Source organism: Phyllostomus hastatus, unplaced genomic scaffold, assembly GCF_019186645.2.
Source record: "Phyllostomus hastatus isolate PE091 unplaced genomic scaffold, TTU_PhHast_1.1 phas_contig_210, whole genome shotgun sequence".
Lineage (NCBI taxonomy): Eukaryota > Metazoa > Chordata > Mammalia > Chiroptera > Phyllostomidae > Phyllostomus > Phyllostomus hastatus.
Genome location: NW_025333737.1, coordinates 27,826,419 through 27,887,366, shown reverse-complemented (window position 1 = coordinate 27,887,366; position 60,948 = coordinate 27,826,419). Strand labels below are relative to the sequence as shown.

General features: G+C 51.1%; 2 protein-coding genes and 1 pseudogene across 3 annotated transcripts; 2 read left to right on the top strand and 1 right to left on the bottom strand.

The window, feature by feature from the left end:
• The first annotated feature begins 313 nt into the window (after positions 1-313).
• KPNB1 (karyopherin subunit beta 1) lies at positions 314-28,024 on the top strand. The gene is made up of 22 exons (XM_045835972.1): positions 314-705; positions 808-866; positions 2,924-3,106; positions 6,623-6,823; positions 7,618-7,770; positions 9,320-9,379; positions 9,908-9,997; positions 10,542-10,652; positions 11,336-11,437; positions 13,435-13,659; positions 14,343-14,534; positions 15,288-15,418; positions 16,287-16,434; positions 16,771-16,842; positions 18,385-18,529; positions 19,623-19,705; positions 20,576-20,683; positions 21,099-21,242; positions 21,349-21,454; positions 22,108-22,222; positions 23,912-24,073; positions 24,971-28,024. Coding segments are annotated over exons 1-22 (2,631 nt in total). The 5' UTR covers positions 314-665; the 3' UTR covers positions 24,972-28,024.
• Positions 22,593-23,886, bottom strand: LOC123816795 (annotated as a pseudogene).
• Positions 28,025-34,752: 6,728 nt separating the features above from the next.
• TBKBP1 (TBK1 binding protein 1) lies at positions 34,753-52,136 on the top strand. 2 transcript variants are annotated; one of them, XM_045837566.1, is made up of 10 exons: positions 34,753-34,888; positions 36,796-37,055; positions 37,480-37,602; positions 37,859-37,963; positions 38,975-39,158; positions 39,720-39,895; positions 40,092-40,153; positions 48,586-48,704; positions 48,858-49,594; positions 50,591-52,136. In XM_045837566.1, exons 2-10 carry the CDS (start codon positions 36,831-36,833, stop codon positions 50,717-50,719), a joined length of 1,860 nt encoding a protein of 619 aa, XP_045693522.1. In that variant the 5' UTR covers positions 34,753-34,888; positions 36,796-36,830; the 3' UTR covers positions 50,720-52,136. The 2 variants fall into 2 exon arrangements, with proteins under 2 accessions (XP_045693522.1, XP_045693521.1); XM_045837565.1 differs by lacking the exon at positions 34,753-34,888 and adding an exon at positions 36,145-36,417.
• The last annotated feature ends 8,812 nt before the right edge of the window (positions 52,137-60,948 follow it).

Genomic DNA, 60,948 nt, shown 5'->3' with positions numbered 1-60,948 from the left:
TTGCCTTCGGTCCACTCTCTTCCCAGTGTTCAGCCCGTCTGAGCCCAAGGCCTTTACCAGGCCAATCCAATCAGCAGCCCACCTAATCTCACTCCCCCTCGGCCAATCTACGCGCCCCATTCCGCTGCCCGCCCAACCAACCCGGGTCTTGAAACCAGTGGGCGAATGGACGAAGGGCGACCCTTCAACGCTAAATGCCTGGCCAATTGGGGATTCCGCGTGGCCAAGGCAGCAGCCAATCCACGTGGAGCGCGGTGCCGCCGCTGAGAGGTCCGGCCCGAATATCCCTCCGCCTTCTTCCCTCCCTCCCTCTCTCTCCCTCCCTGCTATCCGTCGTTCACTTACAGCCTCCCTTCCTTCTTTCTCCCTCCGCCACCCGAGCACCAGGCGCGCTGTGAGCTGCCCCCGGGGTCCCTCCCCCGCCGCCAGAGGAGCAGCTGCCGCCGCCGCCAGCAGCAAATTGGGAGGAAGGAAGGAAGGAAAGGAGGAAGGAAGGGGAGCCAGAGCGACTAACAAGAGGGAGCCGGTGAATGGGCTGGTGGTGACCCCCGCCCCCCACCCCACCCTCCCTTCCCACCCGACCCCCAACCCCCATCCCCAGTTAGAGCCGCCGCCCCAGAGGCCGGACCGTCGTCTTAGGAGCAGTCGTCGCCGCCACCTCCGCCATGGAGTTGATCACCATCCTCGAGAAGACCGTGTCTCCGGGTAGGACGCGGGGGCCGGGGGTCGGGCTGAGGTGATTGGGAGGGGGAAGGGAAGCCCTGGTCCCTCTGACCCTGTCCCCTTTCCCACTTTCCTTCCCCCCAGATCGACTGGAACTGGAAGCGGCGCAGAAGTTCCTGGAGCGTGCGGCCGTGGAGAACCTGGTGCGTGCCATCCCGCCGGCCCCCATTCCTCCGTCTTCCCATCCTCTGCTTGCGGGCCTTCCCGCCCTCCCGGAGGCCCAGGCCTCGGGAACCCACCCCGCCCCATCCCGTCCCCCTCCCCCCCAACCCGGTCCAACCTAACCCCGCCATCGGGAAGCCGGTGGGTGTGTCCCGCCCCGGGCCCCGGCAGCTGGCCAATGGCGCTGCGCGCCGGGGTGACTGCTGCCCAATCGCCTCGCGGCCTGAGGGCGGCGGTGCAGCGGGAGGGAGAAAGGGAGGGAAGGAGAGGCAAGTTAGGTTGCGCCGCGCTGCGTGTTCAGCAAGGGTGGGGGTTGGGGAGCCGGGCCTAGGGGCCATGTGGAAGCTCCGGGCCCGGCTCCCCGGCCTTTTCGGACTCGGGCCTGCTTCTCCTTCCTGTCCCGTGGCTCCTGTGATTCTCTTCACCTACTTCTCAGAGCTCTACCCTCTACCATTTCCCTTGGTCTGTGCTCACAGACAGGCCTGGTCCCCGAGTGCCTGTTGACCCATTCTGGGCAGTATTCTCCCTTCCCAGGCTGATGATTCCTCTCCCGGGTTTTTTTTAATTCTATGAGTAGAGAATCTACCCAGACAGCAGACTGAGGCTCATTCTTGACCTCGGGCCTGTTTCCAGATGAGATCACAGAGGAAAGTTATTCGTTTATCATAATTTAAAATTTAAGGGGTACAGGAAAAATGAAGATAAGTCCACTGCAGTCTGGACTTCTGCATAAAAATGTGGGGTGGATTGATTGAAACAGCCTTTGCCAGCAGTGTTTCTCTGTGGTGTCCCTTTCCTGTTGGGGGAATAGGAAGCAGAGGGAAAGGTGGATCATACTTGACATCTTTTAAAGGTAATAAGTCTAAATAACTGAACCACGTGTTCTTTGGGTTAATTAGGCAAATAACATAACCAAAAAATAGTGACAAGCCTATTTTATAAAATGCCTTTTTTTACTTTGCTTTTAAATGTGCTAGATTTTAGTACCTTTTTTATCATTAACTTTCTGTGGAAAAGATTTTTCCCGCTGATACAGGCTGATGATATTTCCATTTGGTGTATATTCCTGTTTCTGCTTTTGTTAAATTGGAAGAAGTCTTTTGTGTTGTTTCTGATGTCATTTAGTAGTACATAATAAGACTTTTTTTTAAGAGTTATCTTCTGCTGTGATTGCAGACCTTGTTAGTGATAAGACATAATCTGCTTTTGTTTTTTTCTGTTAAGTTTTCAGGAACATAAAAGATTATTGACAGCTTTTTCAGGGTTGAGAAGTATATTAAAATTTTAAAGGGAGTAGCTTTGGGGTTCTGCATTACAAAAGACTGAGTGTTCTCTTTCTAGAATCCACTACGTTTAGTGGACAACTCAAGTCCAGAATGTAAAGGCGCATTTAGTGTGTTAACTGTTGGTTATTAAATGTAAAATGATTTTGCCTTGACATTTTTATCTTTTCACTTTTCCCCTAAATCTAAGTACCTTTTTTTTTTTTGCTTATAAATCTGCTTTTTTCATTGTCCCACTTGCTGAACACTCACAACCAAAATAGAGAGGACTAGCTTCCTAAGTCTGTGTTTTAGGTTTATAAGTATTTGCCTCTCATACAAAATCACCTGCTTCCATGAGCTCAAAAGCCGCTGTGAGTATCATTCCTTTTGGACTAAGGTTTTTTTAATTTAGAAAAGTATTTTACTTTCTACCCTGTCATTACATATTCATTTATTCTACAAATACTGAGTACCAAGCACTGTTTTAGGTACATTAAAAAATTGAACTTGCTTTTAGTTCTGTGGGATCTAATGTGAAGATTTGGGCACTAAGTTCTTGTTAAATGCTGAAGCTGCATGAGAGACAAGATGACTTCTTTAATGTACTGATGTTTTTATAGAAGTCTTAAAGTAGATATTGTGGTGTTTTCTGGGACATAATATGTCCTAAAAAATTTAGGTTTCCCCCAGTGTTTTTGGTGCTCTGTCAGCTATCCCAGTGGACAAAATTCCCAAGAGATATTTTCATTCACCAATGCATCTTCTTTTAACAGCCTACTTTCCTTGTGGAACTGTCCAGAGTGCTAGCAAATCCAGGAAACAGTCAGGTTGCCAGAGTTGCAGCAGGTCTACAAATCAAGAACTCTTTGACATCTAAAGATCCAGATATCAAGGCACAATATCAGCAGCGGTGGCTTGCTATTGATGCTAATGCTCGACGGGAAGTCAAGAATTATGTAAGTAACTTTTGTCTCTTTTTGGTCATACAGACTAGGAAACAAGAAAAAATTTTGTCAGTTCTTTTATCATTTGCATGGGTTAGAGCTGATGGATAATAAGTTTCTAGTACCTGTACTTCACTTGATATTTGGTTTAATCCATTAATGGATTGGAATTTTTTTCACATAACTGAGGTAGACTGCAGCAGTTTGGGAAACTTAAATTAGATGCCAGAATTTGTATAGTCTCTGGAAAATTGGAGTGGTATATAAATTGATGGTTCCCAAACTTGAGTTTTCAGAATTACTTAAGGAATTTTTTAATGATATGTTTCCAAGCTCCCTCCAGAAATTTTGATTCACAGTGTGAGGCTTGGGGATATTTTTAAAATTCTATTCCCAAGTGATCCTTCCAGGCAGCCAGCACCCAGCTCTTGTGGAAATTCTGCTGTAAATAATTCTCATTGTTTGGTGGTTTAAGCATGCTACTATGTGGAGTCAGAAGGGGAATTAAATCATCTCTTGAGCCTTTCAAACCCAAAGAATTTGTGATATAAGATTGACATTAATGGTGTTTTTATCAAATACTTAGCAAATTATGCAAAACTTGCTTTAGAAACATCTGGCTTTTAAGCAAGCATTTAGAGTGGGCTGATGAGTTTTGCAGAAAATGAGTGTACTTTGTTGCATTATGGCATTCTTGTGACTTTTTGTTGAATTAGTAATTCATATTTCTAGGTGTGGCACAAGATTCAGAATATATGGACACGTGCTTTGCCTTTTTTTTTTTTTTTTTTTTAAAGGAAGCTGTTTAACTTCCTGTCCTGTATGTATAAGGCACAGAGAGCAAGTCAGGCATCATTGGTCCTTGGTATCTGAGGGGGAACCGATGGGGGATTCTTGTGTGCACTCGTGCAGGTGTGGTTGTGATACTGTCAGGTGTGGTTAGGATGTACACATAATATTTGCTGTTTGCTACTTCTAGGTGTCAGCGTTAGGTAAATTAGTGCCCCTTTAGGCAATACATTCTCTTTCTAGTTTCGTGCTTCTTTATGACGGAACTAGGTTATGAAAGGCAGCTTATTTTGAATCTTCTTTGGAACAGAGTTACTTCTGTCCACATTGGGTCTGCTTATGTAGTAACATTTTAATTCTCCTTTCAGCAATTTGATATAAATGAAGTTTATCGTTTATGTCATCACTGCAAAGCTTGATGCATATACTGTGCCCAAAATGAGATAAGACATGAATGGTACTGTAACTGACTTACACATTTTGGCACATTACTTAAAATTTTTCTAAAAATTGAATGAGAATTTGTTGCACCCTCGTGAATAAAGAAAAAATAGCAATCGTCTTGCCCTTTTTCCCTTTTATAGGTAATTAATATCTTAGTACTGGTGGTTATTTCTTTTTTGAAATCTGGGTCTTGAAGGCAGTCGAGGGTTGGTTTCTTATTTTTCTTCAGATCATTAAGCATTATCGTTAGAATCACCCCTAGTTTGTTTGTGTTTTTAAAGATTTAATTTATTTGTTTTTAGAGAGAGGGAGAGAAACATAGATTGGTTGCCTCTTACGCGTCCGTCCCCCAACTGGAGACCTTGCCTGCAACCCAGGCATGTGCCCTGACTGGGAATCAAACCAGCAACCTTCCAGTTCACAGGCCGGCACTTAATCCACTGAACCACACCAGCCAGGCTTTCAGTCCTCCAAAGTTGGATATTTGTAGTCTCTAAATTACCTTAGGTGGCCCTGGCTGAGTATAGCTCAGTGGATTGAGCGCAGGCTGTGAACCAAAGGGTCACCAGTTCAATTCCTAGTCAGGGCATATGCCTGGGTTGCGGGCCAGGTCCCCAATGGGGGCCACGTGAGAGGCAACTGCACATTGATATTTTTCTCCCTCTCCCTTCCCCTCTCTAAAAAATATAAGTAATAAATACAATCTTAAAAATAATAAGTCGTCTCAACTTACAGCAAATTTAAAAGGAGCAAAGGTAAAGGTGGATTGGATTTAGTACTCTACATATGTATGTTCTAGGAGACGGTGCAGTGTAGTACATATAAAGTCACTCTGGACCAGGAGTGCCTCTTTAGCCTCTGCCATTTTGGACAATTCATCTCGACCCCTCCTCCTCCTGTAGGCTTTTGACACACAGTTTTGTTCAAGTCCATTGTAGCTTTGGTAGCCCTAGAGAGCAAAAACTAGAATCAGTCAGAACTTACGTTACTGGGTAGAACTGTTGGGAGTAAGGGCAACCAGGGGTGGTGATATACTGTATAAGGGGGAAGGATGGGGAGTTCATTATTATTAGCTACAAAGCAGCATACTGAGTGACCTGACCTAGTCAGCAGAGCTGGCCTGAATATTTGGCAGCTATCCTTTGTCCTGTGTTCATGCCAGGGACAGTTAACTGTTTGCCTTTTGAGTGGACTGGTGATTCTTAGTTCATTGACTGAATTAGCTGATCGTGGTAATGATTAACCATGGGTCCATTGTGGCTCCATCCTTTATCTGTACCTGTGCCTTTACCCTTCTCATAAATGCTTGTATGATTGCCATCTCAAACAAGAGTGTTTAATGATAAGCAGATCTCATTTTAATTGGTGTATCTGACCTGTACTTGGAAAGAACAGTTCTTTGATTTGAGGGGACAACAGACCCTTTAGGATTGGAAGTTAAATAGTCAGAAACTTTGTACCTGCGTCTAGTGATGTTACTTGACCCCAAGATCTTTCCGTGAAAGTCACCCAGGCTGCTAAATTGTCAATGACCAGAGGCAGAAGGTGTGTTCCACATTTCATCAGTGGGAAGATCTCCTCCTTGATTCAGATTAGACTGTGGTCTACTGGGAATCAGACCCTGCTGAGTGCCCCAGAGTTCATTAGCCTCATCCTAAAATCCCACACTTGCTATCCACAAAACAAGGCTGTGAGCATCCTTCCGATACACCACCAAGCAACCTAGAAGGTGAATTTTGTCATCTCCTTTGCCTTTTTAAAGATTTTATTTATTTATTTTTAGAGAAGAAGGGAGGGAGAAACATAACATCAGTGTGTGAGAGATACATTGATAGGTTGCCTCTCACGTGCCACCAGTTGGGGACCTGGCCCACTACCCAGGCACATACCCTAACTGGGGATGGAAAAGGCGACCTTTCGGCTGGTGCTGAATCCACTGAGCCACACCAGCCAGGGCTCCTTTGCCTTTTAACGCTGTCTCCTAACTGCTACTTTTCTTTCTTGCATTGAACATTGAAGTGAGGTGTCTGGCTTTGGAGAATTCCATTTGGAAGTAGGGGATGGGTGGGGTTGGGGTTTTTTCCCCCTGGGGTCTGGGACAGGGTTGGTTGTGCAGATATCAGTACTGGGACTGTCATGTCAGTACTGAGGCTGGTGGTGGCGGCTGCTGCTGCTTATTATTATTATTTGACAATCGACCTATACTGTATATGCCTTTTCCTACTTTTCTGTGTTACAGAAAACTCAGACAAATATAAGAGATGTTCAAATATTTGTATATGTGTGTGCATGCAGGTTTTGCAGACTTTGGGCACAGAAACTTACCGGCCTAGCTCTGCCTCTCAGTGTGTGGCTGGTATTGCTTGTGCAGAGATCCCAGTGAACCAGTGGCCAGAACTCATTCCTCAGTTGGTGGCCAATGTCACAAACCCCAACAGCACAGAGCACATGAAAGAGTCGACATTGGAAGCTATTGGTTACATTTGCCAAGATATAGTAAGTGTTCCCTCATGTTGTCTAACATACATAACTGTGATTTCAGCTGGTTCTGATGTGCATGGTATTCGAAATATCTTTATCATATCATAAGGTAAACCAAGCTACTGCAAAGTATCTTGAAAGTAGAACTGCTTTGTTAATTTAGGCTTCTAAATTAGCTTATCCTCACATTGTTAATCATGCCCTAAAATTAAGAGACTTAGGTGTCAAAAACTCAAAATGGAAATCCATATGTTTGGAGAGGCATAGATCCTAGACTTTTAAGGGTCTTCTCTGTATTGGAGAATCCCTAATCTGATCCCTTCTTCATGATCCTCTGTGTACCATGGATGCTGTGTTACATTTCCATTGACTGTTTACAGAAACAGTGTACCAGCTCTTGCTGTAATTGGTTTAGCCGCTGGAACCACACGCAGTATGGTACGTGCAGCCCTCTTAAGGCTGTTGTTGCTGCTCAGGTTACCAGTGTTGGTGTCTGTTTTGATACACAGGCTGAAACAAAGAATGCTGTGGCACTTGACATGGGCTTAGACTCCTCTAATAAATTATACTACCATTTCCATTTGCACAGGAGGGCAGGGGATGGGAAACAGATGAAGTTGATGGGTTTAACTTGTTTCAGGTCAACTTGGACTACCAGACCCTGGGGTATTTTGTCCCCAAGTAGGAGTGTGTAGAGAAAGGTCAGAGAAAATCCTGACCGTTGCTCAAGTGGATTTCACACTTAACAAGGACTGCTTGTGAGGCGTGACTTCATTGTGATAGTCACTGCACTTCTCCGATCATTTCAGGACCCAGAGCAGCTACAAGATAAATCCAATGAGATTCTGACTGCCATAATCCAGGGGATGAGGAAAGAAGAGCCTAGTAATAATGTGAAGCTGGCGGCTACTAACGCACTCCTGAACTCACTGGAGTTCACCAAAGCCAACTTCGACAAAGAGGTAAGGCCTTTTGACAGAAACGTAGGTTCAGGGGGTGAGAAGTGAGACTTAAATGAAAGCTGTCTTATTTTCTTTTCTTTCTGTCTTAAGATTGTGATTTAGAAAGAACTGTCTTGTTTAGAACCATTTATTTCTAATCTAGTTAAGATTCGTGTGAGATGTGGCGGTGGCATAGAGTTAGCCATTTTTCCTCAGGCTTTTGGGAATAATGCCATCTAGAGTCTCTAAGCTTAGGGTTTCCTTTTGCGGTCCAAAGTCTGCTTTGGGATTCAAAGAAAATCATAGAAATCGGGCTGTGTTTCATAGCCCCTGAGGAAGGCGCTTTTGAAAATTAATACATAAAATTTATTTTGCCTAAAAGTGTTTCCTCATGTATTTATTTTTAATTGTGTTAAAAATAAAGTAGACAATAACAAAATTTACTATCTTATTTTTAAGTGAACATTTTGGTAGTTTGAAGTATATTCACATTGTTTTGCAACCAGCCTCCAGAACTTTTCATCTTGCAAAACTGAAACTGTGTCCATTAAATAACTCCCTGCTTTCCCCTTCCTCATTCCTGACCACCTTTCTAGTTTCTGTTTGCACGGTTACTCGACTTTCTGTTTCTGATTACTGTAGATAGGTTATATAAGTGGATCATACAGCATTTGATTTGTCCTTTTGCAGTTGGCTTATTTCACTTACTATAATGTCTTGGGTTCATGCATGTTGTAGCATGTATGAATTTCCTTTTTAAGGCTTGTATCTGTATACTGCATTTTATCTGTTTATCTGTCGGTAGCATATGGGTTGCTTTCTTCCACTGTCTGTCAATTGAGAATAATGCTGCTGTGAACATGGGTGTTGTTGGCATGAGGACCCTGCTTTCAAATCTTTTGGATATACGCCCAAAAGTGGAGTTCTGGATCATATGATCTGAAAGTATTTTTGTATATATGCTGACCCTTTACCTGGGCTTTTTGTCATGTCTTGGCCTTAGGGTGGGCAAAGTGGGAGGTCTAAGGAAGGCCAAGGTAAACTGAAGTCTTAATTGCTTAGAATATACGGGTTTTCCTTTTAGATTTCAGAAGACTTGGGATGGTAGCAAATAAAGTTCATTATTCTGTTTTCTCATATCTTGCCACATTTGATGTGGATTTGCCACCTCCCAGGACACCAGTTTTGTCACTGAAATAAAGCAGGTGTTTCTAATTCTCTTAATTTTTAAATACAAAGAAACCGGTTTTCCTCATGTAGGTGATTTTTTTTGTTTGTTTTGTTTTTTTTGTTTGTTTGTTGTGTGTGACCTACATTTTCCTATCTATTTTCTTCCTGGAGTCTTGTTAGCAAAGGTCATTTTGGGGATAAGAGATTAGGGACCTCCTTTGAGAAGACACTGTGAGGGACACTCTTTATAGCCTTCATAGTGCCATTACTGTGTCAAGGTAAAGTTGCTTGATTGGTCCAAGATTGTGGGTCCATGAGAGAGTAAGTTTTTTCTTGAGGGATAGTTTAGCAGTCTTCATATATATATGGTCTGTCTTCTAATTCTTTTTTATTTCTGCAGTCCGAAAGGCACTTTATCATGCAGGTGGTCTGTGAAGCCACACAGTGTCCAGATACCAGGGTAAGTATGAGGTCATTGAAAAATTTGTCACCATCTTTCCTGGAAAATCCCAACTCGAGCATGGTAGGTTGAAATGTTGGGAATCAGGTGACTTCAGAAATAAGGTTTGACCGATAAAAAATTTTCTCTACCAAATTGAAGAGGGAAGAACAGGACTTGGAAAATTAATATAATAGAAATTGATTTCTTGAAAAGAGCTTAAGGGAAAAATGTTTTCTGATCCACCTTGCTACCTAATTGCCATAGTTCATTCAAGTGCCTGTTTTCCAGTGCAGCCATTGAAATAGCTTGGCTATTGTTGTAACTTAAATCTTGACCTCGGAGCAGGTAGGAGTAACATCTAGTTTGAGTGGCATTAGTGAGTCTTGTCCTGCTGTGGCTTCCATGGGGGAATGAGGAATAACCCAGATGTACCATGCTTGACCCTTCGGGTTATTGACGTACCTGAGTGAAGTGTAGTTACTTTTGTCAAATTGCCTTGTTATGTTAAACTGAATGGTAAAACATTTTACCTGTTCTTTGTGAAAGGTACGAGTGGCCGCCTTACAGAATCTGGTGAAAATAATGTCCTTGTATTATCAGTACATGGAGACGTATATGGGTCCTGCTCTTTTTGCAGTAAGTACTTCCTAGTTTATGTATTTGAGCACAAACTAATTGCAAAGCCCATCATTCTTAATTGCTTTTTGTCAACTCCATAATTTTTTACTTAATATTATGAAATTAAGGAAATGTTTAAGTTCTTCAGTAGTGTGCCAAAAAAACTTGGGCTATCTCTGTGCTGGTAAAAAGAGTGTATTTTAAAATATGTCATCTGCCCTGGCCGGTAGCTCAGTTGGTTAGAGCATGGCCCAGTATGCCAAGGTTGTGGGTTCGATCCATGGTCAGGGCACATACAGGAGTCAACCAGCAAATGGGTAAATAAGTGGAACAACAAATCGATGGTTTTCTCCCTCTTTCCCCTTTCCTCTCTCTAAAATCAATGAATAAATTTTTAAAAAATTATGTTTTAAAAATAAAGTAAAAATCCGTTTCCTCTTTCTAGCTTTCATTTCAGACCTAGCTTTTATAAATCTACATTTTTGAAACCTGAACATCTGGTTATAAGAGGGATCTAACATGAACCAGCACTTAATTTGGGGCCTGGGGTTTTTTCTTTAAGATCACAATCGAAGCAATGAAAAGTGACATTGATGAAGTGGCCCTGCAAGGGATAGAATTCTGGTCCAATGTGTGTGACGAGGAGATGGATTTGGCCATTGAGGCTTCTGAGGTGAGCCGGGGAGAGGCAGTTTGGGGCGAGTGCTGTTACTCTGGCTGGGCTCTGGGACACACCTTCTCTGTGGGAGAGCTGTATTCTGACTGGGCTTAGAAAGTGTCTCCGTTTATAGAAATTTTTACCTTTCTGCTAGTCAAAGCCCCTCATGAGGGAGATGGATCAGTAATGTGGCATCTCGTGTTGCTCCCAGTCGGCCACGTGTGGTTCGTTGTGAATATTCATATTAGTACTGTGAACACAAGGGGGCAGCAGGCAGTCGCGGTTCAATGAAGTGACATCTGGTGCTGAATTGCCTTTGGAAAGTCTGTGCGAGTATGGTGTGTGTAATGCAGAGTTTACGTGAAGGAATTAGATGTGGAAAAAGGAGTTAGTCTTGCACTTTCGATCTTTGAATTATAATCTTATTTTTGTCATTCTTAGGGTCTCATAGATGACAGCTTGTTAATGTGAATTGAGCTTATAGGAAAAAAACGTCATTCTTAGGGTTGCCTTGGTCCTTTAAGGTCTAAAAGAATCTCACTGAAATAGATAAAAAAATAAATGCCTTCAAAGATGACAGTGAATGTTACCATGTGCTCCATGTATTTCTGTACAGACCGCTGAGCAGCTCTCATTGTATGCCTTAATATCATAGCTTGTTTGCTGCCGTCCAGAATTTGCATTATGTTTATCCTCAGGCAGCAGAACAAGGACGGCCCCCTGAGCACACCAGCAAGTTTTATGCCAAGGGAGCACTACAGTACCTGGTTCCAATCCTCACACAGACACTAACTAAACAGGTGAGTTACCTTCCAAACCTGGCCCGGTAAGCTATGGAAATTTGTTAAGGGTTGGTTTGCTGCGGGACAGTTTCCATGAAGGAATTCAGAAACTCTTCCACTAGTTGATGCTCTGTACGACAACGCAGGAACAGCTGAGCTGGATCTGTAGGGTCCTCTAGGGCAGGGGTGGGGTGTCTAGCACGGGGGCTGCATGTGGCCAAGGATGGTTATGAGTGTGGCCCAACACAAAATTGTAAATTTATTTAAAAACTTTTTTTTTTTGCTCATCCATTTTTATTAATCTTGTGTATTTGATGTGGGGCTCAAGACAACTCTTGCAGCGTGGCCCACAGACTCCAAAAGGTTGGACAGGCCTGCCTAGGCTCTGAGTTGTTAAAAGGAGAACTTCAGTCTTGATCAAGAATGAGCCACATACTACTCTGACTTCCTGAATGCTGTGTTGTTCAAACTGGGAGGAGAGACTTGAGCTATAAAAGTTGGAGTAAAGCCCTGGCTCGTGTGGCTCAGTTGGCTGAAGTGCTGTCCTGTGCACCCAGGGTCGCCGGTTTGATCCTGGGTCAGGGTGCATCTAGGAGGCGACCAGTGTTGTTTCTTATTTCTTCCGTTGATGTTTCTCTTTAAAAAGTAATGAACATGTCCGCAAATGAGAGTTTTTTAAAAAGTTGCAGTAAAGAAAGGTTGGAGGAAGAGGTGCAAGTAAAAAGGCCACTCACATACTTGTTAAATCTCTGGGATATTTTCATGAGTTCATTGTGTAGATGTGCACTTTCAAAATACTGATGAGGCTGGATAAGAGTTATTCTTTAAAAGTTATCCTAATGATGGGACTCAGCCCATAAAAGAAACCTCTGGTCCTTCATGATTATTAACATTAGTAAGATTCAGGGCAAAATAAAAGTAGTAGGACTTAATGAAGATGTGGATGTAATGAGTGAATACAGAAATTCTTTTATATGAAATGTACCTTGGTTATAATTGTTCCCTTTGGACTCCATGTGTTACAGTTTTTCTTGGTGAGGTGTTTGGAAATAGTCTTGCTGTTACCACGTCTCTTCTGGTGCATGGGAAATGTTACCGGAGAGCTGGCAGTGCTCTGAGGCAGCAGTGCTGTGACTCGGAGCGCTGCAAAACGTCCTTGTACACAAGAATGTAATTTGTTTTTAGGGAAGTACATGACTCTTTCAGTCTCAGAAGATAAGTAGAGATGTATTTGGTTTGAAATGGACTGGGTGTTCCCTTAAAATTTCATCTCATCTTTCCATTTTACAGTTGCTATTTTTTATCTTTTGACCATAGTATCCCTGCTTTGTATATTTTTGGTTCTGCTTTTCTGGTTTGGGAACAAAATCATTCTTCAGGTATGTAATTATCTGAAACTGCATAGGCATTGTGCCTTAAACTATTATGTGTGTGAATGGCCACAATAAGGAAGATAAAACTTGAAACTGTAATTTCATGGGCGCTCCGGATGGAATCTGTTGTTGTTGTTGTTTAATTTCTCATTGAAATACACTTACTAGCACACCAGAATCTCTCCTTATGTCTTCTCCCTAGTCAGTAGTTCCATAGATTAATTTTAATTGATTTTTAATGTACGTAGCTAGAGTCATATGGTGTATAGATTAATTCTCATTGGTTTTTGAATGTATATAACTAGAATCATACAGCATATACAATTTTGTTCAGCCTTTTACTTTGTAAGTCCAAGATCATCCTTTTCATTACATGTGGTTGAAGTTTGTTCATCTCTGTGTGGTACTGAGTGGAGTGGACTCTTCCTTCCCATCTAGATCCTATTTAACAAAGTCTATCGTGATAAACCTTAGTGAAAGAGAATAAAATATAAAGGTTTTGTGTTTTATTTGTATCCCCAAAGCTTATGTTGTAATGATATTTGGGAATAGTCAGAGTACCTTGTGAGTTAAAGTGTTGTGGTATTTTGTTTTGTTTTGTTTTTTAACAAAAATTTAACTTGTGCTATATTCTTTCTCTAGGATGAAAATGATGACGATGACGACTGGAACCCCTGCAAAGCAGCTGGGGTGTGCCTCATGCTTCTGGCCACCTGCTGTGAGGATGACATTGTCCCGCACGTCCTTCCCTTCATTAAAGAACACATCAAGAACCCGGACTGGCGGTACCGCGATGCAGCGGTGATGGCTTTCGGCTGTATCTTGGAAGGACCCGAGCCCAATCAGCTGAAACCACTAGTTATACAGGTGAAGCTGAGGGGGTTTTGGAGTGGAAAGTGAGATATTTATTGTTTGTTTAGAGTGTTTGCTTGAAAGTGTGCTCTTTATTTTAAAAAGAGCTGTAAGTAGTCATCCACAAATGTTATTACTAGGTAGCCATTTACTGTCAGTGAGGGGTAAAATATTTCTTCTACTTATTTTTTTACGAAATACATGACTTTAAAAAAATGCAGAGAAAGCCAAAAAGAAAAAGTCCCCTTGTTGTAACCCCATTGCCCAGAGATAAAGGTCTGTTAGTATTCATCCCTGCAGCCCTTTCCTGTGTGTGGAGGTCGGTCGTACTGGGGAAAACGGTCCTGCATTTGAGTTTGTACAGGTAGGACTCGGCCTTTCCGAGTACAGCCAGATGCTGTCACATCTGCATCCTGGGGTCTCTGCCCAAGTAATTTAGTAAGGACTGCTTTCTGAAAGTTCGTATGAAACCTCTAAAGAAGACTCTGTACTGGACTTTGGTGAAGAGAGAAGGATTTTTTTCACTCTTCACTTTGTTTTTATTATATTGCTGGATATTTGATGAGCATGCCTTTTAAAATGACAAAACCATCTTGATGCTTTGAGTTAAAACCTAACCGTCTGAATTTCCTCGTAGATGTTAGCCACCATGAGTTTTATTCTTTGTTTTACCGCGCTAATGGCTATCGTATTTTCAGGCTATGCCCACCCTCATAGAATTAATGAAAGACCCCAGCGTGGTTGTTCGAGACACAACGGCGTGGACCGTGGGCAGGATTTGCGAGCTGCTCCCTGAGGCTGCCATCAACGATGTCTACCTGAGTCCCCTGCTGCAGTGTCTGATCGAGGGCCTCAGCGCTGAGCCCAGAGTGGCTTCAAATGTCTGCTGGGTAAGGGGTGTTCTTCCTGATGAGATGAGGGTCTTGACCCGGCCACTGGCGAGGAAGTATGAGGTGTGGGAGAGAAATGGGTCTGCCTCACTGGAAGCCTTTTTCTGAATAACATCTCCTTTCTAATCTCATCAGTTAAAATGTGGGGGAGATGTCACCTCCATGAGCCGGTAGGAGCTGTTGACTCATGGTGACTGGTTCCTGAACCATTTAGAACAGTCATGCTAACCCAGTGGGAAAACTATCTGGACTCCGTTTTCTTTCTTCAGTTGCTTAGGGACAAGAAATTTTGATTAAAGTAGAGAGTTTCTGGCTATAAAAAAAAGTACAATTGCCGAGATGGGGGCAAGAGGAAAGGAAGGTAGGCGGTGTTAAGTGCTGAGTCAGTACAGGCTGAATGCGGTTCATTAGGGACGTTTGGGGGTGGGGGAGGAAGTTCAAATAAGGAAGAAGGTGGGGCTAAAAGCCTTTCTGTGATTAGAAATAGAAGTGGCAGGCATTTGTGGTAGGTGAAAGTACTCTGCTGTTTAAAGAGTTTTGGGCAGGATAAACAAAATATAAATTTAAGGATACCTATAAAACATTGTTGTGAGATGACCTTGACAGAAAAAGTTGAGGATTCACCGGCAGCGATTTATTATTAGATCAGTTGGAGAGGAACACTGTCCAAGGTATCTTAAGGAAAAATGAGGTCATCCTGAGGGTGGGGTTCTTTTCAGGACTAGTGTTATTAACCCTCTCTGGCTTTTTAAGGCTTTCTCTAGTCTGGCTGAAGCTGCTTATGAAGCTGCAGACGTAGCTGATGATCAGGAAGAACCAGCTACCTATTGCTTGTCGTCTTCTTTTGAACTCATTGTTCAGAAGCTGCTGGAGACCACAGATAGGTAGGTAACTTCATTCTAGCTCTTTGCATTCAACTCCTGCCTTCTGTGTTGCGGGGAGGGGGAGGCTAATCATAGAAGCATTGCAGTAGAAGATTATTTGTTTAAATAAGAGGAAAAAATGTAGACAAGAATTGTCCAGGTTACAATTAAACTCAGAAAATAGTCTCCTTTCTGTACTTAGAGAGCAGTAGTTGATCTACAGTGGTGCCTTTGCTTCGCAGTGCCTACAGTCACCAAGTGTTTGATCATGGAATAGGAGAGAGAATAGCTCTTACGAGTTTAGTTGCCACACGAGATCATTAATTGCCATTTTTTATATTAGATGAAGAACTTGGCATTAAATGCAGTTGTTTTGTAAATGAGCTTTGAGATATAGTTTTATAGGCTTATGAGTTGGGAACAGCCTTGAATTATTTTGGTTTTGTGTGAGCTGTACTTAATGAACTCAAAAGAAAACATCAAGGAAGAGGACTGTGTGTAAATTCTTCCAGGCTTACCTAGTTCACTTCTACTTCTCTGTTCAAGATAAAGGCATCTCTCACAGGTGAATGAAGAAAATTAACTACTCAGGCACCTCTTCAGTTCTCTACATAGGTCTTTCATCATTTTAACCTCTAACTTTCCCCTATAATTTTAGCCCATTTCCAAAATGGTCATTCTAAAGTTTAACCAGGTCTGGAGACCATAATGAACATAGCCATTGGCTCAAAGGTTGAAATTTTAATTCTGGTTGTATGGAGTTGCCAAACTCAAATCAGGTCTGCCATCATATGTTTCAGGGGTTCTTTTTTCTGTTGTGACAGTGTCTGCATTATAATAACTTTTCTTTCTGAGTTGGGAATTTGAGGTTTTTGCTATTTCCTTACAGACCTGATGGACACCAGAACAACCTGAGGAGTTCTGCATATGAATCTCTGATGGAAATTGTGAAAAACAGTGCCAAGGACTGTTACCCTGCAGTTCAGAAAACGACTCTAGTCATCATGGAGCGGCTTCAGCAAGTGCTGCAGATGGAGGTGAGACTTAGGGCATTCCTGGTGGTTGGCGGGGAGGGTGCGGAACTCGGAGCAGATGGCTGTATTTTCAAGGCCGTTCTCCCTATTTGATGTTTAAGTAATTGTTTTCTCAGAAAGATAGAAGGCTTATGCAAAAAAAACGGTCATAACTTAAAGTTTGCATTGCTCGTCACAGTTTCCTCATACGTGTGTTAAGTTTTGTTTACTTTCCTAAGTTAGCATCAGTAAAACTTACTTAATGGTCCTGGCAAACCCAGCAAAAATGGAAGCTTTGAGGGAATTTAGAGCCCCTTTAAAAGGTATTTATTCAGAATATGATGATTTTTTTTCTCGTAGTCACATATCCAGAGCACGTCGGATAGGATCCAGTTCAATGACCTTCAGTCATTACTCTGCGCTACTCTGCAGGTACGGTGGTGCCGTGTTGCCTTATGGCTCCGGGGCGGGGGTGGCGAGTGGACGTGCATGCAGAGCTCTGGGGTGGTGCTCATTAAAAGCTCTGATCAAAAGGCCTCGGTCTGTAATTGATTAGGAGGATAATTTTTCATTTTCCCTTGTCCATAAAGATGAAATTTGCTTTTTGCACAGTATAGGGAAGGAAACTAATCAGTTGGTGATGGTCCTCTCTTCTGTACATTGTGTTTGTGTGTGTTTGAATTTTTGTGAATTTATTTGAGTTACACAGGATACACCTGCAAGCAAGATCTTAGCAGGCTGATAAGACTGCTTCTTTACAACTGTTCTGTGTTGGGGCAGCTTTCAGTCTTGGATTTCATTGGGCTGTCCAGGTGTGATTTGATTTCTAGCCATAGTTCACCCAACTGAAAATAAAGCCTTGAGTTTCTACCATCATCTTTTGAAACAGTAGTTATTGGGAACTTTGTTATAATTTATGTCATTTGTAGTTCCTAGTGTTCCTAGACTTTCTGAGAGGCTGAGGTAATTTAAAATTATAATTTGTAATTTATTTGAAATTACATGTCACTTCTCAGGCGTGACTGGAGTCATGCAGTGGCTAGGGAAGGTATTCCTTTCTCTTCTTTCGTTCCAAAGAACAGGAAAATCCTGTGACTTGTCTGATGCTTAAGTAGGTACTAGGTTTAGTATTGAGTGATGTTTACTAGGTAACCTTACCTGTGAAATCCCCTTTTTCTTACTCCAAACTTAATGTTTTTTTAAGATTTTATTTATTTATTTTTAGGCAGGGAGAGAAACATCAGTGTGTTGTTGCCTCTCATGTAATATTCCCCCCCCCGCAACTGGAGACCTGGCCCATGACCCAGGCATGTGCCCTGGCTGGGGATTGAACCAGTGACTCTTGGGTTTGTAGGCTGGTGGCACTCAATCCAATGAGCCACACGAGCCAGGGCCAAACTTTAATTTTTTAAAGTATGGCTGTTAAGGGGTGTTTCCTTATTCATCAGACAAATATGGGAATGATCCAGTAATGTTAGCTGAAACAAATTAAAGGGTAAGGAGGGAAGTTTGAGGAAGATTCAATTAGAAAAAGCCAGGTTGACTTCATTTTATCACTTCTATTTCTTGATCATTATCTGTAAATGAGTTAGGATATAGGAAGGGTTGGTTTTTGTTTGCTTGTTTTGTGAGTACGAACTCTAATATGGCACGTCCTTTAAAGCTGAAATGGAAAGACTGGAATATGGAGGCTGCTGATGGGTTTTTGTCAGGTGATTGAAGTGTAGAAGAGATGCTTTTATGCCTGTGGGAAATCATCTCATGTTTGTTCTGAGTTGGGGAATAGAAGGGATATTAGAATGTATGTTGCAAATGATTTTGCACTGTCAAAACATTTGAGCATAAAAGGTATACTTGGCCTTTTCAAGAAAAAAAAAAACAAATTTCAAGGGACTTAACTGATTTTAAAAAGATACAGTGTTTTGATTGGAGTGTTTGTAATCAACAGATCCTGAATTCTTATTCATTTCACAGAATGTTCTACGGAAAGTGCAACACCAAGATGCTTTGCAGATCTCTGATGTCGTCATGGCCTCCCTGTTAAGGATGTTCCAAAGCACGGCTGGGTCTGGGGGAGTTCAGGAGGATGCCCTGATGGCAGTTAGCACACTGGTGGAAGGTGAGTGAGCTGAAATTGGGCAGGGAATTCAAATGCAGGAGTTAAAATGGCCATGAAGAACTTCTGACTACAAAAAGCATAGTTCTGTTTTCTCATTTATGGAGCATTGAGTTGGTTCAAAGTTGAACCAACAGTAGTGACAGTAGTTTGTGCATGACTGCCTTGCCACTCACTCTCCTTGAAGTAAATAGGGAGCCAGTTCGCAGCTCAGATTGGCAATCTTTGGAGGTGCTGTATCGTCTTCCTCATGTTTATCAGGTTTCTTTTTTCAAGGATGGAGGAAGCAAAGGTTTTATTTCTTTCCTGGTACTTGGTACCTCCTGGTTTGGCTTGTAATGTTTTGGCCTTGGGTTGACACATCATAGTGCCCGGTGTGGAAGGGAATGAAACATTGAGCGAGTTCTAGGAATTTGTGGTGGTTACATGTCTGACGATGCAGAATTGCTTTGGGAAAGCCATGTCTGACTTAGAGAGTGGGAGGAGCCCTTCAGAAACCTGGAATGCTGCTTCAGGGGTGGCCCGTAAGGCGTATCACTAAAGCCATTACTGAGAACCTCCTTGCAAACCGGACATTTCTAGCTTCAAGAGTATGTGTCCAACTGGTCTCACATCATGTGACCACCCTGACAGAGCACAGCAGTTCATTTTGGCTTCTGGCATGGCTGATTTGGATATGAAGCCCAGTCTGCTTTTTCTGGCTGGCTTAAATAAGTCTTTGATGGACTTGCCTAGGGGCCCAGTTTTAAGCTGGCTTCCAAAGAGGACATATTACAGTAAGATGAAGAGGTAGACAAGAGGCAGTGTTGCTAGCTCAGCCAGTTAACCTTGACATTCTTTGAGAGCCACACCACTTGGTGGTTGAGCCAGAGTGAAATCCTACTCCTGGTGTTGTCTCCAGGGCCTAATAGGCGCTTCCAGGAGTTACGGATTCGGTTTGATTAAAGCAAACCTTAATGTCTTCCTGAAAGGATCTGTAGTTACCTCAGGTTCCACCAAACTGTTGAGTGATGTGAACATATTTTGGGAGAGCTCAGATGGTCATTTTTGCTCACTTCTGTGATACCTGTGGTGGTAATAGTTTGTTTCCTTACAGTGTTGGGTGGTGAATTCCTAAAGTACATGGAGGCCTTTAAACCCTTCCTGGGCATTGGATTGAAAAACTATGCTGAGTACCAGGTACGCTCTACAAAAATACAGTTGACCACTGAACTTTCTGGGCCACTTGTATGTGGGTTTTTTTTTCCCCTAACAAATAAATACATTGGAAAATTTTTTGTAGATTAACAACAGTTTGAAAAAAATTCACATACATGGACCTTATAGCCAAGAAATATTGAAAAATTAAGAGAAAATTTGTTGTGTCGTGAATGTATAAAATATATGTAGACACTAGTTTACCATTTATTGTAAAGTTACTTAACTATATTATACAAAGTTAAGATTTATTAAAACTTAGCAGACACAGATCGTGCATGGGGCCAGTCCCGGTCCAGAGAAAGGTGCACAGATGTGAAGATGCAGTCAAGTTGTAGCTGCGGAGCTGACCACAGCACACGCCGTGGCACTGCGATAATTCCATAGCCACCGGTTGCCCTCGTGCTGTGCTCATTTATTTTTTTCCACCTCACGGTCATTGTGGTACAGACTGTCCTGTAGTGTAGGTAGTTCTTCCCTGGGTGTTAGCCCAAGTGTTGGCTATTTCGTTTGTTCTCAGTGTCTGAAGTAAAAGTAGCCGGTGAGAAACAGGGTGTTAGATGCATCCAAACAGAGTAGCCTCCTAATAGCAAAGCTTTTTTCTTTTAAACCATGTGCCTCAGCTATTACTGTCCCTGGTGAATATTGTCTTTTCATAATGATGTCTCTCATAGTCTTAGTTCTCTCCCTACCATATTGTTTGTCGAAATGAACAAATCTTAGGACTGATGTTTTTTTCTTGGACTCCAGGTTCAAATGATAAAGGATCAGCAGCTAGATAAAAATAATGCCTTACTCCTCCCTGCAGGCAGCCTTTTCTGTTTGATAGGTCATTTCCTTGCCTCTTTGCAGGTGTGTTTGGCAGCTGTGGGCTTAGTGGGAGACTTATGTCGTGCCCTGCAGTCCAACATCTTACCTTTCTGTGATGAGGTGATGCAGCTCCTGCTGGAGAACTTGGGGGTGAGTGCCTGCATGCACACACACGTCTGACTTACCAGTGTTTGAAGAACTCGTTAGTTGGAAACGTGACAGGGAGCTTTAATTTCCCATATTGGCTGTGGGCTTATGAAGAAGGGAATTGTTCATTTTCACAAGATGATTTTAAAGTAAGATTATAAAGTTAAAGGAGTGCATGCCCAGTGCATGGCACTTAGGAAAGAAAACCAGTAAAATGCCAAGGAAAATAAATAATAATCCTTTTATCTAAAGATAACCACTGTTAATGTGTGTGTATGTCTTTAAGGTCTAGACCCAGCATATTACTAGTTGCTAATTATTTAAAATAAAAAGAAGAAGAAAGAAAAAAGTTTGAGTCTTTGGACAGAACAAATTGTGTCTTTCAATAATTTCCTTTTCCTGTTTTTATCCTTGTCAGAATGAGAATGTCCACAGGTCTGTGAAGCCACAGATTCTGTCAGTGTTTGGTGATATTGCCCTTGCTATTGGTGGAGAGTTTAAAAAATACCTAGAGGTTGTATTGAATACTCTTCAGCAAGCTTCCCAAGCCCAAGTGGACAAGGTAAGCTTACATCTATCTTTTAGGCCTGATTAGAAGAGAGAAACTTTGACTAACATAGAATAGTAATGATCAGTATGACGGAGGTTGTTTTCTTTGTCTCTTACAGTCAGACTATGACATGGTGGATTATCTGAATGAGCTAAGGGAAGGCTGCTTGGAAGCCTATACCGGAATTGTCCAGGGATTAAAGGGAGACCAGGAGAACGTACACCGTTGAGTATACAACCAAACTTAATTTAGTTCAGTGTGTGCTTAGCCAAAGGGGCTGTGTTTTCATTCTGTAGCTTGTAAACTAGCATCTACCTATTGCTTAAAGAAGAGGAGAAAGGAACAGTGCCCTAATGAAGAAAGTGTAACTTTGGGGAAGGGTATACATTTTATTTATTTCTGCGTCCCCTTCCTTTGCTACTTTGTCTCACGTTTCTGGAGCATTGCAAGGGGTGGGATACAGCAAGGCTATTGGTGCTGGCTGCATCTGCAGCAGTGGGGGGTGGCAGTTTTCACTCAGTGAACTCAGTGAACTCTGACCCCGCCTGAATTGGGGGTCAGATTTCTTCTATCGCCTGATGTTTTTGTATTGATTGGGGAGATGTTTGTCCTTTGCCTGCTTGGTATCATGGGCCTTGCGGAATGGTTCTATTTGTTCCTTCTGCCTTATATCAATTTAAAACAAGAAAATCTGCCTCTTCTGTTGACTTGAGGAATGACATCTTACTCTGAGAAAGAATAATTTGGTGTAATTATATGCAACTATTTTGCAGCCTGATACCTGCCTGATAGGGTTAGAGTATTTGGAAATCTTGAAATGGAATGTAGTCCTGCCAGATGTGGGACAAGTTCATCAGACCTTCTCTTTCTTTTATAGCGGATGTGATGCTGGTACAACCCAGAGTAGAGTTTATTCTGTCTTTCATCGACCACATTGCTGGAGATGAGGATCATACAGACGGAGTAGTAGCTTGTGCTGCTGGACTGATAGGGTAGGTGACACCTGAGCAGAACTTCTGGTGCAGAGTTAGAGGGCGTGTAGAAAAAACATTTGAGAGTCCATTGGATGGTGATTATCTACTTTGGTACAGAGGAGATTTGTTTAATAGAACCCATGGTGTCCTGTTTTGAGTTCTCACAAATGATAATTCATTTAAGACGATAACTGTAGCTTCATTCCAGACCCTCTGAATTTCTAATTTCTCCCCAGTAAGCTTATTTTAAAAACGTATTTTATTTTTTACCAATACAAAAGTTAATTTCACGAAAGTTCAGTGTGAACATTGTAGTAAAATAGGTGCCATAGAGAGGGGACATGGGGAAGCAGTTGATTTCCCTGGTGAACACAGCCGTTCTTTGTACTCACTCCAAGGCTTTTAACATGATGGTACTATTTCCTTGTATTATCTGCTATTTCACTATTGTTCTGTTGTCCACTAGTTGCCATCTCCACACATTCATCTGTCACAAGATTCTTAAAGGGATCAAATCCCTGCAAATTCCTGGGACATGTCTGCCACCATTAATTTCAACAATAACTTCTTGTCCATAAATTTTCTAAGTCGGGAAGGTGAGCTTTGCTCAAATACTCAGTGACCTCAGATACCTTCAAATGGAATTCGTGGCCTCTCTCCCACTCCCACAGTAGGCCCTGCGTTTTGCCCCCCACTAAATTAGGCAGTGAACTCTTAGGTGTAGAAGCCACATAATACCTATGTCTGTGCCATATTCTGATGTCGGACAGCCGATTGCCTTTGTAGCTTCTGTTGAGGGTTTCTCAGATGTCATATGAAGAAACGTTGGTCCTCAGGGGCTCAAAGACTTGGGTTCTAGTCTGATTTTATCGTGAATTAGCTGTGGAATGACTGGGGTAAGTCATTCTACCTCTTCAGGCCTCACTTTTTCATCTGTTGAGGGCAGATGTTAGACTTTCTTTTCTTTCTTGCTTTTTTTTTTTTTTTTAAGATTTATTTATTTATTTTTAGAAAGAAGGTAAGGCAGGGAGAAATGGAGAGAAACATTGACCAGTTGCCTCTCACATGCCCCCAACTGGGGACCCGGCCCTCAACCCAGGCATGTGTCCTGACTGGGAATCAAACTGGAGACCTTTGGGTTTGTAGGCCAGTACTCAGTCCACTGAGCCACATCAGCCAGGGCAGACTTCATTATTTATAAGATTTTTTTCACTACACAATGCAGTGTCTTTAAAACATATCATTCATGTATTTAATTTCCACTCTGCCCCCCCAGCTGGAAAAGGTGCTGTACCATATTGAGTGACTAAACCAATAAAGCTCTCCAGGTATAAGGATCTAACGAGAGAGATCACAAGGCACCAGCTGTGCAGCAGACAGGATAGGCAGAGGCCCCAGAAAAGACTTACTCAAGATGATACAATTGAAAGGATTTGTAATGGGTTTCAGTGCATTAAGAAATTTCTACAACTGAAGAGTAGTCGGAGATTATAGCACAAAGAAATTTTAGTGCAGACACACTTGTATATAGACCAACAGTTTTTAACTTCAGGCGAGATAAATCTTAAAAGTTAAAATTTTTCTTTCAGTATTAAAAAAATAGGTGATTGAGGAAGAAGCGCACAGCTAGCTTAGCACTGGTTTGAGAGGCTCATACCACTGGTATCAGGCCAGGAGCTCATTTTCAGGTGTGTTTATTCTGCACAGGGACTTATGTACAGCATTTGGGAAGGATGTACTGAAATTAGTAGAAGCTAGGCCAATGATCCATGAACTGTTAACTGAAGGACGGAGATCGAAGACTAACAAAGCAAAAACGCTTGCTACGTGGGCAACAAAAGAACTGAGGAAACTGAAGAATCAAGCTTGGTAAGAGCTTGTCTTTACTATCTTCTTTGTGCTGCGTTCTTGGGGGGGGAGTGTTTTACTTAGACTGTTCTGCCAAGGCGGCCTTTCATTTGGTCTTTTGTTTTGTACTCTTGCGCATTTAAGTGCTTGTGAGCCAGGCCTTTGTTCCTAAGCTTTGTTAGTGGGAGGGTCAAGCAACCTCAGTCCTTCCTTGAGCCAACTACTTGATTCCTTGTCGTGATGAAGAACAGAACTTACATAATTAGAACTCACTGAAGTCCCCACATTTTGGGGGCCCTAATAAAATTGATAATGGCATTTTCTCATCATTCTCTTTTCTACTCTATTCCCCTCCCCATGCCCTTTTCTTTATTCTTCCCTCTCTTTCTGCCTTTCTTTCGTTTTATTTATTCTTAGAGGGGAGGGGCAGAGAAAGAAAGGGAGAGAAACGCCATTTGGTTGCCTCACACGCGCCCTGAATGGGGCCGGCCCACAACCCACAGGTGTACCCTGACCAGGAATCAAAACTTTTGCTTTGCAGGGCAATGCTCAACCGATTTTTCTTTACTTGACTGCAGTGCCTTTAGACATTGCTGTAGAAGACAGCCCAAGTCAGAGTTGTCTGACCCCTGCCTGCAATGTAGTTTCAATTTATTTTCCTCTCACGTATTCATTTATTTCACAAATCTCAGTAAAAATGGCTATTTTGAGTTTCTGCTTTCCCTCCTACCCTCTGATGTAGGTGCTAATGAGAACAGGTAGAAGGCATATAGGAAGAGAAGAAAAATAATCAGTTTTTGAAAAGTTGATACATTCCATTCAGGCCTCTGAGTACTTAATTGTAGGAATCAGAGAGATGTTTGGCTGTACTGGGTGTTTGTGATCTCAGAGATTGACCTTTTTTCCATCTGTTTCTAGATCTGTTACCATTGGGATGATAACCTGAGACCCCCACTGGAAATCTCCAATCTTTTGAAAAACCCGGAAGTGAGGAGTGTGCACGGATGCTGAATGTTTGGGAATGAGAGGATGAGTGAGTGAGGCTTGAAAACACACCACATTGAAAATCCTGCCACAGCAGCAGCCGCAGCCGCAGCCGCCAACAGCAACGCTGTTAGTGAGCTAAGTAAGCACTGACTTCGTAGAGAACCATAACGTCGGCCATCTTGGAAGAGAAAAAAAAACGATGGATTTACTTGCTTAAAAGAAAGAAAGTTATCTCTTCCCGGCAGAGGCTAGAACTAGCTTTTCTGTCTTGGCCAGTGTTGAGTGGAATGACCAGTTCGGGAGAGGAAGAGGGACTGGGTTCAGCTGTGGTGCTTTGTTGTAAAAGGCAGCTTGGCCTTTGCTACTGATAAGAAAGATGGAGCCTGGGTCTTGAGCCCACCTTTGGTGTACCTTGCCACACGGTACTGTATACGTGCCGGCTAAAAGGAGGGTGAGGGATTCTTTACAGTCTGAGAATGAGTGTGTGTGAGTGAGGCGGTATCCACATTCTCAACTTCGTCATTGCAGTTTCTTTTTCCCAGAAAAAAGGGGTTAGACATTGCATTTCATAAAACTAACCGAAGTTCTGTCTACTGATGCAGCACAAGAGATGTAAAAAAAAAAAAAGAAAAAAGAAAAAAAAGGGAAAGACGCTCTTTAGGTTTGTGCTTTTTTTTTTTCTTTTTTTTTTAAATTCTAGGGAAAACACTGACGAATGTTCAGAGCTCCCATCCTGATCTTTTCATCAAGGCGCCTTTCCTAATAATATGGTTCAACTGTGAATGTAGAATTGGGGGGGAGGGGGGAAGAAAAAGGAAACTCTGGAGTTAGAAGATATAGAAAAAAATAAAAAACACAATTGTTTCAAATAAAGAATGCAGACTTGAAAAGTAAAAGAAAGCCACAACCCAAACAAACCAAACGTTAAACGCTCAGATTGGCAGCACAAAGGGAAAGCTCTCTCTGACATGTATCAAGGCAGCCTGAACGCCCCCAGAAAACTGTGCCAAAGAGGTTAGGAAATAAATCCACAATAAAGTAAATACACACTTACAGTAAACTTCAGGTAACTATTTTGGATTGCGAACAAGGATAAATTTAATGTTCAAACAATCTGATAAAATAACCATTTGGAAACTGCTTGGCCTTCTGTTCTCTTATTTGATTGACTGCAATGCGGTATTGGTCTCTTGCTGCACTTCAAAACCAACTAACCAACAACAACGAAAAAAGAATATATATAGAGAGAGACTAGAACTCTTGTGATGAAAGTGGCACTTGAAAAAGGTTATATTTTTCCACTGAAGTTGAAGATTAATAAAATGGTGTCAAACATTCCCCTGGTCACACGCTTTAATATTTTTTTAAAAGTGTGATGTGCTGTGATAACCATAAATCAGACTTAATTATTTTCCCTTTTACACGGGGAACAGGGCACCCTGAATTTGGGTTTTAGACTCTCAGCAATAAGGGATGTTGGTGAGCTTTGATCCTCTTTGGTTTTGCAGTTATTAGGAATTTTTGCTGGCATTTTGAATATGCTGCTTTCAAAAACAACCAAGGACGATTTTTTTTAAATGCTTCCTAGTATTTGGAGGATTAAAAAAACAAGACCTTAAATTCCCACTTTTGTTTTCATTCTAGCAAAAAAATAGGGGCTTGTGTATTTTCTCTGCCGTTTTTTCCCTTCCCTATCCAAGCCTTGCATTCATACGTGGGCTTGGCTCAGTTTTGCCCATCCATATGGCAGCATCTCTAATAGCTCTTGTACAGGGTATCAGATATTGTGCCTTTTGGTGCCAGGTTCAAAGTCAAGTGCCGATCTATGAACCAGTGTACAAAAAAAAAAAAAAAAAAAACCAGGTGTTTGAAGGAGAGGCACTCTTGTGAATAGAGTGCACCAGCTCTTAAGCCCTACTTAGAAGAGACCTGGCCCGCTAATGCCTTGTTTAAATTTTAGTTGTTCCTCAAGGGAAAGGATGATGATACACTAACCATTCCTGATAGATAGGGTTTGGTCAGGGCTTAGGGATGGGGCAGGAATATGGGGGAGAAAAAAATGATCATTCCTCAGTGCTACCCATTTGTCCTGTGTGGGCTGCTTAGCTAGACAGCAGGAGAATAAAGTACACCAAGAACCATAATGGAAACAAAACCTTCCGTGTGTTTTGTCATGTTTTGTTCCAGGGAAGCAGTTGATAAGTGCTGTTGTTAATGCTTTCTCCCAGATCCACTCAGTGATGGAGAGGAGGAAAATTGGCTGGTTGGATTGTGGTCTTGGTGCCTCGCAGTTATTCTGCACTGGTTATGCATTTAATCTTTACTAGTAGAGTTACCTTTGGCTAGTGGGTTTTCCATAGCCTGGGTATTTATCCTTAATCGATTGTACCACCTAAGGCAACTGGATGCGAAATGCATTCTGTCCATTCTGTCTGGGCCTTCCCCACCCTAGTCTTGGCACATTCCTTCAAGAATGTAGTTACCGTCTGCTTGGGAAGATGTCAATGCAAACGTGAAGAAAATGGGCATCGGACTAGGCTTTGGTTTGCCACAAGTGGCAGCTGCCTGTATCAATTACAATTACATTTATTAATTTTGCTTTTCATTTTTCCAAGTTCCCCTCAGCTCCCCTGTTGACCTGTTGGCTGTCTAAAGGCAACTGTTACATTGCCTTAGGGACTTGTGGAGAAAGGGAGGGGAATTGCTCAGTGTAGTGTTTTCACTTTCAAAACCAAGTAATCTAGTCACTCATATTAAGGAAGTGTGTTAGTCTGACTTTAAGAGAAATCCAAACTCCATCAGCTTTTGATAGCATCTTGGTTTTCGAAACAACTCAATCTGTAATTGGCATTTAGAATGCCCTTGGCATGCCAGTCTGTGATGGCATTAAAGACCTGTTAAAACACTTGAGCCCAACTTTATTAACCAAAACTGATACCACCACCTTTATCTTCTAAATAAAGTCCGCTTTATTTTTATTTTGAACATTTTGCTGCTTCATTTTTGGTTCCAGATGGTGTCACCTCCTTGGAGGTGAAATGAATGGTTTGAAAGAAGCCAGAGCGTGTGGTGGTGACGTGTGTGTGAATTGGGGACAGGAAGGACAGACACACCTGTCTTAGAAATGGACCGGACATAATGTAGTGAGGAATGGACATCCCCTTCCAGTGAGGTTGTGCACGAGCACGCCCTGAAGGAGGTTTCCTGTTCGGAGTGATTGTGAAGCTGCTAACGGTTGTCCTCTGTCTTGTGCGTATTTTTCAGGTTAACGATCTGGGCTACTTAAAGGCTTGTCCAAAGGTTGGCTTTTCACTTAGTTTGCAGCATGTATTCAATTTCTACTTCCACTTTTGCCCCCAGAAACTTGCAGAGAAAAGAACACTAACTTGTGATTTAAGGAACCGGTCAGTCCTTTTGCCCTCCTGCTTATTAGCATAGCGGCGCCTACAGGCTACTTCATGGAAAGACGTTCTTTCTTAGTTTATGTTGGGCAGATAAAATGAGGGCTAACCTTTCTCCTACCTTCGCCTCCATGTGGCCTTTTACCTTTTCTGAATGGACACCCCTGTCATTAGGAAGTTCCGATCATACCTACCCCCAAGTGTTTATGAATTATGTACCTGTACTGCTGTGCCCGTATATTGTGTAATCATGAGACATAAAAATAGAATTAAAAAGCAATTATCTGAAAAGTAAATATAAACAAGTTCTAATATTTTATGTCTATGCCCAATTTTGGATGACTAGGTTATAGAGGGCAACGTGATTCTTAGCAGACAGCATTCAACCCTGAGTGGTGGTCACCGACCGAGGACATTTCTCCAGCAAGGGTGTGCTTAGAGAAACAGGTGGCATCGGTCCATTCCTGACTGGCAGGGAAGGATTGCTCCCCGCCCCCCCGCCCCCCCCCCCGTTTTTTTTTTCCTTTTCAACAGTTCTCCAGGTAACTCCCCGTTCCCATATACCCCTCTCCAGTAAACACCCAAAAGGAACGCAGAACGAAGTGACAGTCCCACCTGGCCGAAGCAAGGCTTCCAGCCTGACGTGGAAAAGAGCAAATGTTGGGAAGGGTTTGTATGTTCTGTTACATCTTACCCTGGACAACAAGTCTTACTCTGTTGAGGAAGGAGGGGCAGAAAGATTGATTCACCAGACCAGGGTCACATGGAGCCCAAATTCAACTTCAGACCCAACAGAGAGCAGAATCCAAGCTTTCCTCACATTTGCCCCAGACAGACGCTGTCAGCTTCTTAGCAGTATAAATTCAAGGTCCATGTTCTACAGATTCATAGTATGCATCTATCTCCTTCACAGGACTATCTAAACATATATTTTAAATTTGCTTATTTTTTGCCAGTTTTCTCAACTGTAATGTAAGCTCTTCAGCGCAGTGACCTTGGGCTGTCTTACTGACCACTGTATCCCCAGACTGGATCAGCACCTGAAGTGTAGGAGACCTTCAATAAATATCTGTTGAACTAATGACATGTCAGTACAGTTCAGGGAGTTTCTGGAATGGCATGGCTTAGCCTTTGAAGGGCAGAGCATCCAGAAACCTGGGAATAGCAGGGCCTCAGAAGACTTCAGCTCTTCGGCTTCTCATTTGCTGGATGTCGCCAGGCCGGCCTCGATGGTTTTTGTTTTTTGTTTTGAGACAGGAAGGGAGAGAGAGAAACATCGGTGTGTTGTTCCATGTGTTCGTGTATTTGTTGGTTGATTCTTGCATGTGCCCTGATGGGGGGTGTGTTCGGACAATGCTATAACCAACCGAGGTACCCGGCCAGGGCCAGGCCAGTCTCCTAACTTTGGGTTAACTGGAGGGATGGGAACAGGATTAGTCAATAGTCATTATGTTGTGTCCATTTTATGCAGATGCCAGGCTTGTAATAAGCATTATAGGTAGAGTAATAAAAATGATCCTCATCGACACTGGAAGAAAAGCATCATTTTAGTCTTATTTTACAGAGAGAGAGGCAAGCACAGAGAGGTTCAGCACCATGCCCAAAGTCACGTGGGCTAGGCAAGCAGCACTGACTCCACAGGCCGTGCGTGTTCTACTGGACCGTCACATCGCTGCGTGGTAGGAGGAGCAGATGGGTCTCTGCTCCCAACAAGTTTCGTTTGTGGGGAAACAGAGCCCTGGATGAAGTGTTTTTGAAGTTAAATAGTTAAGCGATTTTGTCTTAATTCATCATGAAGTCCATTGTTAACCTTTTGGCAACTGTCAAACTCTTCATTCGGGGATGAAGTTGGTTTTCCTCCCAATTAGGGTTTGAACCATCTCCCTGAACTTTTTGTTTAAAGGTTTTATTCATTTTTAGAGAAGGGAAGGGAGGGGGAAAGAGGAGAGAAACATCAATCGGTTGCCTGTCCCACACCCCCAACCAGGGGACCTGACCCACAACCCAAGCGTGTGCCCTGACCTAGAATCAAACTGGTGACCTTTCAGCACGACACGCAACCCCCTGAGCTACACCAGTCATGGTCATCTCCCTGCACGTCTGCTCCCTTTTCCCTCCGAGCTAGAAGCTTTTGGGGACCAGGACTGGGGGCAGGGTGGATGTTGGCACCTGGTGGCCACCGGGCTGCTGAGTAAGCGCCCCATCTGACCACCCCAGTGCTGTCAGCTTGTCCGGGGCATGAGACCTTTGAAGCCTGAGCTGTTCCCTCTCCCAGGGGCTCCTAGGCCCTAAGTTCTTGAGCTGGGCTCTCTCCTCAACGTGAAATGTACCTTATTTTCTGAGAGGGAAGTACATCTTCGTGTCAGCACCTGCCTGAGCTCTCGATGCAGAGGGCACCCTGTCACCGTCCTGAGGGAAAGAGAACCAAGAAGTGGCTCTGGCCCTGCCTCAGTGGCTCAGCTGGAGCATCCTCCTGTACCCCAAAAGGTGGTGGGTTCGATTCCCAGTCAGGGTGCATACCTAGGTTGTGGGTTCGATCCCTGGTATGGGAGGCAACCCATCAATGTTTCTTTTTCACTCTCTTAATAAAATCAATAAATATATCCTCAGGTAAGGATTTAAAAAAAAATGGCTCCGTATAAGCTTTCTATAGCAATAAGCAATGTTTGCTGTTTTCTGAGCTCTGCCCTTCAAAATATTGTATAGTCTTTTGAGTATGACCTTGGGCAAATTCTTCAACTTTTCTGATCTTCAGTTTTTTTCATCTGTAAAGTAGGAATCTCAATGGAAGAAAATGCACATGAAGTCTTTAGCACAGGGTCTTGCACATGCATTAATTAAATGAATTGATCAAGAAATTCTGAGTACGTGCCCGACACTGTTTAAGGCATTAGAGAATGAAGCAAATAAAATCTGCATCCTATGGAGGTCACATTGTAATGGACAATGCCTTGTAACTGTTCAAAATTGTAGTACTATAATGATTGTAACTTTTTCAAAGTTCTGTTTGGTGGTAGCAGGAATGAACACGGTTGTGAAGAACATGAAGCATAGTTATTAAAACAGTTTCCACCCAAACCTGGCTAATTTGATTAGAGGATGTGCTACTTCCAAAGGGATCTGGTAAAGAAGGAAAGGTTTTTCTACCACTGCCCAAACCTCTGCTTTGAGGGAAGACCAGCAGGCTGCAGGTGGAGCCCCAGAATGGTTCTGCAGTGAGCCCCGATCTTCTAAGGTCTGGAGCTGGGGGAATAAGGTGGCCCCTGGATCCTGCATTATCACACATTCTAATCAATTTTCCTGCCGGCCTGGTTCTGTTTGAGTCATCTGAGTTTTATGTTGATTCCATTTCTTTGCCTGCTGCTAACAAACATCATCTCCTCCTACTCTTTTCAGGCGAGAACAGGACTGGAAAGACAAAGTCCTTCTCCAGAGCAAAAGACCTGGAGTGGGAGACAGTCTCTCCTGATGGTTCCCAAGGGGGAATCACGCAGGAGCCACTCAGCCCTGCTTTTGCGTTGCCTCTCCTCCCAGTAACTAGTGGGAGCGGGCCCGCTCTCACCGTGGTGCCAATGCCATCTAGAAGTGTTTGCAACCCCTGCCTGACCAGCTGTCTGCCACCTTCCCTCTTCTCCTCCCATCTTAGCTCCTACGTCACCTCCCCTCGACCATGCCCCTGGTTTTTCCCATGTTCTGCCTCTACCATGATGAGCCCTGATAGCATCATGGGTTCTTCGAACTTCCAACCAGTCTCCAGCTCTCTCAGATGAGGACACAGGTCAAGAGGGGGGGAAATAATGAATCCAAAGTCATGTTACTTCATTTATTCACTCAACCAAGAACACTCCCTACCCTTTAAGATTCAGCTTAGCCCTGGCTGGGGTGGCTCAGCTGGTTGGAACATCGTCCTGTACACCAAAAGGTTGGGGGTTCCGTTCCTGGTCAGGGCCCATGCCTAGCTTGGGGGTTAGATCCCTGGTCAGGGCGCACGTGGGAGGCAACCAGTTAATGTTTCTCTCTCACATTGATGTTTCTCTCTACCCCCTCTCTAAAATCAATAACCATACGTTTTTTTAAAAAAAGGTTTAGCTTAAATGTCACCTCATTAGAGAAATCTGCTCTGATTACTTGAAAGCATAGCCCACCCCCATTCTCTATTTTGTTCCCTTGTTTCTTTTTACTCTTTATCACAATTAGTAATTGTTTCATTTTTTAATCTTTTTGTTGTTGTTGTTGTTTTTGGCCTGACTCTATAGAGTATTAGCTCCGTCAGGGCAAGAGAGACATGTTTGTTCTTCAGAGATAGGCTCATAGCGGTGTTCTCAGATCCAGCACATTAACAGATGTTCAAGAAATCTTTGCTGAATTAATTAATGCATGTGAGCAAGTGGCATCAAGGCACCTGGGGACAGGAAAGTGGCCAGGATACAGTCCCTGCTTTCAGAACTGCTGTATGTGAGCAGCAGAACCAGAAAACGGAATGTGATGAAACCAGGTTCAGCCCGGGGGTGGCGAAGGGGTGTTTCGGGGGCACCTAAAACAGGCCTAATCTCTGTCGAGCTTTTGTTACCAACCACCTCTAGAACCCAGGATAAAGCATTTGGCCGTGACTCAGGCCTGTGCCCCGAGCGGCCCAGATGCAGCAGGGGCTGACAACTCATCTACTAGAGTGTGCGTTCAGATGGCACCTGGACCCATTACCCTTTCCAGTGAGGGAGGTTTGCCAGTCCGTTTCACAGGTCTAGTTGGTAGCCAAGTCCACGGTCATTGCGGCCCCAGAGGGAGCATCACACCTTCTAGCGTAGTTCCAATCTTTGGCCTGGTCTTCTGCTTCAGGAAAGAACCCGTGCAGCATTAAGGAAGGCGACACCTGCCTAGTCTTCAGGATTAGTGGGGTGACGGATGTCTCAGCCAGGTAGCCTTCATATCCAGCGGGCAGATGGGTTGTCCCACATGGCTCAGAGAAAGCCAGTGCCTCAGCAAGTGGATGACCTGCCTTCCTGTTCTGGACTATAAAAGGAACCCAGAGGAGGAGGAGGAAGGAAAACAGTGGGAATCCCTTTCTTTGAAGAGAAAGAGTCCAAGGGCCCTGCTGGCTCTCGTGGGAGAGAATCTCACCCCTCAGTCCAATCTTCTCCCTACAGTGGGGCAAGATGGCAGCAGCTCCTGCTGCTTCTCAAAGCTCACAGCAAGAAAACCTTGTCTTTCCTCTTCTCCCCCTTCCAGATTCATCCTCCCACCTGCCAGGAGCCAGAAAGGTAGACTCAGGTCCCCAGCAGCCTGAATTCTCCCAGATAAGAAGCTTCACAGCTAAATGCTGAGCCTCCTCAGCCTATACCCTGCTTCCAGGGTTGGCTCGTCAGGACTTAGCCAGAGCCCTCCGGCTTCCCCCACCATTCCCTACGGTGGCCAGGCTGGTGAAGATGACCCATTAACACCTCGAGTGTCAGCAGTCTTGGCCCTGATCCCTATTCTTCCCCTGTTGTTGCATGGGTTGGGAATTATCCCCTCTTTATTCAGAGAAGTTAAGTAACTTGCCCAAGGTCACACAGTGAGAAAGTGGCAAACAACGCCCCCCCTCCCCACAAACTTGCATCTGCTGCTCGGCAGTTTGGCAGGTGCACAAATACTCCATGTGGAAAGGGTGAAATCTGTCGTTTCTTCATTTTGCTGGCCCGTGGGTGTTTTTGTGTGTTGGGGAAGGGGACTGTGTGTGGGGGATGAAAGCTGTCCCCTTCCTAACTGAACCTTTGACCTCCTTAGTTCACTTTCTCTTCCGAAGTAGCTACTGGGTTAATTCTCATCTCTCCGACTGGACTCGATGGTGTGTATTTATTATCAGAGCAATGCCCAAGAGCAACGAAGAGTAGATCTAATATTTGCCTTCTCAAAAGAGCAAAGACGAAAAAAAAAACCCCAAATAAATAACCTCACTTCCCCCCAAAATGTACAGCCCCAAAGCAAATATCAAACCAGCACCTGACCCCTGGCACGGTCCGCAGAGGCCCCCAACACACTCCACCCCAAGCCACGCCACACTGCGTTAGGGAGGCGTCGGGGAGGGGGCGCCCAGCATGGGTCCGGCGCGGCGGGGAGCCAGTGGGCGCCGGGCGCGCTGCCAGGCCGGGCCGCACCGCGGGGGCTGGCCGCCCCTCGCCACGTGGTGGTGGCAGCGACGGGGTCCCGGGCGCCTTCCCGGCGGGAGAAACCCGGAGCAGCCGGAGAGGAGGAGGAGGCGGCGGCGGCGGAGGAGGAGGAGCGGGGCGGGCGGGAGGGAGGGAGGGGGGGCTGGGGGGGAGGGGTGGGGGGGGGGTGGGGAGAGACCCGGCGGCGGCGACAGGGCGAGTGCAGAGCTCGGTGCCAGGGGGGTGGGGGCACCGGTGCCCGTCTGGGGAGGGAGCAGGCGGAGGGGATAAGCTGCGATTACGAGCAGGAACCGGCGGCAGCTGTGAGTCCCCGGCGGGGCTGGGCGGGGGAGGGGAGCGGCGCCCAGGGCCAGCCCCACCAGGGGTCGCGGTTAGGGGGGCCGGGAGAAGGTGGCGGGAGGTCGGCGGGCAGTTGGCCCAGGTTGGCGGGGAACGGAAGGGTCCGGCGTCCGCCACCCGCATCCTCCCCTTTCGCCCTGATCCGCTGCTCCTCAGGCCGCACAGCCTCCGGAGCCCCTTCCCCCTCTCGGGGATGCGGGACCCGGGCCCGACCAGCAGCGGGGGAGGGGGCTGTGTGGTCTCAGCCTCCGAGAGGGGAGGGGCGACAATTTCTGTCGGCGGAGCTGAAGGGGTTTAAAGGGCGGCTCTTAAAGGGGCCGCAGAAGGGGTCCGGGCCCGAGAAGGCACCCCTTCCCCATCCGCCCTCCGAGGCTCTCACTCGGGGCCGCTGAGCGGAGGGGAGAATGCAGAGAAAGGGAACAGCTGTCGAGGCGGCCCAGGGGGCCGAGCCCCCGCTAGTGGGGGTGGGCCCGAGGTGGCGGGCAGGGGGCCTGGGGGTGAGGGGAGTGTGGTGACCGCTGGCCCGCGGAGCCGGGGCAAGGGGATGGGCCTGGGGGGGAGGGGTTAAAGATGGGGCCAGCCCTACAAACAAGCGCACACATTCCTTACTCAGACCCACCCGGTCACACGCGTTTCCCTGTCACTTAATGGGTGGAGGGGCCAGGAGCCGGGCTGGGCCTGCGCCCGTTCCAGCCCAGGCTCTGCTGCCGGGCTTTGGGAGGTCGCGGACCCCACTGTCTCAACTCACACCTCAGGAGCCCCCTGTCCTACGCACACACGGGCTCCGGCGCGCGCACACACCTCGGACATTCCCATAGTGCCTCACGTGACCCGCGGCCCGAACGTGCCCACCCTTCACACACGCTCACGCACGCGTGCACCCACGCACACACAAAACACACACGGCCACGTCCCAACTCCATTCCGACCCCCACCCGCAGCCCCGCTAAGGCACTCATTGACTGTGACACACCTACACTCATTCACACACACACACATTCCCCCACACATGCCAACCACAGACACATTCATAAACAGGGCCGGGAGAAGTACACACGCACCCCCTCGCCTAGCCTACTCTTTCAGGAGCCCTGAGTCATTCCTGCCCCCTCCCGGAGCTCCCATATCTCCATGTGCAGGTCCCCAGGGGGACCTTGGGAATTCTTGGGCAGCCCTCTTCACCTGGGCCCCGGCCCTCTCCCAGAGGCCCCTTCCCCTCTGTGCACCCTCTGACACTCTGCGTGGACTTCTCCTGTGTGTCTGAGGTCAGGGGTGAGGAGGGCCTGGAGGGTTGCCACAGCCCCAGTGTGAGTGGGGGAGGCATTTCCTTTTCCTGAACTCTGGGATCCGGCAGGAGGAAGCTGGGGAGCTGGGCGGGGTCCAGCAGAGGATGTGCTGACAGTGGTAGGGCTGACCCTCCCAGAAGCACTGAGCCTTCCTTAGTGGGGAGCCTGGGGTGCCAGAGACCTAGGATGAGGAGCTTGGATGAGAGGTATTTGGGGAAGTAAGGCTGGAGGTGGAGAAGGGGCCCAGGAGTGAGTCAAGGCGGGCCCCCAGCTGGGCTGTGTGCTGGGAAGGCAGCCCTCTCCTGTCCACTGGATTCCCAAAGGAGCCCTTGCCTGCTGCTAGCCTGGCTTACTTGTCCCAACTTGTCATTCCTCCACCCACAAGCTTTCACCTGGTCCCAGCCCCTTCCCCTAAAGGGTGCAGAGAAGATGGAGCTTGGTAGTCTGGGCAGGGGCCGTGGGGGACCGTGGAGCAGGACCAGGCTGCATTTCTACTGTTCACAGGCCGCCCCCCCCGCCACCCCCGGGCCAGGACTAGGGGTATCAGGGGACAAGCTTCAGGCCATCGTCTCCTGTTCTCCCAGGAGGCCCAGGGGGTGCCGCAGCCCAGGCCCTTGCCATGGAGTCCATGTTTGAGGATGATATCAGCATCCTGACCCAGGAAGCTTTGGGCCCCAGTGAGGTGTGGCTGGACGCTCCCGGAGACCCCTCATTGGGGGGAGACATGTGTTCCGCCTCGCACTTTGCCCTCATCACAGCCTACGGAGACATCAAGGAGCGGCTGGGGGGTCTGGAGAGGGAGAACGCCACCCTCCGCCATCGCCTCAAAGTCTATGAGATCAAGGTCAGAACCTGGAAACGATGGGGTCTGGCTGTGGGGGGGGGGGGCGGGGGGGCTGGGAGGCTGCTGAGTGGCAGGAACTGGGGATTCAGCAGAGTTTCCAGGGACCCCAAGAGGGGTCGGGGTACAGACTCTTGAAACTTGAAGGCCCCCTGTGAGGGGTGTGGCTGTTCTGGATGGAAACTCTGGAGACCTCAGCTCCAATTAGGAAGAGATCTGGAGGGATCCACTTTGGAGTGCTGAGACGTGGGATCTAAAAAAGATCTGGTTAGTGGGAGATGCCTACAGGCCCATGGGAATTTGAATATATGGATCCCACTAGAAGGGGGACCCCGAGGCAGGTTGTAGAGTGGGGGCACAACGAGACTGAAGCCTGGGCAGAGAGCCAGGCACCAGCTCTCCTGAGGGCCTGCCCCATCATCCACAGTATCCGCTGATCAATGACTTTGGAGAGGAGCATGGCTTCTCTTTGTATGAAATCAAGGATGGCTCCCTGTTGGAGGTGGAGAAGGTCAACCTGCAGCAACGGCTCAACCAGTTCCAGCATGAGGTGAGCACCTTGCAGGCCTCTCAGCCTTCCCTAAGCTTGCTCCAATCAATTTCTGACACCTCCCCTACCCACCAGCCTCCGGCCTTCTGTCCCCTGGATCAGAGGTGGCCACGGTCCTCCCTAGAATGAGCTGCAGCTCCTCCTGCCCCTTTACCAGGCATTGGGAGTGGGGGTGCAAGGCATAGGGAACTGCTCGGCCCCCAAGTCTTTGATGGGTTTGACTGGCGTGCATCCCACGCCTCCGGGCCCCATCCAGTTGCAGAAGAATAAAGAACAGGAAGAACAGCTCGGGGAGATGATCCAGGCTTACGAGAAACTCTGCGTGGAGAAGAGCGACCTGGAGACGGAGCTGGGGGAGATGGTGAGGCCCAGGGAGCTGGGTGCTGGAGAGTGTGACCCGGGTTGTGTGTCGCCCTGTGTGTGTGCTGTGGAGTACACCCTGCTGTGTTCCTGTGTGTCTGAGTCCCCATATGGGGACTCTTGGCGAGTGGGGCTATGTGTCCAATAGGTTGCGAGTGACTGTACGTCCTGAATATGCAGTGACAGGAGGTGACTTTGTGAGCGGCCCTGTAGAACATGTGTCTCTGTGTACGTTTGGGTCTCCTGCTGGGTCCACCCTATGCCTGCAGCGCTGCTCCCAGCAGGCTTCGTAGGTGAGGGCAAAGGTGACCAGCAGTGTCAGTGGCTGCTGGTATGAGTCTGGGAACATGTGTGTGATTCTGGGTCAAGACGTGGCCATGCATGGGAGCAAGTGGGCGGGCCTCAGAATCAGGAGACATGGTCTCTGCTGACTCCTCGCTGTCACCTGGGTCAAGTCACTTAGTCTCCATTCCTCTTCTGAAAACTGGGGCAAATAACTTCGCTGAGCTGTTGTGGGCATTCATGTGAAAATGCTCTGCTTTAATAATCAAAAACACTTAAGTGGTGCTTGCTGTGTGCCAGGCACCATTCTTATCTCTTTAGATACAGTTAGGCATTTCCATCTTGTAACAGCCCTAAGCGGTAGGTGCGGTTATCCCTGTGTAGAGATGAGGTAGATGAAGGCAGAGTGGTTGTCGTGTATGGAGATGCTCCTGAGGCAGTGTGTAGAACGGGTTCTTGTAAGTGACCGTGTGTGTTAGTGACATGGAAGAGGCATTAACTCTGCCCTTGCAAGGAGCAGTAGCCAGAAACATCTGCATTGCAGTTGCTGGGAGAGGAGACCTCGAACTCGTGGCTACGTGGAGGGTGCAGTTAGGATGCATGACCTGGGGCTATTGTTTGCTCAGTTTGGGGGTGATGGCTATTCAGAAGAGGCAAAGTGCTAGATTTGGGGGGTTACAGGGGCACCCTGGGCCTGTGCAGACCCTCACTTCTTTGTCTCCCCACACAGCGGGCCCTGGTGGAGACCCACCTGCGGCAGATCTGTGGTTTGGAGCAGCAGCTGCGGCAGCAGCAGCAAGGCCTCAGGGACACCGCCTTCTCCAGCCTGAGCCCCCCGCCTGCCTCGGCCCCACCCTGTGCCGATCTGGACCTGCACTACTTGGCTCTGAGAGGGGGATCTGGCTCAGGTCACGGTGAGACCTCGGTGACCCCCGCTTTCCGCACCCCAAGCTTCCCAAGGCAAACTCCCACTTCCACACCTTTAGACATAGGTAGTCAACACCCCATAATAATGCTCTGAATTTCTCTACCACCTGTTCGCTCACCTCATCCACTATTACCCTAATTTCTGCTGCTGACATCTGCTCAACTCCTGCAACCCTGGCTACCCTCATGCAATCCTCATAGGTGCCAGCAGAGGGCACCCCAACCCAGAGTCCCCTGACTATCTTAGGTTGTGATTAGGAGAGGCTCCTGAGGATGCTCAGAGACTTGAGTCTGGCCAGGGAAGCCCTTCAAGAGGCCATCTTACAATTCCCTGGCCTCCAGGAAGATTAGAACAAGCAACTTAACTCTTCCTTCCTCACTGCCCTCAGTAGAGGTCTCTCTCATCCCAGGGTGTCTGTCCTCCAGCTGTCTCGCTGGGGTCCCCCACGCTGCAGTCCTCACCTCTTTCACTTTGTGCTGATCCTGGAGTCAGTGGAGGTGCCCAGCAGCTGCACTCAGCCTGACATTGTCCTCTCCCCGGCCGGCAGGCTGGCCGGGCCCCACGCCACTGAGTGTGAGTGAGCTGGAGCGGAGGCGCCTAGAGGAGGCTTTGGAGGCTGCCCAGGGAGAAGCCCGGGGGGCTCAGCTTCGGGAGGAGCAGCTCCAAGCCGAGTGTGAGCGGCTACAGGGGGAGCTGAAGCAGTTGCAGGAGACCCGGGCCCAGGTAAGTGACAGCAGGGTATGGACCCCGGCCCTTGCTCTGGCACCCCCACAGCTCTGTGGGGGTCTGGGAGCAGCTGGAAATAGCATCTAGAGGTCTGAGACTGCTTCACTGGGTGCAGCCAGGCCTTGGGAATGGTCGAGAATGGGAGTTCAGGCCAAGCGAGGTTGGCATCTGACCTCTCCATCTCCTCCCGCAGGACCTGGCCTCCAACCAGTCGGAGCGGGAGATGGCATGGGTCAAAAGAGTTGGAGATGACCAGTAAGTCACATCTGTAATCCTTTCCCTCTTTTTTTTTAAGAGTTTATTTATTTTTAGAGAGAGAAGAAGGGTAGAAGAGAAAGAAACATCAATGTGTGGTTGCCTCTCACACTCCCCCTGCTGGGGACCTGGCCTGCAACCCAGGCATGTGCCCTGACTGGGAATTGAACTGCAACCATTTGGTTTGCAGGCCGCACTCAATCCACTGAGCTACACCAGCCAGGGCTAATCCTCTCCCTCTTAACCTTTATACCCCAGGCATGGTGGTTCCCAGGCCCCCCCTTGATGGACTCCTACCCCTGGTGTTGTTTGGGGGACCTCTCTTCCAAGCCGTCAGAACTGTGGGGTTTGGGTGGCTTGTGTGCCTCTGCATCCTCCACAGGAAGGAGGCGAGGTCCTGGGGCTGTGCAGGTTCTGGGGGGTTCCCTTTGCTTTCCTCTGGTACCTAAGCCTGCGTCTTCTCAAGGAGTCAGGGGTTGAGAGAGACTTCCTCAGGGACTTTGCTGCTATGTTCTGTGCCCCTGGTGAGTTTTTGGGCCTCTCTGGGGCCGCGTGTTCTGTCCCAATAACAAGGCCCAGGCAGTTGGATTCACCCTCCCCTCCCTGACAAGGAGGAAGGAGGTGGCCTCTTTCAGGATTTGTGGTGCCTCATCTGTCTCAGGGGAGAGAAAGCTGAGGCTTTGGGTTGGAGAGACTTCCTTGAGGGGAATTAGAACGTACTCTGCTGGGGGTCCTTGGAAGTCCTGCCAGGAAGGAGGGGGAGCAGGAGGTAGGGAGGGAGCTGTCAGTGAGGAGCCTAATGATGGGAGCTTCCGGGGCAGCGCAGCCCCACGCAGGGAGGGAGAGGGCTAGGAGAGGGCTAGCGGCAGGGAGCCTGACGCCTGTCACATCCGCGACGACGACGAGCTCATCCTCTCCCACTTTCTGAGAAATAGGGCGCAAGCCTCCTTCCGCCTCAGCCCTCTCCCCTGAGATGGGGTGTGTGGCACAGACTCCCTACTTTCGCTGGAGGGGAAGACTGAGGCCCAGGGAGGAGCAGCAGCTCCCCATCCTCCTCCCCTTCCTCCCAGCTTCCGGCCAGTTGAGGACACTCCTCACCTCCCTGTGCACCCGGGGCTGAGGGCCTGGGTGGGGCTCTGATAGCTGGGGGGTGAGAACACAGCTTGTGGGGCTGGTGGGCGGGACCCCTTAGCTAGGCTGCTGCTGGGCACTGCGGGCCTGGGTGGGGAGGGTCCACCCCAGCTTGCGGCCGGGGCTCGGGGCCCATCCTCCTCTGTGTGCCCAGACCCAGAACACGTGCGCGCACACACTCTAGAATCTTGCCCCAAATGTCACACTTTACATGTCACCAAGTCCAGCCCCTCCTCGAAGACCGGTGGCGAAGACTCCCCCCGAGTGGCTGACCCCCGAGTGAGGCAGGGGTTGTGGTTGGGCTGGAGTGGGAACAGGCAGACTTTGAATGCAGGGATGCTGGGGTCCCGAGTGACGGTGCTTTACAGTCGGCCCCAGGTTTTCCTCATGGGCTCAGGGGTCAGTCATTGCCAAGAGACGTGAGAGGAAGGTGACCAGGGGGTGCGGGCAGAGGACAGGTGGTGGATCCTAAGGGGCGGAGCCTGTGAGTGGGTGGAAGAGAACCCCTCCCAGAAGGTGCTTTTGGAAGTCAGACCCTCCATTCTGCGGCTCTGGCCAGAAGAGCTGCTTTTCCCTCCCCTCCCTTCCCATCCCAAGGCACCTGCCTCCCCCAACCCCCTGGGCCATAAGGATGAGCTGGTCTTCCTCCCTTACCCCGCCCCCCCTCCCCGCTCCTCCCCGCAGCCCCAGTGGTTCAGACGCGGCCTGGGGCCTCCTGGACCTCTGCCCCTGGAGCCAGCCTGGCCCTGCCCACCTGGTCTCACCCTCTCAGGTTGAGTATCTCCGGACAGCCCCAGCTTGGCAAGAGTTAATTCTCAGAGGAAATCCTCACTCCCCCGGTAGTTTTATTTTCTTATAAACTCAGCTCCTTTTGGTAATAGTCCGCCTCCCCGTGCTCGCTCCCCTGGCCTCCCACCTGAGGAGGGAGGCCTCAGTCACCTGCAGTCAGTTCGCTTTCCCCCACCCCACCCCCTTCTCTCTACTCCTGACTGACCCCCGGCCTAGTGGGAGTTTTACCTGTGGGTTTACCCAGAAGAGAAATGCAAGGGCTGGACTATCCAGGTGGGTGTGCCAAAGCTAAAGAGAAGGCCACAGAAATTTCTGCGATTAGCCTACTCCTGTGTGGGAATCTCCTGTGTCCCCCCAAAGGTTCCCCCTTGTTCTCAGTTGGGACGTGGCCAGGGCAGTCAGCTGCACTGCGGGAGTCCTGGGGGTTAAAATAGCCCCTCCCCCCATGGCTTCCAACTCCGTTAGTTCTCCAGGCATGAGCCCCGCCCGTGCTGAGACTTGGGAGGCAGCCCCAGCCCCAAGGTGTCCCGGTTCCTCCCACCCCAGCCCGAGGTCTGTGAGCTCTGGTCATCAGTGTTCCTCCGAAAATGGGCGCCCAGACCAGACCAGACTGCCACTCTCCAGGTCTGGCCTCCGGGCAAGATTTCCCTGCCCTTTGGTTCGCCCCGTGTTGGCCCACGACCAGGGGAACAAACTGCCCCAGAGGAGGAGCTGCAGGGGGTCACTCGGGTCCAAAGGCAGTGACGAGGGGAGAGGCAGGAGTGGAAACCACTCTGGTCTAGAAGATGAACAGGGAGGTAAGGACCCCCGGAGGGTCCCAGCGGAGGTGGGAGGTGCAGAACCCACAGCCCCCTTTGCTCTGGACGCATTGCAGACGCCTTGCAGAGGGTGTGGCCAGTGCTGAGGGTGGAGGGGAAATTGCGGAGAGGGGGCTCCTTCGGGGGGTCGGAGGGCTCTGAGTAGGCAGGACTCAGTGAGGGGAATGAGGGCTCAGTGAATGGGGGAGCTCGTCCGTGGGGGGTCCACCAGGAGAAGACATGGGGCTCAGTCTAAGTAATGAGGGGGACAGCTATAGGTCTTTCTTTTTTCCCAACGTGGGGGGCTCAGTGTTGCAGCCTGGGCCCTTTTCCGCCCACCCCCCACACCCCTCTCTCCGCCCACAAGCCTCTGCGTGGGCTGCGGTTAGTGGTGGGGGAGAAGTGTGAACTCAGAGAGAGAGGATGGAAACTCTGCACAGAGGTCAAGGGCAGTGTGGGGTGGGTCAGGACGGAAGTCGGAGACCCCCATGTACCCTGAGCTGAGCCTCATGCCCCAGAAGCAGCCGGCCCAAGGCCTCCCCCTTCATGCTTCTCACCCTCCCTACTTCCTTTCTCTCGAGTCTCCTTCAGCCCGGGCACCCAGCAGCAGCGCGCGCAGGAGTTAACCCCTGAGCACTCGCAGCCTCAGGAGCTCCCCGTGGGTGGGGAGGGGCTCTGCAGTGGAGGCCCACCGCTTCCACCTCATTGTGGTCTGAGGGATTGGGTGGCTTTGAACCGGTCTCTGGCCATTTCCCTGCCAGGAAGGCAGAGAGCGGCTCTTACCGCATCTCTCCCTCCATGGGAAACTCCACATCCTCCCCTCAGTTTTTGAGCAAAGTCACTGAGCTGGCATCTCCAAAAAAAGGGGCAAAATGGTTTCCCCTTCCCCTCCTGTCTCCCAGACCCTCCCCCCGCCCTTCCTCCTCCCCAGACACCACTACGCCGGGCAGTTCACCTGCAAAATCTCATTCAGTTCTCACAGAACAAAGACAAAAAGACAATGCGATGAAGGCATCGCCCTCTCTTACAGCCGTGCACGCCGAGGCACACAGAAGTTAAGTAATCAGGGGGGTTGGATGCAGACAGCAGGCAGGTCCCGAGCACATGGGGCGTTTTGTCTGGCTCAGATTCTCCTCCAGGTGAGAGGCCCTAATACAGATTTGTTGATCCAACCCGATCACTTTGAAAGTGAAAGGGAGCACTATTAATAATTACGCCGGGGCACCTAGTGTGAACCTCGGCAGTCCTGGGCCAACTGGGATGTGCGGCCCCCTCACTCCCCTGGGGACCCTGGTCCCCAGCCTCTCCGCGAGCTGCGCGCTGCCCGGTTCGGTTGCTCAGGGCCGGCTGTCTGGACCCAGGAACATCTGGCCGCGCTGGAAGCGCGGCAGGGCTGCCTTGAAGGGCCCGGCTCTGCGGACCGCAAGTCATAGCTGGTCGAGGAGCGTGAAGGGGCTCAAGGCGCCTGAAAGGAAGTGGTGGAGCACTGGGTTGTTGCAAAGCGACTTCCTCCTCCCCCCTGGCCCGCAACCTCAAGTCCGCTCCACGGCCTGGTGCCTGCGGTCCCCTCCCTAAGGGTCGGGTGGGAAGAGTCATGCAGGGTGTGCCTGTGGGTGGTGGAAAGTTTGGTCCCTGAATTCACCCACAGGGGCGAGGTGGCTGGGGGCGGCTGAGGGCCGCCCTGGGCACGGATGGAGGGGCTGGGAATGCTGGATTCCTGTGTCCCTCCTGGTTCTGACCACATGGCCAGCACTATCCTGACCCCGATCCTAACCCTAATACAGAACCCGTTCCTGACACTGCCTCTATCCCTCATCCCTAGCCCTCTGTCCACAATCCTGACCGAAAGTGAACTGTCAATGCCAGCCCTAATCTGACCCTGACCCCGAGCCCACCCTCGTTCTGATCCATGACCCAGCGCTGGCCTGAATTCCAGCCCCGCCGCAGGCTCACTGCCGCCCCGGCGCGGCACGGCGAGGCGCGGCACGGCGAGGCGCGGCACGGCGAGGCGCGGCACGGGGCGCAGAGAGCTTCCCTGGGGAGGACTCTGTACTCAGACGCCCGGGTGTCTCCCAGCTGGTCTGGGGCAGAAAGAGGCCTGTTAGAGAGGAGGACACTTAGGTCTGGGACCTTTGTCACCTTGGTAGCTTTATCGAGAACGGTGAAGGTTTTAATTTCCAGATGCATTTTGAGATCCCCAAATCACTCGTGGACAGAACGAGGGAGAGGATAAGTCCGGGAAGGGTGGAAAGGGCCGCAGCAGAGGGCGCCCCCCTTCCTGCCAGCCCTGCCGTTCGCACTCCGGCTCCTCCGAGAGTGCCAGCTCGGCGGGCCCAGGTGCCAAGAGCATGTTCGCATCCTTGCTCTGTGTCACCGCCGCTCTGTGACCTTGGCCAGCCTCTTCCCAGTGCTGACCTTCCACTTCCACGTGTGTCTAGCGCCTTCCCAGGGCAGGGGTGGTGGCGATCTGGGCCCGCAGGCCACTTTGGTGGTTCCCGGTCTCTTCCTCCTCCTCCTCCTCTTTTCCTTCTGCTGCCTTCCCGTCTCTCCTCCCCCCGACTTTGCGGGTGCTTTTTTTTTTGGAAGGTTTTATTTATTTATTTTTAGAGAGGGGAAGGAAGGGAGGGAGAGAGAGAGAAACATCAATGTGTGGTTGCCTCTCATCTGGCCCCCACTGGGGACCCGGCCTGCAACCCAGGCATGTGCCCTGACTGGGAATCGAACCTGCGATGCTTTGGTTCGCAGCCCGAGCTCAATCCACTGAGCGACGCCAGCCAGGGCGTGGGTGCTTTTAGCGGGCAGGCTGTAGCTGTGTGGTCGGTCGCTTTTTTGGAGCTCCCACTGCAGTGACTCCTTAGGACTAGGCTTTGTGACTTTGGCCAAGGACTTAAGCTCCAGAAACCTCCGTTTTCTCACCTGTGATATGGAGATAATAGTGGCAACACTGTAGGGTTGTTGTGAGTATTAAGTGAAGTTCACAGCACAATGCCTGGCCCGTGATGAGCGCTTCTACAGATGATTTGTGATGCTTTTCTCCCTGGGTCCCTCTCCGGTTCTGAGAGACTCAGAGCTTCCCCCCATAGTTGAAGCAATCAAGAAGCACCCAAACGCAGCCAGCTGCGGCCGTGCCCCTGACCCGTCCTTCCTGAGCAGTCTCGATAGTGGAAAATAGCGCTCAGGTGTGGGCCAGGAAGCCAGGAAACGGAACGCGCACTCAGGTGCATGTGTGCGACTCTTGGTTGTGCTGTGAAGTGGAGATTTTTTCCACTGAATTGGCAGTGTGTTCTAATGTGAGTCATTCAGGTCGTTAGCGTATTTCGCAGCCCGGGCCTGCACACCTTGAGTGAGGTAGGGAGAGACACCCGATTAAGGGGGAGATCCCAAAGGGTCATGGGGCACTGGGAGCTTGGGTCCCACCACCTGGCCTGGTCTCAGAGGTCTCTGTGAGGGCTGCCTGGGGTTCCAGCAGGACAATCCCCACCTGCCCCAGGCACCCAGGTCAGAGCTGTGCGAGGGGCTGGGCATTCTGGGCCAAGGCCGCCCATTTCCTGCTGCTCCGCCTGTTTTGTTGTGAGGAGGGAGCCGTGGGGACTGGGTAGCTCCTGAAAGGGGAGGGAGGCAAGCAGGGGAGTGACAGGGGCCTGGGAACTGAGTGTGGCAGGCGAGATCTCCGAGGCGAGGCGGGGTGTGAAGGCAGCAACCTGCATCTGTCGCCTGAAATACTGCAGTGGCTGCGGACGGGGAGAGAGTGTGGCTTCTCGGTCGAGGAGGGCATCCCGTATCACCGCCCCGCCCAGAGCCCCGTCCCCTCCACGGAGGGGCTGGCACGGTTCTTCGAAAGCCCTCCCCCCTCACCCCCCACCCTCCCCCGTCTGATGGGAGAGACACAGATCCTGCCCCTAAATTGTCCCAGGTCTGAGGTCTGAAGCGGGTAGCCGTCCACTGGGGAGCCCCCAGTTTAATATGGGACAGAGAGACTGGCCCTCCAGTCTGAGCGGGGAGGTGGCATTTTCCCCCTCAGGCCCATAAGATGAGTGTGGGTGGACACAGGACACACCTCGCAGACACGGGGGCTGAGGGGTGACGGGACTGCGGGCTGCAGCCCCTGAGCGAGGCTTCCCGAAGAGCCCTTCCTTTCCCTCGGCCCCTGCCCTCCCCGGCCCTCCGGCGTCAGAGGGGCTGGCGGGGGGCGCTCTCCTTCCCTGAGAAGCGGGCTTGTCTCCCAGAAGCCCAGCCTGTTCGCAGTAGGTTTGCTCTGGCCCCAGTGGGTTAAAAATAGTTTTGTTGTGGGAGGGGCCGTTGCCCCCCCACCCCCAGCTCTGCCCCAGGATCAGTAAGAGAGCCGGCCAGCGAGTGCAGAGTGGGAGCCAGGGCGCTCAGCCATCTGCCCCCCACACCTAGGCTTTTCCTGCCCTCTGAAGCCCTAACCTCAGGACTTCCCCTCTGCTCCTCTGGGGTCAGACACACGCGTGCACGCGCACACACACACACACACTCACTCTCACACCAAGCCGCATCACACCGGTGGCCTCACGCCTACCTTCACTGCCCCCCATCCATGTACATCCTCTCTCACAAGTCCATTACCACAGGACGGGGCCCGGGCCCTCAGGGTCTGGAGACCTCCCCACCTCGCCCCTGCTTTGGGCCCCCCACAGCTCCTGGGGCTGAAGGGCCTCCCCTGTGAGGAGACCTGCCTGGAGAGGCCGGGCCTCTTCCTGCCACTTCCCCCCAGCTCCAGTTTTCACAAAGTGCCGGAGCCCCTCGGACTTGGCGAGGCAGAAAACCAAACCCCTGCCTCCCGGGCTCTGTCCAAGCCCAGAACAGAAGGCAGTGACCCCAGGCCAAGGCAGAGCCTCAGGTGAGGTCTGGAAGGTGTGAACTCTCTGGGTGTGAACAGGTGGGGGGGGTAGGGGAGGGGCTGCCCTGAGAGAGAGAGAACCTTCAGAGGTTCTGGGTCAGAGAGGCCTAACAAGAAAGAAGGAGGAAAGGAAGTAGGTGAAATCTCTGCCAAGTTCAGAGTCTCTTCCTGAGCAGGAAGTTAGGGAAGAGAGAAAAAGAAAGAAAAATGGCTGGAGAGGCTGAATTCATCATTCGCCAGCTGAACATCCAGTGGGTAACAGGTCCTGGACAAAACGCTGGGAAGGTGGCAATATGGTCTCCACCTTCGAGGGGTTCCCAGTGAAGCCCCAGAGCAAGGCAGCCTTGGATTAGTGTCCACTGTGAGTGGCGCCCCCTGAAGGCGTGCGGGGCATAGTGACTGTTCCCAGAGATCTCTGCGTACAGGGCCCCCTGTCCGGTAGCTCCTGAGAAGCACGAGGCTGGTAGGAGCTCAGAGGCAGCTTTGAGATGGAAGCCAGGGTGTTGGACCTGGAACTGAGCAGACTTGGGTTCAAGTTTATCAGCCCATAGTCTGAGAACCACTGCCCTAGCCCTCGGTACCATTCCCTGGGAGGAGCGGGAGTCTCCCTGGAAGAAGTGGCATTGAAGGTAGACCTTAAAGCCCAAGAGGATTTCCTCCGTTGGGGTGGGAGGGCCCTGGAGGGGAGGAGGGGGCTGGGGGCTGGGGCAGACCCAGCTCTTGCTCCGTGGCTGTGGCAGTAAACCCACTTCCCTTCTCTTCCCTGCTCCCTGCCCTCTGACCTCAGGACCAGGGCAGGCTGGGGGGATGGGCAGGATCGAACCATAACCTGGGGGAACTGGGGTGTCCCGCAGGGTGAATTTGGCGCTGGCTTACACGGAGCTGACGGAGGAGCTGGGCCGGCTCAGGGAGCTGAGTTCCCTGCAGGGGAGAATCTTGAGGACTCTGCTGCAGGAGCAGGCCAGGAGCGGCGGTGAGATGGGGCCGGGCAGGGGCACCAGGGCTGGGCCCCCGAGGTTGGGGAGCTGTGGCTACCGTCCTATGTCCCCGGGGCCACCCTCTGTTTCCTTTCCCCTTGCCTGAGCCTTTTTCACGGTCCCATGACCTGGTCCTGCTTCTCTTCCAGGCCAGAGGCACTCGCCTTTGTCACAGCGCCACTCTCCGGCCCCTCAGTGCCCCTCACCGTCCCCGCCTGCCCGAGCAGCGCCCCCCTGTCCCCCGTGCCAGTCCCCGGTCCCCCAGCGCCGTTCCCCTGGGCCCCCGTGCCCCTCGCCCCAGCAGCGCCGCTCGCCCGCCTCGCCCTCCTGCCCGTCGCCGGTCCCGCAGCGCCGATCGCCGGTGCCGCCGCCGTCGTGCCAGTCCCCCAGCCCTCAGCGCCGTTCCCCGGGGCCCCCAGCCTGCCCGGCCCCGCAGCCCCGGCCTCCGCCGCCCCTCCCACCGCCGGGGGAGAGGTCGCTGGCGGAGCGCGCCTACGCCAAGCCGACCAGCCACCACGCGAAGGCCGGCTTCCAGGGCCGGCGCAGCTACTCGGAGCTGGCCGAGGGCGCAGCCTACGCGAGCGCCTCTCCGTCCTGGCTGCAGGCCGAGGCGGCCACGCTGCCCAAGCCACGGGCCTATGGCGCCGCGGAGCTCTACGGCCCTGGCAGACCGCTCAGTCCACGGCGCGCCTTCGAGGGCATCCGCCTGCGCTTCGAGAAGCAGCCGTCAGAGGAAGAGGAGTGGTCCGTGCCCCCCAGCCCATCCAGCCCCGAGGCGGGCACCATCCGCTGCGCCTCGTTCTGCGCCGGCTTCCCCATCCCCGAGTCACCCGCAGCCACGGCCTATGCCCACGCCGAGCACGCACAGTCCTGGCCGTCCATCAACGTGAGTGGGGCACCCACGTGGGTGACAGGGACCTGACAGCCCCACCCGCGCTTCACACCTGATGGGCTGAGCTCCCTTCCTTTGGCCCCGCCCCCTGGCTTCCCTAGGGCGCAGGCAGCAGAGGTCCCCGTGCGCCAGCAAAACCTGTTCTCCTCGTTCAGGGCTCGGGTTACCGCCTAGTCATCCGAACCATGGTTCCGGCTTTGATTTCCAGACTCCACCACTTAGTAGCCACCAGGGTTTGGACAAGTGACTTTTCCTCCCAGATCCTGAGTTTCCTCATCTGCATAACGAGGGCGAGGATTACATTCTGTGATTCCATTCGAGGGTTCTCGAGAGGGAGGCCGTAAGCCCACAGCCTTCTGGGCCCGAGTGGGGCACCGGGTAGCGAGCATCTGCTCTTACGTTGGTGAGGAGGCCACGGGGGTCCTGGGGGTCGCGGGCGGCACAGGGACAGGCCTGCCCGTCCGCTTCCCTCCGCGGGGCCTCGGGCCCCTGCTCTTCTCCGTCCGTCTCGGAGACAGCCCTGTCTCGGGGCTCTATCGTTTCACCGAAATAATGAGTCTCCTGAATGTCAGATCCAGCCCTTGTCACCTGGAAGGACCAAAATACGTTCCAAAGGCAGAAAGAAGACTATTTTTGGGTTGTACATTGTTTGGGATTATCCGTTGCTTTGAGTTACCTAGCAGCGCTTAGTTCCTCCGGGGCTGTCTGGGTCCTGGCCTTCCCCGTTACCGCAGATGTCCCAGCAGGCCGAGCGCGCACGCGCGCTTCCTTCTGCTCCCCTCCCGCGGCCCCTCCGCCCCCGGCTGGGGAGTGGAGTGTGGGCGGGGCCGGGGGGAGGGGCGTGGTGCTGGATAAAGGGCGCCCAGAACCCTTCTGCATGCTGCAGCACCCCCCCCCTACCCACCCCGGGTCCCAGGGAAAAGCAGGCTGGGACGTGGGGATGTCGAGGGAGGGTTGGGGACCGTAAGTGACTTCCGTCTCTCCCCACAGCTGCTGATGGAGACAGTGGGCTCTGACATCCGCAGCTGCCCCCTCTGCCAGCTCGGTTTCCCTGTCGGGTACCCGGATGACGCCCTCATCAAACACATTGACTCCCACCTGGAGAACAGCAAGATCTAGGGTGCCTCTCCCACCCACTGGCTGTCTCTCTGCCCTCTCCCATCACCCCCAAGCACTCACTCACTTTGAATGCTGCATGAATCTCGTGGGGGGCCCCTGCCCCTTGCGACCCCCAGAGACCTCCACTAGCTGCCGAGTCGACGAGTCAACGCGTGTGCCGTCTTCCCCGGCCGTGGCGCCGCTCAGCCCTGGCTCTTCCCAGGAGGCCGGCCGAGGCTCTCCCCAGCTCCCTGGCTTCCAACGGGAGGGGGGAACGGGGGGAGGGGGCGCCTCACCCAGCCTCTCCCTCTGCCTTTCTGTTCTCAAACACAGTTGGATCCAAGGGGGTGTCTAGTGCTTGGGCCTGGGGTAGAGGGAGGGTATCAGAGGACTCCAGGAGCTCCCCCAGCCCCTCCCTCCCCAGACATCCGTCTTTCTCAGGCCGGGCCCTGCCCAAGGAACATTTTCCTGTGGGGTTCCAGAGCCCGCCCTGCACACCGATGCCAGTTCCTCCAGCCCGTGGCCGGCTCAGGGCTTGTGGCACGGGCTGTCGCTGGGGGAAGGAGACACCTTGGTTCTTGCCATTTTCTGCAGGCCAACCCAGTTCTCCCCCTCTGCCCACCCTGGGGAACAGGGAGGGTGGGAGAGGAGGGGGGGCCCTGGAGGGCTGGGAGGGCACAGCCTAAAGAGGCTGCCCTGTGGCTTGGGGTCCCTGCACCATGACCCTCAGGCCAGGGGACGCTCTGTGCCAACCTTCTAGGCCCGTGCCGCCCCCCTGGAGCCCCCCCCCGGCACCAAGGCACAGATTGTCATGGCAGTCGCTCCCCTCCCCTCTGGCCCCACCAGAGCTCCTGACACCAACAGGTGCACTGCAGCCTGTGTGCGACTCAGCCGCTGTTAGCTGGGTGGGTGTCATCAGCCCTGTGTCCCAGGCCAGAACCTGAGGTCAACCTGAGGGTGGGCCCAGGGTGCTGTGGAGAGCAAATTCAAAAGAGCTAACCCCTTTCCCACACCCCAGCAACCCACATTCCCTCTGTGAAATCTACCTCAGAGTCGTACCCTCAGAAGGATGGGTAAGCAGGAGGCCAGGGGGTCCGGGGGCTGAGGTGGGGAGCTTCCTACAGCAAGAGCCTGCCACCCACGATGAATCCACCCCTCCCCCCACTGCCAGCCTCTCCTGGCCCCCAGCCGGGCGGGCCGGCGGCAGTGGGCGCTATTGTCAGTGCATGCACCATTCTGATCCAACTCTTCCAGGCCCCCCGCCTCCTCAGCGCAGAGGAGCAAAGGGGTGTATCAGGTGGGGAAGGGGCCAAGGACTCCAGAGACACGGGGCATTGTACCTTGAATGTCCCCCCAAGGAGGGGAGATGGGGAAGGGGGAGTGCGGAGGGGAGGTGGGGGCCCCTACGCCCCCTGAACAAGTTGAAAGTCCAAATAAAACTTACCTGTTCCATCTGCGCTCAGTCTGTGCCCTCCATGGCGGGGGTGGGGAGAGACCCCTCGGTAGGCAGAGGTCTCGAAAACCATCTCAAGGATATGCCACCGCGGGAGGGCGGTCGGTGCGCAAGTGGGGTGTGTAGGCCACCCACGTTCCAAGGCGATTCTGGAGGTGCCGGCGTGCAGGCAGCCACAGAGGACTGCTGACGAGTTTATCTAGGACACAGAGCAGCAGAGGGGGTCTTCCTGTCCGAGCAGCCACCCCAGCCCTGAGCAGGTGGCAGGGACTCCTGGATGTTCCCTCCCCACTGGTCCGGCAGGTGGAGTTCTGAAGCCCTCCCCAGGGGCGCGTTCACCAGCAGCAGCTTCTGCTTCACGAGCTGAGTTCTGCGTTCCAGGAACCAGGCTGGGGCCTCACAGAGGAAGGACATCCGTGTTCCATGTCCTCGTGCGTCTGAGAGAGGGGAAGGGCTGGGCTCCAGGCTTAGCAGGTGCCTCAGAAGTCTCACAGCCTGGGAGGTCAGAGCCAGGTCATGAACCCTTGACTCCTGCCCCAGCCAGGGCTGCCCTCTGGCTGCAGAAGGGCCCGAGGTACTTACGCACCAACTCTTGGGTGTCTTTAACTTCCACTTGACCCTTTTACCATTAAAAACACAAGGTGGGGGCCGTTGTTAATTGAAAGCCTGAGGCTCAGCTCCAGACTGGGGCGAACATTCTTCCTCATTCAGTGTTGAGGTCCAGATCCTCAAGGAGAGACTTCCCAGTGTCCCTCGCGCCGCTCAGAGATCACCCAGCCCAGAGTCCCTCCGAGTGCCAGGGAAGGTGAGAACAGCTGTCCCTGTGGAGCACGGAGTCATAAGCCGTGGCAAAGATGATTCGAGAGCTGCCCTTCCCGTGGAGGAAGGCAGCACCCGGGCTCTGCGCCTGTGTCCCGTGTGAGTCTCTGGAGCGTGTGCTAGAAGGGCATCAATGCATGGGAGGTGGCAGGGGGACACTAAGCAAAGGGAAGTCCTAGCCGTTGAGGAAAGGGGCAAAGGATGACTTGGGAATGAGCTGGAAGCAGGGTGTGGCCCAGCTAACCACTCCTGGTCCTCGAGCACGTCTGAGGGAACACGCTGGTGGGAGGGAACCCAGGGCTCCTGCATCCCGGAGCCTGGGGACACACGGTACAGACTCTAGCAGCTTGTCCCCTTGGCTTCTGGGGACCTGGGATAGGGCTCGGGTGCCGGGGAGGGAGCTGCTGGGGGATGGCAGGGACGGAGAGACAAGCGTGCCCCCAGCCCAGGTCCTCCGGAACCACAGCCTTTCACTGAACGCTCTTCCTCCACTGAAGGAGAGGACACGGGGTGCGGAGCTCGAAGAGGGGCTGGGGAGTCCTGCCCACACACCCCTCTCCCCCCAAGCAGGACTGTGATCAGACATGAGGACACAGGCCCCCCATGTCTCTGTAGGCCTACTGTGGGGGCACCAGGGTCTGTGAGTGTGGGGGCACCAGGGTCTGTGAGTGTGGGGGCGACGGGGTCTAGATCTCTCGGCTCCCATAAAGGTAAGGAGGGTGGGACAACTTTCACAGGAGCGAAGTGGAGGGAAGACCCCCTGTTGAGGCAGGAAGTACACCTGGTGTGGGGGGGTGGGCCCACGGCGGGGGGACCCACCTGCTCCCACCAGCACAGACCCAGAGCCAGCCACGGAGGGCGCAGCGGGGCGGGGTGGGGGGGCCTTCACAGAGACCGAGCCGTCCGTGGTTTGTCTCCGAGTGCCCGATGAGAGGCCAACACCCAGCATTCTCTCTGGCTTCAGCCTGTCCTCCCTCAACCACCAGCCTCTCCTCCCACCACCAGCCGCCCCTCAGGCCTCCCTGCCTCATCTTCGGGGACCCTACAGCCCTCCCGCTCTCCCCCCAGGATGTCCTCAGCCGGAGCTCCCACAGGGAACCCTGCCCCCTCCCTGGTGCCCGTGCTGTGTCAGGCGATCAGCTGATGGGAGCAGCAGCTCCTTCCAGAGGCTGGTGGTGTGTGTGGTATGTGTGTGTGTGTGTGTGTGTGTGTGTGGAAGCTGATCACCAATGAGAGGGAGGGGTGTGTGGGTGAGTCAGTGTGCTAATGAGAAACACCTCACCCCCCGATTAGGACTAATGAGGAACAGAGAGGTGAGGGTTTCACTCGGTGACATCCTTATAGGGTGGGGGGAGAGGAGCAGCCAGCTCCCCCGGTCCCATTTCTCCCTCAGCGAGGGCAGGACCAGAGCAGCTATGACGACCACAGGGAGAACTGCAGCCCCGCTCCGGATGAAACGTCAAGGGCAGGGGGCCCTAACTGGGAGGGGTGGGACAGGGCGCCCGAGGGCCGAGGTCAGATGCTGCGGGAGAGGGCCCAGGCCCGCCAGCACCTGCTCCTTTCGCTGCCCTGCCCTGCCCTGAGCTCTCCGGGTCGACGCCAGAGAAATTCCTGGCGCTCAGAGCTCTGCCCCCTGGTTGCCCATGTGCCCCCTCAGAGCTGACCGATACCTGCAGAGGCCGTGAGGGTGCTGTTGAGAGGGCGCCAGCCCGTGGCCCCCCCGCAAGGGCAGGCCGGGAGAGAAGGCCCTGTCTGGGGACACTGACTGATTGTCTAGATATTAATGACCCAGAGAGGCCTGGCAGGGCAGAGGACAGGAGGGGACCGGGGTAGGGGAGGACCTGGGCATCAGCCGGAGGCCCTCTTCGGCCTCTTGGGGGCAGCCCCTGGCCTTGAGGCAGAAGCAGAAACCCTGAGAACCGGAGGCTTGGCCCCCCCCCCCCCCGCCCCAGCCAGTTCAGCCAAGAGCAAGGGCACCAGGCGCACCTCGAAGATGTTCCAGTCGACTGTGTGAGTGTGGGTATAGGGGAGGGGCTGGGAGGGGGACAGGATGGGTGTCGGCCAGCACCTCCAACACCTCCTGATTTGCATTACCACTGACACCCTTCTTGACCAAGTAAATGGAGCCAGAAATAACAAGGGGGGGGAGGTGGTTCCCCGTGGGAAGGCCTTTGAGGCTGTCTTTCCTTGCCTCCAGTCCTCCCACCGTGCTGGGGGCAGAAGGTCATGCCTTTTGTGGCCCCACAGCTGGCCCCTGGCGGGGGAGATGCGCCCACTGTGGCTCCTTCCTCCTCAGATTGGGCAGACACCCCATCCTGGCCTCCATACCCCTCAGCCCCCACCCCCTCTCATTCTTCAGAGCCTGCTCCACACACCCCTTCCTCCCCTGAGAACGCGTCCTGGGTGCCACTCTCCCAGCGGAGATGACCCCGGCTCTGTGTCCTGTTTCCAATGTCAAATTGGGCATTTCTGAGGCAGGGCCCTAACTGCCCCCCCACCTACCCCCACCACCCCGCCAACCCGGGAGTCACTCAAGGAAACATTCTGCATAAGAAACAGTCCAAACAGCCCTGGCTGCTGTGGCTTGGTGGATTGAGCGCAGGCTTGTGAACCAAAGCATCGCTGGTTTGATTCCCAGTCAGGGCACATGTCTGGGTTGCAGGCCAGGTCCCCAGTATGGGGTGTGCTAGAGGCAACCGCACATTGATGATTCACTCCCTCTCTTTTAAAAAAGAAAGAAAAAAAAGAAACAGTCCAAACCATAGCAGGGAGCTTGTGAGTAGATTCTAGAAGTGGCGTGAAGTGGACCAGGGGCTGGTGTGGGACCTTGGCCCTAGGGCCATGGGGTGGAAGGGACAGGGGCTCCCAGCTCTGCCAGGGTCGCCTGGTGCAGCCTCTCTCCAAGGAGTTCCAAGGCGCCAGGCCTCTCCCTTGTGAGATCCTTGGAGAAGAGGACCAGGATTGTTCCATTCTGACATTTTTATCCCCTGCCCCAGTGGCTACCACACAGACACCCCCCCCAAAAAAAAACCCCACATTTGGTGTTCAATATGTGCATCAAATTGACTTCTGTCCCAAAAAGGGCAGGGAAGGATGCCGCAGCCATGGCTTGCAGGCGGGAGGTGGCAGACACGAAGGGCCAGGGAGAAGGCAGCCCGCTCTCCGCCAGAGGGGTCCCGGTCCCTGGGAGAGCAAGGTGTTGAGGGCGGAGGCACAGCAGAAGGGCCTGGCAGGGAAACCAGGTCACAAGAGACAGCCAGAGGGCTGTGAACACACTGCGGGAAGGAGCGAGTGACGAGCCGAGAACGGCCCCCGCCCCAGAGATGCTATTTTGGAGACAGAGAATATATGCAGCGTGGGGTCGGGGTGGGGGGTGCGGCGCTCCCGCAGGGGTCAGCGGGAGCACCCGCGGCCTCTCCACTGCCTGGCCAGCCGTCGTCCGAGGCCCCAGCACCTTCCCTGCCACTGCGCTTCCTCCACATTGGGAAAATCTCGTTCTCTTGGGCCCAAGAGGAGGAAGAAGGAGTGGGAAGATTTGCAGCTGGCCTCTTGGCACCCTGCTGAGGGTCCTCAGGGGCCTCAGACCTAGACAGAAGCTTCTCTTTCCATTACTTCTTATGATAAAAAAGTGGGGCGTGCTGTGGGGCACCCCTCAGTGGGCCCGAGCACTTCTCGCCCCAACTCCATACTTGAGCATCAACCTTTGGAAGGTACTGGGTGATAAAAGAGGCCAGGGCAGAAGGTGCTTCCAGGGCTAGGTGGGCGGGCTCACAGGAGGCTCCACCCCTCCCCATGGGGAAGCCACTCTTGCCCCTTTGGGCCCAAGAGGTTGGACAGAGGTCAATATGAAGTAGGGCTCTTGGTTGGCACGAAGGGAAATTCCTGTGCCCCAGCTGAACCCCTCTGGGGGCCCCTGACTCATCTGGGGACATAGGCTCCAATGCCCTGTGGGTTTTTGTGGTGGCTGGGGGCAGGGGAGGGCAGGGCGTGCAGATAAAGAGCCCTGGGGATGAGTGGAGACTTTTGTTTTCGTTTTTGGAACTTGGGTTTTGGCTGCTGAAGTCCAGCTTCAGCTGAAGGACAAGGTTGGCTGAGATGGGAAGAGGCCCAGCTTCCAGCCAGTGAGGTGCTGGGCGTGGCCACACCAGGAAGAACATTAGGTTAGACTTTCTGAAGGACTCCCAGTGAAGACAGCGGGGCGCACTTCTGAGCCCAACCAAGCCGTCTGGCTCCCTAGATGTTTCCCACTGTGGGTTCCCCCCTCCCTCCCTCTACGGCTGGGGACTTCAGGCCGGGGCTGGGGCAGGGCGGGCCAGCAGCAGGGAGATGAGCAGTGGCCCGCTGCTGGGGCTGGGCATTTGAAAGCTCCAGGGAGGAGCAATGAGGGAGGGCTCAGGCCAGACCATGGGTGAGGGATTGGAAGACCATGAGTTAGAAGACCGCAGGGGAGAAAGCCTGTCTCTCACCTCAGTCCCTCTCCCAAGTCCTGTCTTGGAGCTTTTCCTCTTCTGGGAAAGGGGCAGGACACAATCACCATTCAATCAGCCCATCCACTCAGCTGTGGGCCGAAAGCCTGGGCTGGGCGTCCCTCTGCAGCACAGGGCTCTGGCCGAAGAATTCGGGCTCCCTGCACCCCCCTGCCCCTCTCAGGCTGCCCCCCAGCTCCTCTGCCTCAGGGAATTTGTCTCCACATCCATACCCTCCAGTCCTGCCTCTTCCCGCTGAGAAGTCCTGTAGGCCTCTTGCACCAGGCACATGGGGAGGCAGCTGCGGGCTCCCCTGCCTCCCTTCTGAAGCCAGCAAAAGCAAACTGTGGATGGGAGGGGAGGGCAGGGTCAGGAGATGACGGGAAGGAGATAGTTCACCCAGAAGCATGGGTGAGGGGCAGGGAAGAGGACAGTCCCCCTGGTGCTGGCCTTCCTTTCCGGTGTGCCCAGCACACACGGAGAACTTACCCGGGGCGTGAGAGAGCTCCTGCCTGCCTCAGCAGCCCACTCCCTCCTAGACTGGCAGGTGGTTGAGACCTGAGGACAGGAGGGACTGAGTGGGACTTGGTACAGGGGGTCTCAGCCACCACCTCACTGAGAACTCAGAGCTCAGGGATTCGGGTGTCTCTGGTCTCAGGCACAGCCCATGGGCACACGAGGGTCTCTGCCCACTCACTGTCCTCCAGACTTACCCCATCACACGTAGCTCCAGACGCATGAGGCGTGAGGACAGTCCCAGCCACACACACACACACCCCCTTCCTCACGTACCATGTTCCCAGTAACACCTACCTGCAGTAACACACTCTTTCCAGCACACATGGTGCTTGCACACACACACACACATACATGCACACACACGGCCTCTCATACAACCAGGAGCGCAGTGCCACACAGGTATGACCCAGGTGCCACAGGGACATCAGCACATAGCGCCGTGCACTCACACACAACCCCACGCAGACCCCGGAATGATGCACGCCAGCACATATGTGACGTCCCACATGCACATGCAGGCAGACGCTCCTGGCTTTGACATTGACCCTGTTCCCCAGTGGGGCGCTGCCAAGTGCTCAAAAACCAGGGGCTCTCCCACTGACCGTATTTTGCCGTGTATAATGGGCACTTTTTTTGCCCAAATGTTTGAGGGAAAAATATGAATGTGTGTTATACATGGGCAGTACTAATTTCTGTATGTATATAAATGTTTTCAATTCTTTTATTTATACTGATGCGTTAAAAGTATAACTCCAGAATGCAATAACAATATCCGTGTACAAAATAATACCCTGAAATACGATAATCAGCTTTACATATAAGTTAAAAATGGAGTTAAAAAATTAAAATGAGAGATTTTTTTTTCCCTGAAAACTTGGGCCAAAACCGTGGGTGTGCATCATACACAGCAAATACGGTAAGTTGCCGCTGGGAGAGCACTGACCGTGGGGAAGACGCTCACAGTCAGCGCCAGCCCATCGCCCCTTATCTTTGTAGATATCACATGATAACCCTTCGCTGCAGACGGCAGCCCCCAGGAGGGCTGCACCTGGGCAGCGTGACTCATTTGGGCAGCTTCCTTCCCCATGGGGGTGCTCTCCTCTTCCCTGCCCTGTTGAACTTGCCAATCGTGTCTCGACCCCACTTCCTGCCCCTCTCACTTCTCTCCCTCCTTCCCTGTTGCTCGGGGTTGTGAGCTGTGGCTGTGAGCTGTGGCTGGTCCTCAGGTACTGTCTCACCCTTGCTCCCTCCGTTCTCTCCCTGCCTGTGGCTACAGCCATCAGGTTCGGAGGGGGACAGGACCATAGCTAATCCAGGCAGGCTTCCAAGAGGAAGAGGTCAGGAAGATGCCTTTGGTTCCCAGAAAAATGCTAAACCTCTCTGTGCCCAGGTGCTAATGTATCTGCCTCTGTGTGCCTGGCCTGGCCCTAGGTGCTTTCTTCTTCTTCTCCCTGGTCATCTGGACCAGGAGCCTGGTCAACATTGAAAACCATGAAGGGAAGACAATTGGCTCCTTGCAGGGGGCTGGCGGTGGGGTGGGGTGAGTGAGGGGAGGTGGCGAGCGCCTGTTCTGAGCACCAGGCACTCTCCTCCTGACTGTGCTCTGCGAACATTGCATCACTCTCAGAGCTTCTGCTCCTCAGCTTGAAAAGCAATGAAGGGACTGGACTAGGCAGTTTTAATTTCCTTCTTGGCTCTGACATTTTGGCTCTCTATATTTCTGAGATTCTTCTAAAATCTATTCTGTGAGAAGTTGCCCTTATTGCTAATCCTGATCTCTCCCGAGATCACGAGGAAGGAGAACGAATGTGGTTTGGAGATTGGGGGGCAGTGGGTGTCACAGCCCAAGGAGCTGGAGGCTGGGCCTGGGCACCTGTAGGTTTGGGTTTCAGGCCTGGCGAGCCCTGTACATTCAGGGACCTTCCAGCAGTCTCTGTTCTCTTTGCTGCGGCTTCTGAGTTATTCCTGCCACACACATGTAAGAGGAAAAGGTGGTAGGGGGTAGGGAAGAAGGAAGACAGGAAGGAAAAGGAGGGGGAGGAAGGAAGGAAATGGAGGGGATGGGGAGAGAAGTGTCCCCAGTTGTTGCATGCCCTTCCAGGGTGAGTCTTTGAGGTGGGGTGGCTCTGGGCCCTCCTGAGCTTTCGCTGAGCTGTGCCAGGGCGGCACCGAGTGCCCCGGGCAGAGGTTGGGGTCCCACTCCTCTGCTCAGGGCCTCCTGCCCTGCTTTGCTGCTCCTTCTGAAAACAACTGAAACCACAAAATTGGCTTGTGGTTGGGTGAATATCAGTCACTGCTACTCAGCTTGGCTTCCTAGGATGACTAAGGGAGTTGGAAGGACCTCCTATTAGCCCCCCAAATTTTCAGAGGACTCAGAGGCAGAGATGGAATAGTGGCTTCTTTTGGAAGCTTTGGCTGATGGCTGAGCTCCCAAATGGCAGAGCTGCAGGCATTGCATTCTGGGATGTCTGTGGGCCCAGGAGTTTGCAGGGGTTGGGGGTAACATTATTTCGGGGCTTCCTCACCAGTAGCTTGGGGTGGAGAGGGGCTGAGGATGAGGGCCCTTGGGTCCCCTCTTCTCAGTCTGCCTCTGCCAGCTCCAATTCCCGGGGGAGCCTAGAGCTGAGCTGGTGCTGAGGGTGGGACAGGGCACGGTGGGTCACATGTGCAGAGCCTGGGGAGCAGCCCAGCAGCCCAGCAGCCCAGCAGCCCAGCAGGTGCCGGGCCCTGAGACCCGAGTCCTCCATTGGAATTCCCCCACCTTCCTCCCAGAGCGCCCTGTGACCTGGAGACAGGCCCCTCCTCTGTCTGGGCCAAGTTCCCACCGTGGTCCTTCCGGCAGGGGTGGTGCAGATGGGAGAAGCCAGGTTGTGAGTGCAAATGCCCAGCACCCCCAGCTCCCAACCCCAGGCCAGTGCCCTTTAGAGTCTGACAGTTCTGGAGTGGGACAGGGCCTGCCTGCCCATCCTTCCCAGAGTTAGGGAGAGAGCACT

Excerpts from the sequence above, each read along its gene's own strand:
- KPNB1 (XM_045835972.1), top strand. The coding sequence starts at position 666 with ATGGAGTTGATCACCATCCTCGAGAAGACCGTGTCTCCGG. Across the intron at positions 867-2,923 it reads GTGCGGCCGTGGAGAACCTG|CCTACTTTCCTTGTGGAACT; the intron begins GTGCGTGCCATC and ends TTCTTTTAACAG. Across the intron at positions 6,824-7,617 it reads GTTACATTTGCCAAGATATA|GACCCAGAGCAGCTACAAGA; the intron begins GTAAGTGTTCCC and ends CGATCATTTCAG.
- TBKBP1 (XM_045837565.1), top strand. Across the intron at positions 40,154-48,585 it reads AAAAGAGTTGGAGATGACCA|GGTGAATTTGGCGCTGGCTT; the intron begins GTAAGTCACATC and ends GGTGTCCCGCAG. Across the intron at positions 49,595-50,590 it reads AGTCCTGGCCGTCCATCAAC|CTGCTGATGGAGACAGTGGG; the intron begins GTGAGTGGGGCA and ends CTCTCCCCACAG.